This window comes from Phalangium opilio, unplaced genomic scaffold (genome assembly GCF_054372755.1).
Source record: "Phalangium opilio isolate 3A_F unplaced genomic scaffold, DU_Popi_V2 ptg000053l_1, whole genome shotgun sequence".
In the NCBI taxonomy this organism is placed as follows: Eukaryota; Metazoa; Arthropoda; class Arachnida; order Opiliones; family Phalangiidae; genus Phalangium; species Phalangium opilio.
This window is the reverse complement of record NW_028324172.1, coordinates 900,562-972,650: the sequence shown is the minus strand read 5'-3', so window position 1 is coordinate 972,650 and position 72,089 is coordinate 900,562. Positions and strand designations below refer to the sequence as shown.

General features: G+C 37.7%; 3 protein-coding genes across 3 annotated transcripts; 1 reads left to right on the top strand and 2 right to left on the bottom strand.

Moving 5' to 3' along the window:
* The first annotated feature begins 4,658 nt into the window (after positions 1 to 4,658).
* On the top strand, positions 4,659 to 5,256 carry LOC149672248 (rhomboid-related protein 3-like). The gene is made up of 2 exons (XM_089840267.1): positions 4,659 to 4,800; positions 4,864 to 5,256. Exons 1-2 carry the CDS (start codon positions 4,729 to 4,731, stop codon positions 5,116 to 5,118), a joined length of 327 nt encoding a protein of 108 aa, XP_089696393.1. The 5' UTR covers positions 4,659 to 4,728; the 3' UTR covers positions 5,119 to 5,256.
* Positions 5,257 to 11,349: 6,093 nt separating this feature from the next.
* LOC149672247 (uncharacterized) lies at positions 11,350 to 12,313 on the bottom strand. The gene is made up of 3 exons (XM_089840148.1): positions 12,090 to 12,313; positions 11,833 to 12,017; positions 11,350 to 11,777 (listed from the first exon to the last, which is right to left on the bottom strand). The coding sequence occupies exons 1-3, from the start codon at positions 12,311 to 12,313 to the stop codon at positions 11,350 to 11,352; spliced, it is 837 nt and encodes a 278-aa protein (XP_089696274.1).
* Positions 12,314 to 30,232: 17,919 nt separating this feature from the next.
* On the bottom strand, positions 30,233 to 43,338 carry LOC149672246 (uncharacterized). The gene is made up of 8 exons (XM_089840147.1): positions 43,287 to 43,338; positions 43,091 to 43,192; positions 40,196 to 40,250; positions 34,466 to 34,679; positions 33,029 to 34,408; positions 31,150 to 32,846; positions 30,791 to 31,080; positions 30,233 to 30,696 (listed from the first exon to the last, which is right to left on the bottom strand). Exons 1-8 carry the CDS (start codon positions 43,336 to 43,338, stop codon positions 30,233 to 30,235), a joined length of 4,254 nt encoding a protein of 1,417 aa, XP_089696273.1.
* Between the last annotated feature and the right edge of the window lie 28,751 nt (positions 43,339 to 72,089).

Below are 72,089 nucleotides of genomic sequence, written 5' to 3'. Positions count from 1 at the left end.
CTCTGACGAAGCTACATTCCATCAAGATGGAACAGTCAACAGACATAACTTTCACTATTGGTCGCAGCAAAATCCTCACTGGTTTCGGGAGCATTATTATCAGGTGCGTTTGAAAACCAATGTGTGGGTTGGCATCATTGTCGACAGAATCATTGGGCCATTCATTTTTGACGAGAACATCACCGGGCAACGTTAATTGAAGTTTTTGCGTCAAGAATTTACTGATGCCATTAATAATTTACCCTTGGCAGTAGTGAGGGATATGTGATTTCAACAGGATGAAGCAACCGCACTTCGCCGTACCCGTAAGAGAGTGGCTGAATAACGAGCTCCCTAACCGATGGATTGGTAGGGGTGGACCAACGCCCTGGCCTCCAAGGTCTCCTGACCTAACTCCGTTAGATTTCTTCCTCAAGGGAAAGGTATACGCAACTGAACCAGATTCACCCGACGACCTTATAGCCAGAATAAGAATCGCCATTGCCAACATCACCCCAGAAATGCTTCGCCACGCCCGTGAATCAATGGCCAGTAGGCTTGAAGAATGTCTACATCAAGATGGTAGAGACATCAAACATTTGCGCTAAAGGGCATTAATTTCCTGTTTGTTACAGGATTAATCTTGCAAAATTTATGATATCTTACAAAAACTAATTTTTCATTAACATTATTGTATTGATTTCATACAAATTCTCATTTTTGTGATAATTTGAAACTACATGGACGATTTGGTTAGTGGATGCCAGAGAATTCTTTAATTAAATTTCCATGAGTCTGGAAAATGTACTACAATTAATTTCCTCATTGAACTCGAGTTTTTTTTTGTTATAAAATGTCCGAAAAATGTGGGCACTCTGATCTTTTCCACACTGTATATTGACTTTGGAAAGAGTTTCCGTGATTTATTATGCAGTGGGGGTAACGTTCTAATTACTCGCTCTATATTTTTGACTCTCGAATGAATATAGCGTATCGATTTCATACGCAATTTTTCTTACACATTCGTTGTCTAGAGAAGTATCGGTTAACAGAGGTGTTTCTTAAATATTTAAACAAATATATTTGATATTATATTTATATTGTTATAATTATTATAAAATTTATGAGTTTTATCAAGTATGAAAATGGCCAAAAGTCGCGAGTCATCAGAGTTTCGCCGTAGTTGACCGTTTTATTGGCGTAGCTATACTGGGCCTGTTCACTCCCTTAAAATAGGTCTTGTGTTAATTCGCGATTACACTGTTACCGTCGTCTGCTATTGTGTATGCTAGAACTTATCCGATCAGAACAGAGTAGCTGGTAATGTTTTAAAAGGTATTTGAAGGTATAATATGGATTTAAAGGGAGGGTGAAGTAGAAAATAAAGTGATTTTTTATCGATTCTTCTACTAAATATAAGACCAGTCTGCATAGTCAAACATTCAGGAAATACTTCCGAATGATTTTAAAATTCAAATTAGGTTCTGATTTTAAGAATAATTTTAAAGAAGGTCCTCCGACCAATCGCGTAACTTGCCTTTTTATTAACAAAATTCTCGTGGCACGCTCCATGTCTCGCGCCACGATTATCACATCGCGCGCGAATTTTATCAAATCTCGAACGAAGTTCGGTTGCTGCTAATAAACAGGTAATTTACTTGCATAGGTTAATAATGCCAAAATCTTAAGATAACCTAAATTTTCAGGCAAGCTCCAGCACTGAAAAAATTGAGAAGAGCGTAGAAATAAAGGATTTGACACTTCGAGAAAGTCGAGTTATTCTTTCAAACATTCAAAAACACGATCCAAAGATTTGCCTATTGGATTATTTGAACCCAATCAAGGTAAGAAATGAAATTCATGTTGTCGAAGAACCAGTTTCCGATGAGATGTTAGACAACATTTTGAGGGGTGTGGAAAACCCATTGGATCCACCTCTCTCTCTCCACCTGATGAAGAACTTGTGCCACGTTTCTGCCACTGTGGTAATTGCCGTCCAATAAACACTGTTGCAGAGGATAACTGTTGCACACGAGCCCGTAATGTGGACAATGTTTGCATTACGCAAGATGAAAACTTTGCAAACGTAATTTTGAACAGGGAGGTTTTACAAATTCAAATGCAAATATTCCAGCACCCAGTCCATTTTGAAGTTGAAGAGGGTGATGCCAACAGACCATTCCGGTATTCAGACTATAGGCAGTTTGTTTTTTGGCAATGGGGGCGATTAGGGCAGGGCAATAGGCGAGTAATACCTTCTTGTGTGGTGTTAAAAATATGGAAAATAGTATGGGGACTATACAGGATTCAACCCAGACAGAATTTTTTAAAGCAATAAACCATTTGTATATCATGTCTGATTTGGCTATTTATTTAAATTTCAATTTTCAGTTTTTTGATTGTGTTGGAGTAAACTAGTTTTAGCTAATGCGAATGTATTGTTTCGTCAAAAAGGGGTCAAATATTGTCTCTATATCCATTAAAAATAATGAAGGGGACTTCATTTACGTCCCTTTCAGCGCTTTTTCGAAATCGAGTGGTGTTGTAAGGACCGGTTTTACAACGGTGCCAGTTTTAGGTGTTGTTGTTGAAAGGACTATAAGCCTTTTTAATCGCCTTTCTTCATTTGTTGTTTATGGGGGTGGGAGTTGGGTGTTCGACGTCTTACTAGAGGGGTGAAGAAGCAAGACAAACACCTACCTCTTTTCACTTATGATTCAACCTCGCTAACACTAGACAAGATGTTAGAATGCAGTCAGTTGTGGAGAGTTAAGGCCTTTTAACGAGAACGAGGGGCTCTTAAAATTTCTTAATCAAAAGTGACCGCGTTTGATGGTATGTGTCAATTGAGAGTCAAAATAGATTCTAATCCAATTTTTAATATTCAACATAATATTCAATCTTGTTCACAAATTTTCACAAACTTTTTAAGGGTCAAAATAAGAATTTAAGCAAACTTTAAACTTACATCTAAGGGAGTTTTGCAATTCATAACCTCTTTTGAATGTCTCCTCAATTGGAGTACCTCCTACAGCGTTTAATTTTAAATGTAAGTTTAAGGGGTAAAATTTTGTAGTTATGCACTAAAATATATTGTTCAAAAATAGAAAATTAAGATTTTTTTAAAACTGTATCAATCCGTCAACCATAATCTAAGTTCTTTAACCATAGTTTCAAGCCAGTCTATAAAAATAATATCAAGTTTTTAATCTCTTACGCCAAGTAGTTTTTCTTCCATATTCTTCTTAGGGGTTCAGGATCTTTTTTTTCTTTCTCGTTTTACAAGATTTAAGGGTTAATCATGTTTTTTTTCTTCTTTTAATATTTCGCGCACTCGCGTTCCTTCTCTTCTTTTTAGGGGTTATAAAAATATCTATTCAAATTGAAGAAAAATAAAGGTATCAAAATGAATAAAAAATAATACTCCGGACTTCTAAAGATTTCTTAAAGATGAGCCGACAAGAGTTTCGTTAAGCAGTTCGGGAATCGACTGAGGGTGGGACAGGAGGGACTTCATATATATAACTTCTAGTTTTCGCGAGGATCTCTGGGACAATCACGTTTGTTGATTGGCTTCGGTTTGGCGAATAGTGGACCATATTTATGACGTAGCTGGGCGGATTCATGTTAACAGCGAATAGGCAAAACTTTGTTTTGGGACCAAATACGGATTGGTCAGTTTAAGGGTTAAAAAAAAGTGTTCTAGAAGTTTCTCGGGCCAGGTACCAGGATAGTGACTCAAGGTCTTGTTTCTTGGGGTCTAAATAAGCGTGACATTTCTCTGGGTTCTTGGAAAATGCTTTCGTTGCTAGGTATTTCATTTTGCAATGTGGATATAGGGGTATAGGATAGTTCTAGAAAGTTCTGTGTCAACATTGATGGGCTAGTTCCTCATCTATTGTAGAAAAGAATTTCTTTTCAGTTTATTTTAAAGGGAAAGGTTTAAGTTAAAGGGCTAGTATTATCTTTATAGTGTTAATTAAAGGTATTTCGTTATTAATTTAAAGGTTAATTGAAAATATAATTTAATTTTCGAAACAAGATGGTTATAGTCCCTAAACGATCGTCGTCTCTACCTAGATCTGGTTCACCTATTTAAAGTGCTGCGCCATCCTGGACAAACTTACTTTTCATACACCACATCATCGATTACAACGCGTGGCAATAGCCGGAAACTCCATCTCCCAAATTCCAGAAATGATGCGGTAAAATATTCCTTCTTTCACCATGGAATAAATTCTATCGTAATTATTAATTTTGTTTTTCTTTCAAAGGTGAGCCTAATTTCTACGACACAAAATGCTCCAAATTGCCATCCACACCCGAAAAAGTGGGGAAGAAGGTTTTGAGACCATGTTCCGATGGATATTCTGACACATGCCAATTAACAACCGAAGAAGAGTGTCAAGCTCTCAAAAGACACAGTTTTGCCAAAGAGAAAGAGCACTGCAACCAAGTGCCACTTCCCAAGACCCTTTTGCCTTTGGGCTGTTGCAGGCACAAGACACCACGCTTGGCTCTAACGGCAACCGCCCAAGAATGCAGCCGTTTGACAAAGGGTAAGAGCTCACTTTTCACATTATGATAACAATTCTAGAAAATATGAACTTTTAACCTTTTCTTTTTTACTTCAAAGTCAAAGGTTGGTGGCGGCACCAAAGGTGTTCGAAAATAACGGAACCAACACTCGAAAAATTGGGCGTAACAATTTTAAGACCATGTTGCATCGGATACTTGGGCAATTACAAGATGACAACGAAAGAAGACTGCCATGCGCTTAGAGGACACCATTTTCACGAAGACAAAGACCATCGCAGCGAGGTAAAACCAATTTACTCTTACTATTCCCCTAATTGCAAAACTAAGGAAACTCTTCTCTTTCAGGTTCTTTGCCTTACACATTTTTGCGGAAGTCTTGGACTCGAATCTGATAAAGAACGTAGCTTTTGGCCAGAAACGATTAACCAAAGGTGGCGATACATCACGTCCGTATTCTACCACGCTGGAATCCTACACTTTGCAGTGGTCTTTGTAGTTCAGTGGTTCGTTGGAGGACCCATAGAAGCCACCGTGGGGCCAATCCAAATGGCTCTTGCCTTCATCTCCGGAACGATTGGATGGAACATGGTAAGTCTTTGAATTTATAGAACAATGTACGAATTTTCGAAACTGATCATTTTTCTCTTTAAAAGGTCGCCAGTTTCTTCTTTCCTTATCTTCCTCAAGTCGGTAGCGGTGGTGGTCTATTTACAATCCCAACCAAATCCCTCGTCGAGTGTATTCAAGAGCTACAACGCGGATCCATCTGTTGCTCGTCATTCTACTCATGCTGTTGCGGGACTCGGGAGCCAGTAGCGTTCTCTCATTTGCGTAATAGTATCATTGATACCCCCATGACCTGTCGTTTCATGACACCTGATCATTATTAATTTGGCTAACCGTTCGTTTTTGCAATAACAGATGCTTTTCTTCATAAATCATTGATGACTCGCCTAAACGTCCCCCTACACATATCACACCCTGTTCGTTTAGTTTTGTTTGCAAGGTGAAATTGTTAGAGGTGGAACTGAGTTCACCATTGTTTAGTTCATTTAAATCCTTTGGAAAACACTTAGCCTGAATGGATTTTACCCACATTATATCTGACTTTTCTAGCTCCTCAGCTGTTATAGCTCCCTTTATTTTGTCTCGAGGTTTACCTTGAGCTATAGTCATAAATCTGAGCACATAGGCTGTTATTCTAGGAATTTTGTTTAGAGACGTATGCCTATCATATCAATTATTTTCTGAAGTTGTAGCTCAGGTTTCTCGTTTTTGTTTAAAGCTAAGGTTAGTTTACGACGCTCTTGCTCCACTGTTTCATAATTCATTGTTGGATTTTAATGTTTTGGCCAATTTTCTTCTGGTTTTCTTAACCAATTTGGTCCATGCCACCATATTTCGCTGCGCCCTAGCCCCTTTGCGGTCAAGTTAAGTTTTGAATTTCTTTGGCGCGATTTGAGAAGAACTGTTTCCAGTTGTCTCAGTTTGATTTTACCCACCCCAGTGCTATTGTTGTATCTGTCCAGTGGTAGATCTTATCAATTTTCTCAAAGGTGTTTTTACCTCTCCGAGTGACGTATGTCACGGAGAGGTTCTAATTTCGACGTGTGTGTCTGTCTGTGTGGGTGTGTGTGTGTGTGTCTGTTGTTACACCCACGTGACCGCGTTCGCAGTTTCCAAATCGGAGCAAACGTGTTCGCCATTTCCGAACTGCTTTCACAGTCACGGAAATGGTTCCTCCACTTGAGTTCTCACACCACCATCTTCTTGTCTTTGTCCATTTCACACGGACACCAGTCTGTACTTACTGGCTTCTAATCCCCACCATCGTTTGTTCTTCGTCCATCCCACATGGACACCAGTCTGTACATACTAGCTTCTAATCACCACCATCTTCTGGTCTTCGTCCAATCCACTTGGACACCAGTCTGTACATACTGGCTTCTAATCACCACCATCTTCTGGTCTTTGTCCATCCCACTTGGACACCAGCCTGTACATTCTGGCTTCTAAACACCACCATCTACTGGTCTTCCGTCTATTCCACATAGACACCAATCTGTCCCATTGGCTTCTACTCCATTATCATCGTTTGGTTTTAGGATATACGCGGCGATCAGCTAGGGTTACGAGAAACGTCTAGCCTCCCTAAGGTGGGATCGCCACCAAAGGTTTTCGCAATTGCGCTTTTTCCTTACTATTAAATACAAGCAAAGGGAAAAGTCCCAAAAGCGGGAGTTTCCCCCTTTTAGCCCCTGAAATGGGGGTTTAAAATTAGAGTCATCATCTAAACCTCTAGCTCATTTCCGGTGGTGCTAGAATGATGAAATTTGGCATACTTGTACCACTAAGCATACAAGCAAAGGGAAAAGTCCCAAAAGCGGGAGTTTCCCCCTTTTAGCCCCTGAAATGGGGGTTTAAAATTAGAGTCATCATCTAAACCTCTAGGGCATTTCCGGTGGTGCTAGAATGATGAAATTTGGCATACTTGTACCACTAAGCATACAAGCAAAGGGAAAAGTCCCAAAAGCGGGAGTTTCCCCCTTTTAGCCCCTGAAATAGGGGTTTAAAATTAGAGTCATCATCTAAACCTCTAGGGCATTTCCGGTGGTGCTAGAATGATGAAATTTGGCATACTTGTACCACTAAGCATACAAGCAAAGGGAAAAGTCCCAAAAGCGGGAGTTTCCCTCTTTTAGCCCCTGAAATGGGGGTTTAAAATTAGAGTCATCATCTAAACCTCTAGTTCATTTCCGGTGGTGCTAGAATGATGAAATTTGGCATACTTGTACCACTAAGCATACAAGCAAAGGGAAAAGTCCCAAAAGCGGGAGTTTCCCACTTTTAGCCCCTGAAATGGGGGTTTAAAATTAGAGTCATCATCTAAACCTCTAGGGCATTTCCGGTGGTGCTAGAATGATGAAATTTGGCATACTTGTACCACTAAGCATACAAGCAAAGGGAAAAGTCCCAAAAGCGGGAGTTTCCCCCTTTTAGCCCCTGAAATGGGGGTTTAAAATTAGAGTCATCATCTAAACCTCTAGGGCATTTCCGGTGGTGCTAGAATGATGAAATTTGGCATACTTGTACCACTAAGCTTACAAGCAAAGGGAAAAGTCCCAAAAGCGGGAGTTTCCCCCTTTTAGCCCCTGAAATGGGGGTTTAAAATTAGAGTCATCATCTAAATCTCTAGGGCATTTCCGGTGGTGCTAGAATGAGGAAATTTGGCATACTTGTACCACTAAGCATACAAGCAAAGGAAAAAGTCCCAAAAGCGGGAGTTTCCCCCTTTTAGCCCCTGAAATGGGGGTTTAAAATTAGAGTCATCATCTAAACCTCTAGGGCATTTCCGGTGGTGCTAGAATGATGAAATTTGGCATACTTGTACCACTAAGCATACAAGCAAAGGGAAAAGTCCCAAAAGCGGTAGTTTCCCCCTTTTAGCCCCTGAAATGGGGGTTTAAAATTAGAGTCATCATCTAAACCTCTAGGGCATTTTCGGTGGTGCTAGAATGATGAAATTTGGCATACTTGTACCACTAAGCATACAAGCAAAGGGAAAAGTCCCAAAAGCGGTAGTTTCCCCCTTTTAGCCCCTGAAATGGGGGTTTAAAATTAGAGTCATCATCTAAACCTCTAGGGCACTTCCGGTGTTGCGGGAATGATAAAATTTGGCATACAAGTAGGACTTAGCATACAAAGAAAGGAAAAAGTCCCAAAAGCGGGAATTTTCCCCTGTTAGCCCCTGAAATGGGGGTTTTATAATTTATATCCCCTCGTAATAGGACATTATAATTCAATTGTTTCGTCTTTTAATATTAATATTTTTTACTAATATGATTCTTTCGTATTATTGCAAAATTTATGTTTTTTACATAATGTTTTAGTAATTAAATTTTTTACTCATTTCCTTTTCATTTCGTCTGAAATGGTTCTAAGCGTGTTTTGATTAATTTAGTTTTTCTTAAATCTATTCTGTTGATTAAAAGTGTTACTTGCCACAATATTGTGTTCTTCGAATAGAAATACGGTTAACAATTATCACAGCCTGAGAAAAAAAAAGAAAGTTGAATGCAAAAAAGTTGAAAAAGGCAAAGCCAAGTAAAACTCTTGGAAAGAACAAATAAAAATCTAAAAGTACAAATGTTTATTTCACTTCATAATCCTACTTCTATAAATCTACAAGAACATGCACGTACAAAAAGGAGTGAAATCTCACCAAAAACATCTCTGTAAAAATATGCCAAGTTGTTTGGCCGTAAAAAGAAGTGAGATCTAAAATACGGCCAAGTTATTATCTCCAGGTGAACCAACATTTTATTCGACTTAAAACTTCTCAAGAATGTTTTTCTGACTTGGCCATTAGCATTCCAAACTTGCATCCTTCTTCTTTGCACCCGTGAAGGTTAATAACGGAAATTACAAGTTTAACCACAAAAGCTTATCAAGAATATTTAACCAATTTGATTTAATATTTTAATTTCGATCCATATCTGGAATTAAATTAATCTTTGAAATGCTTATGGCCAAGTCAGAAAAACATTCTTGAGAAGTTTTAAGTCGAATAAAATGTTGGTTCACCTGGAGATAATAACTTGGCCGTATTTTAGATCTCACTTCTTTTTACGGCCAAACAACTTGGCATATTTTTACAGAGATGTTTTTGGTGAGATTGACTATTAGTGCGTCTAGCTACAATTTAACTTTGGTGTTGGCAAACTAAGAATATTGTTGAGGTGAGACGAGACGATAGTGTTTACACTGCAAACCAGTTGTGAATGTAGCTATCAGAATATACGGTAAACAGCGTAGACTTCATTTCCTGATCTTTTCCCCATTGACTTATTTCCATGTGTCCAAGATTTATCCTTATAGAGTAGTGGCACTCCTGTTAACTACCCATAGAGCTTAATACAGTCAAAGGCAAGTAGGTGCCATTACTCTATTGGATGTAAAATGTCGTCTGCTTTACTGTATTATTCGCTATGCTTGGAATACTGCTTCAATATTTCGTAAATTTTTACTTCAAAAAAGAGAAATAATTCCATATCTAGGTAAATAAGTTTGTAGTAGTAGACCTCTTGACTCGGAGAGGTAATATTTTGGTTTTCCCAACTTGTTTATGAAGTTAGTTAACCTAGCCCCCAAAAGACATGTCGCTAGCTCCAGCCTGGGAAGAGTTAATCCAACGTTTTCTTTTAAGGGTGTATTTGTCAGGGTTGGTAAAAATCCGGATTTTTCTTGAAAAAGCCACTGGTATGGTTTTTTGCTGGTTTAAACCGGATTTTATTGGATTTATCCAGCTTTTTTTTAAAACTACTCTCTAGTGCTTAATTTTAGCACTTCTATTTACATTTAGTGCTCTAGTTGTCTTTTGCTAGGCCGTCTGATAAAGTTGATAAAACTATAGACATTTCCCTTAGAGATGAGTAGGGCCCCTGATTTTATAGGGATTTTTCAATCCAACCCGACCCATATCGGGTCGAAAACTATTTAAAACGTTTTGCTGGTCGGGTCGGGCAGGGTTATCATCCATCTACCCGGGTAGACATCTTTATTATCTTCAATAGAGCAGGGTCGGGCCCGGGTAGACATTTATTATTACCTTCAATAGGGCAGGGTCGGGCCCGGGTAGACATTTTTTATTACCTTCAATAGGGCAGGGTCGGGCCCGGGTAGACATTTTTATTACCTTCAATAGGGCAGGGTCGGGCCCGGGTAGACATTTTTTATTACCTTCAATAGGGCAGGGTCGGGCCCGGGTAGACATTTTTTTTATTACCTTCAATAGGGCAGGGTCGGGCCCGGGTAGACATTTTTATTACCTTCAATAGGGCAGGGTCGGGCCCGGGTAGACATTTTTATTATCTTCAATAGGGCAGGGTCGGGCCCGTTTAGGCTTTTTTATGATGTTCAATAGGGCAGGTTCTGATAAATATTTTTCTAAATGCGCGGTCCGACCCAACAATTTAGCGTTGCGAAAAATTCAACTCAGTCTCACGAGTTTCGGGTGGGGCAGTGAGAGGAGGGCGCGTCAAACTAACCCACAATATATGGGAATCGACCATTTCGATGAAATAAAGAGGTGTGGGTCAAACCTTTTCTTCAATCTCACTTTATGGTGCCTATATTATAATTTTTTTTGGAAAAATCCACTGGATTTTTCAACGTGGTTTAAACCGGTTTAATCCAGATGGATAAAACCGGACTGGATACCAGCGTGCCAACCCTGGTATTTGTTTTTATGCTAGGAGACCCATCTTTGGATTTCTTGCTTTTCGATTTCCCGAATTTCAGATGTGCAACCCTAGATTTAGCTGTGACCAGTGCAGTCTCTATTTTATTTTCCTCAGTTATAAACCTAACATATATTGCGGTGGCGTAAGCCTTTGGTGAAGCGTCACAAAAGCAATGCAATTCTATAGTTTTAACTTTGCCAGTTGCTTGACAAAAGTAATAGCGGTTTATTTTTATTTCATGCAGAGAGAGTAATTCTAGAACCCAGGCCTTAAGATTTTCATCCCACCCTACGTTGGACTCCCAAACTTTTTGCAAGAGCATCTTAGCGCGTATAGTGAACGCAGCCAAAAGGCCGATAGGATCAAAAATTTGCGAAACCAAGCTCAAGGCGTGGCGGTTTGTTTGCTTTAGGTCACCTGCCGCTTTTATTAAGTTTGTCAAGTCGTAAGAAAAAGTGTCAGACTTTGGATCCCATTTCTTACCGAGCACTTTTGACTCGCTATCACTTGATTGGGTTTCAAATTTTTCCGCTTCGTTGTGTTTTGAGTAATCCTCCCATAACTTTCTTAAATTCTCAGAGTTTGTATTCTATTTACGGAACTCCATGCCTGCTATTTTGATTGTGTTTGCCGCGCCCAGCGAGAGGTCAAAAGCCCCTTTTACGGTACCCTCCCCAGTTGTAGGATCATCGACGTACAAGTCGTTGTTCAATTTTTCTGCTACTAACTGGTTAACCTGACTATTAGTTTGCAAGTGGTGCGTTATTGTGCACGCTAAAAGGAAGGGGGAGCTTGTCACCCTAAAGGGTACTCTAGTCATTCTAAGTGTAACGTGTTCGCTTGGCTCTATAACCCCGTTCTTCTCTTTCACCCACAAGAATCTTACAGCGTCTTTGTCATTTTTGTTTAAGGAAACTTGCAAATATGCTTGCTTAATATCCGAGACAATCGCAATTTCATTTTTTCGAAATCTCAGTAGTAAGAGATGAAGATCGGGATTGAGGTTTGGCCCGGGCGCTAGACAATCGTTTAACGAAGGGCAGTTTGTAGCATGGGAGGATCCATCTAGTACCACTCTTAGTTTGGTGGTAGAGACGTTTTCTCTGGGGCATGTGAAAGGTTCCAGGTTTCTTTAACTCTTTTTCTTTTTCTGGGACAATTTCTACAATATTGTTTTTTAATTGGTCGTTTATGACGTTTTTGTATTCCCTATAGTACACGGGATCTTTCTGAAATTTTCTTATCAGCCCCGTTAATCTTTTTCGGGCAACGTTTTTGTTGTCATGGAGCCGTTCTTTATCCACCTTCCATGGATATTTTACCTCATACCTTCCATTTTTGAACTCTATATCTTTCAGAAAAGTTTCTACAATGGCGTCATCCAAATTTTCTGTGACTTCCTTACTTTTTATGCCTATTCCTTCTAGTTCCCAGAAATGTTGTACTGTCGCGTTTAATTCTTTTATCCCAGCGAACATTACTACCCCCGAAGTCGCTTCGTTTTTTCCTAATTTCGTGGGTCCCTGCAATGCCCATCCAAACGTGGTTTCCATAGCGACCAAAGAGGGACTTAATCTTTCTAGGTTGGTGGTACAAATTGTCCAATACAAATCCACTATATCAAAATGTCTATTTCTGAATTTTCATTTTTCCATCCCGTAGAATCATCTGGAGACCTTTGCTTTTCATGGCTCTAATCAGCTCTTCGCTGTTAATTGTTGTAACCGAATTACATAAAGGGGATTTCTTGGTGTTGCATTTTTGATTTTCTAAAATAACCTTGACCCTACGGCATTTTTTCTCTACGAGCTTTTGATTTCCAAAACTCATCCACCACGGGTAACTCCAATTTTCTGGACAAGCTTTCTTTTATGAAACTTTGTTGGCTCCCCCCATCAAGGAGGATTCTAGCTAAACCTTCATTTTTGTTGGACGGATTTTTTGTTATGGCCAATGCAGTTTGCAATAATACTACATTTCTCCCGTCATTAATTTGAGCAACATTAGTTAGGGTTGCCACCTGTTTTACCACGGTATTTTCGTGGACGTTTGAGTTTGGATCTATGTTAGCCTTGTTAAAATTCACAAATCTAGAGATGTGAGTCGGTTATTTACCAAATACCGCGTAAATTACCGTTTTATATCTTACCGTAATTTTACAATGGTAATTTACCGGTAAATTACCATTGTAAATTACCGTGGTAAATTACCAAACATTTTGACTACGCATTAAATGTTCATTTTACTCTTAAATGATCAATTATTTCTGTGTTTACTTCCAAAATGACTCACCAGGCACTATTCGCTAGTCAGTACTTACAAAATTGACCTAGAAACTGGTCTTTTAATAAATTTTTAGTTAGAAATCAGATCAGAAAGGCCACGGCTGCCGTATTGGTAGCAATATTCGCAAATACGTGTAAAGCAGTCAAGATATTGCTCACAATTAAACGTTGTTTAAAGTAATGGATTGTAAGTACGGGGAAATAAAAATTACTGGCTGAACGGTAATTTTTGTTTTCCCTGAATTTCAATCGGTAAATTACCGGTAATTTATCGGTAATTTACCCGGTAAATTACCGTTTTTAAAAATTACGGTAATTTCACATCTCTAGGATTAATACAGTTTCCCCCGCTGTAATATCAGTTTATGGAAGGGAAAAGCGAACTAACAATGATGTCGAGTCTATCCATGCACAATTGAAAAAAGCGTTCGTTGGTAACCATCCATCGTTTTGGAATTATTTAGGTAAATAAACACCATTTTGTTCCACACCAATTTACACCTAGTAGTTTACCTTTTGTTAAAATCTAATTATTGTTATTTCAGAGCATTTGATATTACTTGAGGATAGTCAATTAACGGATTACATAGACTTAACTACGCTAGGAAATGTGATAAGGACCGGTAGAAATCAAAACCACTTTCTGAACAACGGGCGAATTATCCGTGCAAGGAATCAGTTCAATGAACATGGCGACATTTTGTTATTTTTGAGACAAGCCGCACATTGCGTTAATCCCGGTCCTCAAGGTGAAATTGATGAAGATCGCGAGAAAGATGATCCCCCGAATATTAAATGGGTAATGCCTTCGGCGGTGAGGCCAGTAGCAGTAGCTCGTATTCACCCACAAGCAGTTGACCCCTTTCCAGTAGCTCGTTTTCACCCACAAGTAGTTGACCCCTTTCCAGTAGCTCGTATTCACCCACAAGCAGTTGACCCCTTTCCAGTAGCTCGTATTCACCCACAAGCGGTTGACCCCTTTCCAGTAGCTCGTATTCACCCACAAGCGGTTGACCCCTTTCCAGTAGCTCGTATTCACCCACAAGTGGTTGACCCCTTTCCAGTAGCTCGTATTCACCCACCAGCAATTGACCCCTTTCCAGTAGCTCGTGTTGACCCACCAGCAATTGCCCCCGTTGAAGCTGCATTAAATGCCGCAGTTCAACAGCCAGTTGTAGATCCCGCCGTTTAAGGAGCTTTTAGAGGCCTGCCTGTCATAAGATTTCGCTTAGAAGGAGTTCCGGGGGTATTACGCCTAGAATTAATTGATCAGTAGGGAGTTAATAATTAGGCTGAAACGGTCCTAAATTTTGTGGCCGAAGTAAGCGCCACAACTTAGTAGGGAAGGGAATAATTAGGCAGAAACGGTCCTAAATTTTGTGGCCGAAGTATTATTATTATTATTGAAAGAGGGGGCTCCCTCCCTAGCACCGATGCCAGAGGCATATTGTGCACCCTCATGAACAGGTCTTGAAGAGACCCCATCGGGACCCGGGGACTTGTAGGGCTCAAAACAGTTGACAGCCCACCGAAGTTTAGGAGTTGTAACAACCTGCCTGGCTATAAGCTAGTCCTTTCTCTTCGCCCTGTGAAGCACAGGGTAGAGATAGTCGGGTCTCGTTGGATTGATTAAAGTAGAGTCAGGAAAGTGGACCCCCAGCATATGCTTGAGAGTCTCAGCCCCAGATTTAGTGTACACACCCTCATGCAACTTGATAGTATCAAGTCGATGCGTATTATCATGCGCGAGAATATTCATGACCTTTGCAGTAGCCGGGACATTAAGGACTTGCTCACTAAAGGTTCCTCTTGGCAGCCCAAATGGCCTTGTTGTAGGTATTAAGAGACTGCCAATAACTAGCCCAGTCTCCCGTACGCTTGGCTTTATTAAAAAGCCTTCGAGTACACTTCCGAAGCCGACAAAGATCTTCACTCGACCAAGGAACAAGCCTGGAGCGGTTTGCGGTCTTAAGTGGGCATTTACGGTGATTGGATTCAATAATAGAGCACTGAAGGACATCAGCCGCCCTCTCAAGATCCTTAGCTGAAGTTAGCTTTGGGGTAACCCCATCCGCGAAGCGTAGGAGTAAGTCCTCCCTATAGCCGGCCCTATTACCCGCCAAGTTGTCGTGCACTACCAGCAATCCTTTACCCGAAACATTTCAGCCTCATTTTGACCCCCTCTTAACTCGGTACTGGGGAATAGTACACCACTCATATTTGCACCTCAAGGGCACAGTGTTAATCCTAAGAATTCCTCCAACTTCCAGCTTTCTAACTCATTTGGTTTCTGTGATAATCCTATGTGAAATCGACACATTATGAGACTGACTTACTGACTGACTGACTGACTGACACATCATCAAAACCTCTAGGGCATTTTCGGTGGTGCTAGAATGATGAAATTTGGCATACTTGTACCACTAAGCATACAAGCAAAGGGAAAAGTCCCAAAAGCGGGAGTTTCCCCCTTTTAGCCCCTGAAATGGGGGTTTAAAATTAGAGTCATCATCTAAACCTCTAGGGCATTTCCGGTGGTGCTAGAATGATGAAATTTGGCATACTTGTACCACTAAGCATACAAGCAAAGGGAAAAGTTCCAAAAGCGGGAGTTTCCCCTTTTAAGCCCCTGAAATGGGGGTTTAAAATTAGAGTCATCATCTAAACCTCTAGGGCATTTCCGGTGGTGCTAGAATGATGAAATTTGGCATACTTGTACCACTAAGCATACAAGCAAAGGGAAAAGTCCCAAAAGCGGGAGTTTCCCCTTTTAAGCCCCTGAAATGGGGGTTTAAAATTAGAGTCATCATCTAAACCTCTAGGGCATTTCCGGTGGTGCTAGAATGATGAAATTTGGCATACTTGTACCACTAAGCATACAAGCAAAGGGAAAAGTCCCAAAAGCGAGAGTTTCCCCCTTTTAGTCCCTGAAATGGGGGTTTAAAATTTGAGTCATCATCTAAACCTCTAGGGCATTTCCGGTGGTGCTAGAATGATGAAATTTGGCATACTTGTACCACTAAGCATACAAGCAAAGGGAAAAGTCCCAAAAGCGGGAGTTTCCCCTTTTAAGCCCCTGAAATGGGGGTTTAAAATTAGAGTCATCATCTAAACCTCTAGGGCATTTCCGGTGGTGCTAGAATGATGAAATTTGGCATACTTGTACCACTAAGCATACAAGCAAAGGGAGAAGTCCCAAAAGCGGGAGTTTCCCCCTTTTAGCCCCTGAAATGGGGGTTTAAAATTTGAGTCATCATCTAAACCTCTAGGGCATTTCCGGTGGTGCTAGAATGATGAAATTTGGCATACTTGTACCACTAAGCATACAAGCAAAGGGAAAAGTCCCAAAAGCGGGAGTTTCCTCCTTTTAGCCCCTGAAATGGGGGTTTAAAATTAGAGTCATCATCTAAACCTCTAGGGCACTTCCGGTGTTGCGGGAATGATAAAATTTGGCATACAAGTAGGACTTGGCATACAAAGAAAGGAAAAAGTCCCAAAAGCGGGAATTTTCCCCTGTTAGCCCCTGAAATGGGGGTTTTAAAATTTATATCCCCTCGTAATAGGACATTATAATTTAATTTTTTCGTCTTTTAATATTAATATTTTTCACTTATATGATTCTTTCGTATTATTGCAAAATTCATGTTTTTTACATAATGTTTTAGTAATTAAATTTTTTACTCATTTCCTTTTCATTTCGTCTGAAATGGTTCTAAGCGTGTTTTGATTCATTTAGTTTTTCTTAAATCTATTCTGTTGATTAAAAGTGTTACTTGCCACAATATTGTGTTCTTCGAATAGAAATACGGTTAACAATTATCACAGCCTGAGAAAAAAAAAGAAAGTTGAATGCAAAAAGTTGAAAAAGGCAAAGCCAAGTAAAACTCTTGGAAAGAACAAATAAAAATCTAAAAGTACAAATGTTTATTTCACTTCATAATCCTACTTCTATAAATCTACAAGAACATGCACGTACAAAAAGGAGTGAAATCTCACCAAAAACATCTCTGTAAAAATATGCCAAGTTGTTTGGCCGTAAAAAGAAGTGAGATCTAAAATACGGCCAAGTTATTATCTCCAGGTGAACCAACATTTTATTCGACTTAAAACTTCTCAAGAATGTTTTTCTGACTTGGCCATTAGCATTCCAAACTTGCATCCTTCTTCTTTGCACCTGTGAAGGTTAATAACGGAAATTACAAGTTTAACCACAAAAGCTTATCAAGAATATTTAACCAATTTGATTTAATATTTTAATTTCGATCCATATCTGGAATTAAACGAATCTTTGAAATGCTAATGGCCAAGTCAGAAAAACATTCTTGAGAAGTTTTAAGTCGAATAAAATGTTGGTTCACCTGGAGATAATAACTTGGCCGTATTTTAGATCTCACTTCTTTTTACGGCCAAAAAACTTGGCATATTTTTACAGAGATGTTTTTGGTGAGATTATAATTTTTTTCCATAGTCATTTATCACGCCGCAAGCCCTAATTAAAACATTTATGAGCGACCGCGGAAGTAGAAACCGAAAACTCCAACTAGCTTGCTACAATCTCTCTGTTGACCTTTGAGTGAGGACGCAAGTCTAGATTTCTCCCGGAATTCCTAGCGACTCGGGCGTCGTGTCTATAATTTTCAAGACGTCGCCGTCTCCACCATGATAGCTCAGAGAAAGTATTTGCTTTCTGACATAAAAATTAGCCCCAACATCGGGAGGAAACTCTACCACCTGCGGAGTTTGCTTCGAAAATGTAGATTACCGAAATAAAATATTAAATGGAGCATAAGTTCTCAAACAAGTTAATTTATTTAGACTGACAAAATATGCCAGAAAATATTAATAAACCCATAAATTTATGAGCTATGTTCCATAAGTATGATACTACCGATACTTATTTATGCTATATTTCTTTGTATTTTTTTTATTTTTTCTATTTCATCCAACTCAACTAATTCAAATATTTAACACTTAAATTTCAACAACACATGTAAAAAAAGAAAAAATATAACCACTAGAAAACAGTTCTTTAAAACCGTACCTAGTTTTATACTTTTGAGTAATCTTTAGAAACAACTTTGTAAAGCGCGGGAGTTGGGGTCCAGGGATAAACCAGTGACGCACGTATAAGATAAACATCTTTGACGTCACGGAAAAAAAGGTGGCCTTTTGGTAAACCCCTGGGCCTCGCTCTCTAGCTATGAAAAATACGAAAGAAGTACAACCATAAGTTTATGAGCTATGTTCCATAAGTCTGATACTGCCTATACTTATTTATGCTATAGAGACTTACTGGGAGCTAGTTCGGGGGACGACGCTTGGGATTAGCCAGAAGGGATGGGGAATACCGGCAAGGTAGCTCGAATGAGAGATTCAGTTTCAGGCGAAAATGGCGCTATGCGTAAAGACTGCTTTGCTGTTATTTATTATAGTTGTCGTTGAAAACTTCACCTGACCCTTTGTATCGAATACCATACCTTTGTTCGAGATGGCCTTTCGTGGAGGTGGACGGAAATTTATCCCAACAGTCTAAATGTGTACTCGGTTTAGACTGGGTATCAAATCAGTTATATTTTATATCAAATCTCAATGGGAATAAAAACGGTAAGTTCAATTTTAATAAAAATTTAAAGTGAAGATAGAAGACATGGTATTGTAAAAGAAAACATATTTCTTAGAGGTTTTTCTAATGTTTCTTAAGGGAGGGTGAAAAGGAAACTCTGGAGGTTTTTTCGATTATTCTACGAATTATAAATGGTCATTCTGTATAGTGAAACATCCAGGAAATATCTCTGAATGATTCTAAAACTCAAAATTAGGTTCAGATTTTATGGATAATTTAAACTAAGTCTCTCCGACCATAGCCCCCTGTATAACATAAGGCCTGGACATCGTTCTTCCGAAGAGGGCGGCAAGCTTAGTAGAAAGCGCCAGATCCAACTTTATTTCACGCGGGAATTTCAAATGTCCAGTCAAAAATCACAAATGGTTTATTTAAAACTTGTATGGAACATTAATGTCTCAAAGTTTATTTAAAACTTGTAAGAAACAATATCACAAATGTTTATTTAAAACTTGTAAGAAACAATATCACAAATGTTTATTTGAAACTAGTGAGGAACATTAATATCAAGATCTACAACTTTAAGAGTTTTCTGGATATCGGTTTGTTGTTAAATATCTTAACAAACTCTTTTCTATCAGTAACATCTTTTGCCAAGTTGTCCAACAGAGGTCTTACATACTTTGTTAACAATATGTCAGCGATAATTACTGCAAGTGCATTTCAAAGCACTGCAAAAATAGGGATAAATGGCTTGCTTAAGATTGCTAAGTGTGTCTTTCCGAGGTAGATATGGTATGGCTGATTTAACGAAATCTGTAACTGCTTACAACACGTTTATTAAATATCGAGTAGGATATCTAAGACCACCATTATCCTGGAATCTAATTAAACTTAAAATAGGTGCATTTGAGCGAGCTTGGTTTAATTTGTCCAAACAATTACTGCATTCTGTGTTTTCCTCGGTGATTCGAAAAATATTTCCGGCTACAAAAGCTACAGCACTATTGTTAAGGGAGTTGAAACAAAAGGCTGAATAATAAATTATATAAAACTTTAGTTATATATCATTTGAAATGTATTAACATACAGTTTGGATCCGAAAAGGTCATACGACGAAGTATATAAAACACATATTGTGTTTTCCTTTTCAATGCTTTATTCACCTCAATCGGTTTGGAAATCACATCTGCGACATTTGGCCGTTGCTTTACTAAAAATGTTTCGTTGCTGAAACTGTTATCGATTATATTTTCTGCATGTGTTTCTGTTACAGCATTGCCAAACTTTGATGGTTTAATCAGTCTCTTCACTAAATTGTTCCATCTTTCTTTTTGCATTTTCTTGTATTGTTTTTAAAATGGTTAAAAATTCTTCTGTCAGCCAGTCCAGTTGCTCATCATTGACATCAATAAAGGGCAATTTGTTGGTGTTTCGGTAAAAGTATCCATGTTTTAAATTGCATACATCGTGAATTTCATACCACTTACGGTACTGTTCCATCAAAAAATGGTAGCGTCTAGATTTTCAATTTCCTTTACATCACAATTTCTAAGCGTGATGATGGTTTTGAGGGCTGCTGTGACCGATAGATGAAATACTACTCGATATTTAATAAACGTGTTGTAAGCAGTTACAGATTTCGTTAAATCAGCCATACCATTTCTACCTCGGAAAGACACACTTAGCAATCTTAAGCAAGCCATTTATCCCTATTTTTGCAGTGCTTTGAAATGCACTTGCAGTAATTATCGCGAGTTAGCTGACATATAGTTAACAAAGTATGTAAGACCTCTGTTGTACAACTTGGCAAGAGATGTTACTGATAGAAAAGAATTTGTTAAGAAATTTAACAAAAAACCGACATCCAGAAAACATTTAAAGATGTAGATTTTATATTAATGTTCCTCACTAGTTTCAAATAATCATTTGTGATATTGTTTCTTACAACTTTTAAATAAACATTTGTGATATTGTTTCTTACAAGTTTTAAATAAACTTTGTGACATTAATGTTCCATACAAGTTTTAAATAAACTTTGTGACATTAATGTTCCATACAAGTTTTAAATAAACTTTGTGACATTAATGTTCCATACAAGTTTTAAATAAACTTTGTGACATTAATGTTCCATACAAGTTTTAAATAAACTTTGTGACATTAATGTTCCATACAAGTTTTAAATAAACTTTGTGACATTAATGTTCCATACAAGTTTTAAATAAACCATTTGTGATTTTTGACTGGACATTTGAAATTCCCGCTTGAAATTAAGTTGGATCTCGCGCCATCTATTGAGTGTTTCGCGCACCCGTCTACTAAGCTTGCCGCCCCCTTCGGAAGAACGATGTCCAGGCCTTATCTTATACAGGGGGCTATGATATGTATTATTTTTAATGAAACATTTTAAGGCAATTTTTATTAAGCAGTTACTTTTGAGTGACAATTTCTACCATGCACGCAACTGCTAAAGATAAAAAACCCCAAAAAAACTAAGTACCCAATTAAACCCAGAAAAACCCGGTGGGCTGGGCTTTTTTTAAAAAAAAAAACCCGTTTTTTTAAACCCTGCTTTCATTTGAATTTTGGATTAAAGGAGAATCAAGATCGTCCCGGCCCCTTAATTTCCAAAATTTGAAAATTTTCAAATGTGGAAAGCCCGGCTTGGCCCAACCTGATCGGGCCGGACCGGGCTTGCTTAGCCTGTAAGAGGTTAGGGCTAACAGACGCAACTAAACCAATGGTAGTACTGTAGTCCTGTCACTTTATTGTTCATTTTGTATATTATGAAAATTGTAATTAAGAGGGTAACACGAGAAATTACATTTGTCATTTATCCAATATCGACTTCTTTACTATGTTTTTATTAACCAAAGATATGATTACTCGTCCTACAGTGTGGAAAAGATCAGAGTGCCCAAATTTTTCGGACATTAGTAGATGGAGAATACCGATATGAGCCCACTGGCGTCAGACAGTGCCAGATCTGGCACATGGCACCTGTAAATATGACGTCAATGAATCAAACATGGCGCCCACAGCACTTTTCTTCTTATGGCGCCAGTGAATCAATCATTTTTCTAACAATCCTGTTGTGATGTCAGTGATACGTACATGACGTGTCTTCCTATGGCGTCAGTGAATCAGACGCTAATGTTAGGCTTAAGCGTCATATTCGACAACGTGGTAAATATCCCTTGTAATACACGTGGTTTAAACACTATGTTCACTAAAAGAACGTGATTGGTCTAAAAGTGCGCCATGTTTACATGGTCAGAAAGTCACGTGACATTAAAGTATAAAAGACGAGGACGGTTTAAAGATAAGGCATTCTACATCCTTCCTTGAAGTACCAATCCAGATCCGAAAAATGTAAGTATAAATTTCTTTAAATAAGTTTGCGACAATTAATTTCCCCTGTATTTACGGATATGTTTTTCTACCACAACAGGGTCGAACCTTTAACGTCCTTTGAAACTAGTAATACACAGAACGAGTTTTCCGACTCTATTCGCTGTAATGTGGATCCGAGAAAGAATGATCCCACTATTGTAGAATCTAACGTAAGACGAAAGAACTTAAGACGAATTAGGAAATTCGAAGCCATCGGACAGGATAAGGATTACGGCAGAACCGAACGTACTATAGATTCAGAAACGGGGGATTTAGTAATAAAACCCATACCGAATGAAGTCTTTCATTTATACGATTGCGGCGAATATTACACATTACAATACGTTAATGCCCCTTACATAAATTTAGGTTTGAAGCACTTAGCGTTGTACAAGTTACTAACTGTCTCCGCCCAACTCCTACCAGGGACATTAATCGACATGTTTGCTAGACAGTTTCCATGTATCATAAATAATAGGACTCATTATTTCAAATTGAAAGAATTCGAGGGGGATTCTATCTATGCACATTATGTGCATCTCTCCCCCCACAAAATGTACGGAATGCCCAACCCAAGTATTTGTCAGTTAGGCAGTTGCCATCCTCGCAATGAGGATGAATGTAAATTTCGCACCTTTTACTACGGGGGATACGAATTTCATTGTCCCTACCAGTACTTAAGAGTTCTAAACTTAGCTCTCCATGTGTGCATGTTTATGGTTTATAAAACTATCAAGGCAGTTAGAAAAACTATTAGGATAAAAACGAGGTGGCCATGCATTATATGTTCAAGGCCATGTATATTTGTAAGTTAGCCGAGTGTCTGTATGATAACACCCATAGTTTAATGTTTTACGAAGTTCATTATCATATGAGATCCAACGGTTCGAATCATTATTTCGCCAATAATTATTTCGCAGACTTTATTTAACTTATTGGTTAAATTAGATGTTTAATAATTGTACTTAAGTTTTCAATTCTGTAAGCTAATGGTTTCTCTAAGTGTATGTAACTCATCCTATAAATAATACTTTGAATTTAAATAATAAATATTCGAATTTAATACTTTCTCATTTATTTAACTAAATATATATATATATATAGACATAGTAACATATCACAGCACATTATTATTATAAAAAATCACACGCATGAGGGATTTTCCTTCGCGTATCCCCGCCTTATGTCCTCCATGTACCTAAAGGTAACGTTTACCCTTTCTTTTAATGAGGAGTTGAAATCCTTGGGAACGGAATGCTCCCAATCTTTTTGACAATTCAAACCCCTCATTAAAAGAAGGGAACCGTTTCTTAATACAACCGAAATGGCTGCCCGAGATTCGCCTTTAGGTCGCATCTGAAATGTCCTTTCAGCACCGAAGGATAGGGAGGCGATAGTTGAGTGCACTCCATATTCATCATCGGAATGCCACCCAACACTATCCCTCCCATCCCGATACAAGTTCACCACCGCGGCATTGAATTTAACTCCGCACTGTGCCTCCACTTTTGCTTTTAAGCCTCGCAGGCTTTTAGGCCACTCAGCTATACTCCTATGGGATGTCGTCCCATAGGAGTAATTTAAAAAGTTTCGGTTTTCGCAAACGTAGAAAACTTTACGAGGAAGTCTCCGGTTCCCTTCCTCGTAAAGCCCCTCAAACTCGGACAATAGTTTGACGATCGTGACTTCCTCTTCGAATCCATCGCGGTAAGCTATCGATGCACCCATGGCGAGCGTCCTCTCGCACATAGGTGCACCTCTTGGAGGTGTTGGCAGATCCGAAGGTATGAGGTCGAGCGGTGGAGGTGACATCAACGTTGTTTTCGACGGCGGCGACGACGGTGGTGGTGGTGGTGGTCGGGCACCCCACCCTGATGACTCGGAGTTTGGAGGCGGAGGAGGTAGTGACGTCGCTGAAACGTTCTTCATCTTTTTTTCCCGCCGTTTTGCCGAGCCTGCGCGTGGTAACCTGATGCGTAGAGGTTGAGGAGGATCCGAAAGGGTGTTCTGTCTAAATATAAATATAAATATAACTATAAATTAGTAAACTCTGACAAACTGGTAGAGTAAATTCATGTAGGAGAAAAAAAATAAGGTTTAATTTCTACTCACCCTTGAGAGATCATATTCTTGATGTCGTCCATTTCTCGGTTCTTAACCCTTCCGCAAAATAACTTCTAACAGCAAAAGTTACAAAGTATTGAAAAATACTATAAGTAACTATGAAGCAGGCAGGATCTCGTCCGAAGTCAGGAACAAAAAAGTGATTGAGCCGGATCTCGTCTGAAGTCGGGAACAAAAAGTGATTGAGCTGGATCTCGTATGAAGTCAGGAACAAAAAGTGATTGAGTTTGAGCATACGCCAAGCTTTTATACTCTTGGCGTCGTCCATTAAATCTCTGCCTCAACCATCATACATGGTTTACATTGACGTCACGTTGAAATCCTCGTCATGTTTCGAAATTCGCGTCAAGTTTCAATCTAGATCGTATACTCGCAAATTTCCCAGCATAAACAAATATTGCAACCCGAACTATCATCCCATGTCGACACTCGACGTTAGAGTTTCATACAAGCGCTTATCATGATTTCAAATTATTTACTTGGATAGTTTATTTACCATCCTAGTTTCCTCATTCTCGTTCGCCGACCTCGTTATTTACATTTTCTATCCCTGAAATAGGCCTATCAATAAAGAGAAATTGGTTAAAGTTGAAATAATTTCTAAAGTTAATATTTAGAAGTATTAAGTTGAAGTATATTGGGTCGAATTTCTTGAATATGACGGGGGTACCGCTATCTTAAATAGTATCCCAACACCTGCTTCAATTCCCATATCATTAACGTAGGTCGAAACAGATGTGTTGGTTATCTAAATATAGGCATATTTCAAATTTTAGGGGTTATTATGTACATATTGAATACTATATTAGGAGTATTAAGTTGAAGTATATTAGCTCGAATTTCTTGAAATATGACGGTGGTACCGTTATCTTAAATAGTTTCCCGACACCTGCTTCAAATCTCGTATCATTAGCGAAAGCCGAAACATAGGTGTTGGTTATCTAAATATAGACATATTTCAAATTTAGGAGTTATTGTATACAAATTTGATACTATATTAGAAGTATTAAGTTGAGGTATATTGGCTCGAATTTCTTGAATATGATGGTGGTACTGATATCTTAAATAGTTTCCCGACACATGCTTCAAATCCTGTATCATTAACGTAGGCCAAAACAGAGGTGTTGGTTATCTAAATATAGGAATATTTCAAATTTTAGGAGTTATTTATATACAAATTTAATACTATCTCACTAAATAGAGGCATATTCCAGCTAAATATTTTCATTTAATATTTCTAATTACATTTCAAACTTTATAAATTATTTCAACTTTAACCAGGAGCAGATGACAAAGGAGTCTCGGACGCTAGCTTCCATAATGTAGAGGGCAATGGGATCCACGAACGTCACGGTTATTAACCAAAATCATTACGCCAGTGCCACCACTCGTAGGAAATTTGAGCTTTATTTTCCAACCAATAGCGTGGCTGCAAAGTCTCGAAAGGAGATCTGAGAAATCGCGTCTGGAGCCTCTCTTTAAAAATACGTATCGTCTGCTTATAATTAGCCTAGGCTTAACGAGTATTTGAGTTAAAAATTGGATTTCAACGGCTTTTTAATCTTTTTTTTTAGGCTAAAATTGATAATGAAAAGCCGAGCTAGTAACGTATGTACACTATTAAAAAACTAAAATGTGTTTCAGTGCCAAATTTTTCTAAATTTCTTCTTGAATTAAATGATAGCTACAAGAGGTTGGGAAAAGAAATCACTCACGATCTTTTAAAGCTCAAAAAGTAAGAGACAGTGATTTCGTTTCCAACCTCTTGTAGCCAAAATACGGAATATTTTGGCCCTAAAACACATATATAACATTGTGTTTCGGCATCTTTTAAAACCTTGCTTTTATCTTTTGAAAACCCGACCCCAATCATTCCAGTGGGAACAAATTGTTAATTAAGCCTTGGCTTACCTGGGGTTCTCTGCTAGTTTGGACTTAATTTGACCCTATTTAGTAGGTTTAAAGTCACAAAATGTAGTCTTATCTTTTATCTTAATACCAACGGTTACAGCTGTTTGAATAAAGTAATTATATTGTGTATATTTATGTCGCGATCGGATAGGACGAACCTCAGTAGCCACCGTTAGTCCGTTATTACAAAAAGATTCCCAGCAGACTTTGGTGCCAGATATAATCCACCAAAAGCATCGTCTGCTATAATGTCTGATAGCGCCTCTATGGCAAACGATACCGCTACAGCTGTGACGTACGCGGGTGCCATTGCCCTCTATATTGTGGAAGCTAGCGTCCAAGACTCCTTTGTCATCTGATCCTGCTTTAACCAATTTCTCTTTATTGATAGGCCTATTTCAGGGATAGGAAATGTAAATAACGAGGTCGGCGAACGAGAATGAGGAAACTAGGATGGTAAATAAACTATCCAAGTAAATAATTTGAAATCATGATAAGCGCCTGTATGAAACTCTAACGTCGAGTGTCAACATGGGATGATAGTTGGGGTTGCAATATTTGTTTATGCTGGGAAACTTGCGAGTATACGATCTAGATTGAAACTTGACGCGAATTTCGAAACATGACGAGGATTTCAACGTGACGTCAATGTAAACCATGTATGATGGTTGAGGCAGAGATTTAATGGACGGCGCCAAGAGTATAAAAGCTTGGCGTATGCTCAAACTCAATCACTTTTTGTTCCTGACTTCAGACGAGATCCAGCCGGCCTCTTAGTTGCTTTATAGTATTTTTGAATACTTTGTAACTTCTGCTGTTGGAAGTTATTTTGCAGAAGGTAAGAGAAAATTTACGGGCTAGTACCGAAATTACTAAATTTTCCAAGTTTAAGTTACTTGCGATTTTTTCCGAGATTAAGGTTATCCCATTCATTCTTTGAGGATGTTTAAGTGTAATATGTGCGAGTGCGCGTATCTCAGAAAGAAGGAACTTTATAGGCACAAGAGGGAGAAACATGAGGGTGTCTCCTTCCCGTGTACGGAGTGTTCAGCTAGTTATACCCGGTTTGCGAATTTAAAGATACATATGTGTACCAAACACTCTAAAGCTTCCCCTAAGGTTCCACACCCCCGCATGGGCAATACAGACTTATCTACCTCTATCTTTATCCCATCCCCGGGTCCATCAACTTCTACCTTTGTCCCATTCTTGGGTCCGTCAACTTCTACCTTTGTTCCTCCTGCTATCCCATTCTCGAGTCCCTCAACCTCTACCTTTATCCCCACTGAGACGAAGCGGCCGAAACGGTCCACCTCCAGCCCTATTCCTTCCCTAGATGAACTGTCCGACGATGAGAATCGTGCCTTGAACGCGTTCATGAACCGTGAAGAGGGTCTTCTCGCTGCCCCAACTTCAGGTTCATCATTCTCTACCTTTCTTTCGCATGTTACCACAACTTCGGGTCCCTCTTCCTCTCCCCTTATCTCTTCGAGTCCTTCAATCTCTATTCCTCTTGTTCCCCCAACCCAACACTTTACTGAGTACGATAGTAGACTATCCCTTAATTTCTCCGAGGGTTCTATTAGTGTAGAAAAGTTGAATAGTACGGAGAGCCAAATTATAAACGACCTGATATGCAGAGGAAATCGTTTGACCCCACCAACCCAATCCCCTTCCCCTCCCGAGGTGAAGGATCCCAAACGGTCCACGTCCGACCCATCCCCTCCCCCTGTTACCCCAACTTCGGACTCCTCAACCTCTTCTTTCTTTTCGCATGTTGTCTCAATTTCAGGTTCCTCAACCCCTCCCACTATCACCCCAGCTGTCCCAACTTCGAGTCCATCAATCTCTATTCCTCTTGTTTCCCCAACCCAACACTTTACTGAGTACGATAGTAGACTATCCCTTAATTGCTCCGAGGGTTCTATTAGTGTAGAAAAGTTGAATAGTACGGAGAGCCAAATTATAAACGACCTGATATGTAGAGGAAATCGTTTGACCCCTCCAACTCCATCTCCTTCCCCTCCCGAGGTGAAGGATCCCAAACGGTCCACGTCAGCCCCTATTCCCCCACCCCTTCCCGTGACGAAGAGGCCGAAACGGTCCACGTCCGACCCATCCTCTCCCGAGACGAAAGGGCCGAAACTTCACCACTCCACACCCAACCCTATTTTCCCCACCCCTCCCTCGGTTTTTGGCTCTCTTTCCGCCGTCACCCGTAGGGTGTCGTCGGACCTTTCTTCCTTTCATCTAGATGAACTGTCTGACGATGGGAATCGCGCCCTTAACGAATTCATGGACCTTGAAGAAGAGGAAGAAGTGGACAGTCCTGTCGTCATCACGTTGGACGGTTCTTCGCTGGATGGACCTACACCACCGCCTCCGAGGGTTGCATGCAGTATTTGCGACAAATGGTTCGACGGTCCGGATGAATCGAGTCTCCACATGCGCGAACATTTCCCGATCGTTGAAGATGACGAGATGGATACCATGACAAGCTAGGAGGAGCGTAATCTTCAACGTTTTATGGACCAAGAGGACGAGGACTTTCCGGACCTTTCCAGCCAAGAGAACCGCGACATTCACCGAATTATGGACCGACAGGAAGTCGGTGGACAATAGTTGGATGAGCCCGATCCTATCGTCGATCCATCGGAAACCCCTCTTCCCACCACAAAGTTTAATAGTTAGTTAAAATTTCAAAGTTTGTTAGTATTTCCCATGTATAATTTTTAAATCATTTAATGTATAGTTTTAAGTTATGTTTTTCTCGAATGAGTTTTACTCCGTGACACTACGGTTTCTCATTCAAAATAAAATTTCGTTAAATATTAGTTAGTTTTCCCCATGTATAATGTTTAAATCATTTAATGTATAGTTTTAAGTTATGTTTTTCTCGAATGAGTTTTACTCATTTAAAATAAAATTCCGTTAAATACTAATTTTCTTTCACTCTTACTTCATACAACTTAGACATATATATTCAAAATCCTATAGGCATATTTCAAATTTCAGGTATTATTTCCACCTAATATTCAAATTCATCAATCTCTCTTTATTGATATTTAATTCGCCGTTTCAGGTGTAGGAAATGTGGAAACGGGGTCAGTGTACTAGAATTCTGTATGCAAATGGTTTCTCTAAGTGTATGCAACTCTAAAAATTCACGTAAATAATACATTGAATATAAATAATAATAAATATTCAAAATTAGTACTTCTTTCATTTATCTAAATGTAGGCATATTCCAAATTTTAGGAGTTATTTCTTCTTAATATACAAATTTAATACTATTTCACAAAATATGTGTGTACCCCAAATTTTAGGAGTTATTTCTACTTAATATACAAATTTAATACTATTTCACAAAATATGTGTGTACCCCAAATTTTAGGAGTTCAACTTATTATTAAAATTTAATTCCTCCAATTATACGCATGTTTCAAACTTTAGAACGGGAATAGAGAAACTCTGATGGAAAATAAACATCCTAAGTCAATAATTCGAAATCATGATAGGTGTTTGCAGGAAACTTCGTCGCTGAGTGTTGACATGGGATGATAGTCGGAGTTACAATGTTTGTTTATGTTAGGAAACTTGTAAGTAAAACCCATATACCCACCCTACAGGTCGAGGACAAGTATGGTTGAACTCAACTTCACCAAAAATAGTAGCCCTGTCATTGGTCGAGGGCTGAAACCCCTCGCATGAAAATCCTATAAATACCCACATCTATAAGTGATTCTTTAAATCGCGCACGAACTTATTCCTACACGCGGGAAATTCAAACACGCGCACGCGGCTGGACCCTCGCGCTGCACCTTTAAATGGGAAAAATAAAAAAAAAGAAATTTGCCTAAGTTGTATGAAATAAGAGGGATGAAATTTGTATTTAAAAAATTTTTTATTTTGAATGAGAAACCGTAGTATCACGGAGTAAAACTCATTCGAGAAAAAACAACTTAAAACTATACAATTATACTTTTGAATCCTAAAATATATACATTAAATTATTTAAACTTATAAACTATACATTAAACTATGAAATTTTAAGGGAAAAGGGTTGGGCGTGGACCGGTTCGGCCGCTTCGCACCAAAAGGGTATGGGAGGGAGGGAAATTGGGCGTGGACCGGTTCGGCCACTTCGCACCAAAAGGGTATGGGAGGGGATAGGGTTACAGAAAGTAAATATGGAATTATTCCTTAATTTTAAAATGAACATGCGCGTACGTAGACACTCCATCGATGATGAATCTCTTATCATCGCATGTGTTAAGAGCGAGTTTCTTCTGAGTGATGGAAAATAGTTCGTGTTTAACACTGACTATCCTCTTCATCTCCTCAGTGGTGAGTTTACGTTGAAGCAGGCATTGCTTGTATTGAGCGTGACGTATCTTCTTTTTGACAACGCGACGACAGATTCCCTTCGCCGTCTTCTTTTCACCTTTTGCCGACAAGATGCTGTACATTTTCGGCCGCAAGCCGCAGAACTCTTGAATCTGGACGCTGTTGAGTTCGTCCTTGAACTTTCCGAGGGCCTTCTTGTTTTCCTCGCTGAAGAGAGGATGTTCCTTGGGGTAGGCGGAAAAGTCAAACATCTCCTTCATCTGGGCAAAGTCCCGGGGCAAATCGTCGGTGAAAATCTGATAGGTCAGGCTGTCTGCAATTATACGTAAAATCATTTAATTAGTTTTTTTTAAAATTGAAAGTAGAAAAAGGATTTAAATCTAGTAAACGTTTTTAAAAAATCATACCTGTGTCGGTAAAAAGAAGTTTGAGGTTGTCGCCATATTTAGCCTTCATAGTGTTGTAATGGAAGTCGTACATGAGCAACTTTGAGAGATCCAAGATGGCGAAACCGGTATAAATAGGTCGGTCCAACTTGAGGGGTTTCTTCAGACGATGGATCCCGACCAGCTCGTTCCTAAAGATGGTGAACTTCTGGAATGTCGGTGAACTGGCCTTCTTGATTGCCATCTCCCGGGTCTGGACAAGATCAAAGTTGATCCTGTTGCGGAGGTTTTCCATCGTCTTCCCGAAAACACTGTTAATAGATAAAAAATTTCATTAATTTACGTGTGAAATAATAACTTAGCGTAGCGTAGATGCGTACCTATTGTTGGCCAACTTGAAAAAATCTTTCTCAAAGTCGTTCACTGCCTGCTTCCGTTTCTCCGTGTTGAACTCGATGAAGGGTTTTAACCACGCACCCTGCTCGAATGTGAGTATTCGATGGATTTTCCCCAATTTCATCCCCTTAGCGATGTAAAACTTGAGATTCCGGTAGTGGAGAACATATTTCTCCCTATTGTAGAGCGAGGGAACTAACTTTGGAAGGCTATCCTGTACGTTAATTTTCAGTTTGTTCAACTGTTCAATCGAATACGGTGAAAGCTCATCCGCGTTAATAACTCTACGTTCGGGTGCTAAGGGTAGACAGTTATGTTCTTCGTGCAAACTTTCCGGGTACTCAAGATCAACCTCCAGGATAAAACCCTGGGGATCATCGACTGGGTGATTCAAGATAATTTCACGAGTGAAATCTTGACATGGTTGAATCCATCGCAATCCTCTCATCGGCAGGTGATGACACATTACGGTGCCGTAAAGGTTATTACAGTCTAGGTAGGTAATGTAAGAGCTACGTTCTGCTGGGTTGAATGTTTCGGGGAGATCCTTATTATTGGCTATGGCTAGTCTATGCGTAATTAAAGAAACGCCCCCTCTTATACCCTTCTCAATAAAGAGATGCATATCGGGATCCTGGAGTAGTTCCAATTTCACTTGGGTCATGTGAAGTGCGCATTGCCAAGCGAAACCAGGACCTGTATATGCATGCGCGCAATCTAACTTGTAATATTCTAGACACATAGCCCTGAAACTTTCAAAAACATCCGCTTGGAGCAGAACGTCGGTCTTAACGTATAAATCATGGTACTCACCGAGGTTAGTGAGTTGGAATTTTTCCCAAACCTTCTGAGCTTGAGAATAATCTTCCTCACTAACCTCTTCGTCAGTTAAGGAATTGAAGAAGGCATCCTTGGGTGGTAACACGGTCTCGTCGAATTTAGTCTCGCAGTCGAAGTAGTCATAGGGGTAAACCTGCTTCCTCAGCAGATGCGGTACTTCGTCAGCGCTGAAGGCAGAGTTTAAACACTTGAACTTATCGGCTCCTCCTCGAGCCAAATTCGATACGAGTGTCTCTAGCGATGCCGGCATGAACCTAATTGAGTCTAAGAATCGTAAATTACCCAGAGAAAACAAAATGTACGTTTCGGAATTCGTGGGGATACACGTAATCTTGTGATCTTTGACCAATCCAATTTTGTCCATGATAAGATGAGCATCGTAACGAGATAAGTTATGCATGAAGACCGGAACGAAATTCCGGGTCCTCGGTTTCAAGTTGCACGAATTATGGGCAGCTCCCCTGTAGGCTCCGTTAGTGTGGTTGTGGTCACGAACCTTACAGTCATTTACAGTGAAAGACTTGTTACATAAGTAACAGGATTGGGCCGAGGCGAATTGCGCCTTTTCAAAGTCCGATAGATTCATGGGGGCGTTATCTTTAATCTTACGCTGAATAATTGCGTCTTCACGCAAAAGGTTTTCTAAAAACTTTTCCGTGGCATCTATCCCTCGATAAGTAACTGGTTTAGAGACTGTACCGTCGTGACTAACAATGACATAACTAAACCCACAGGAGATGTGCTGCGAAGTTTTCGTGGTTGAAGAGAGGTCGACATCGGGATCGCATCGGTGAACTTTACGGAGAATAGACTCGAAATCGGCATAGATGACGTATTTAACCTGTGAAAAATAGAAATAAAACTATATTAGATAAAATGTAAACAAAACATTCTCTCTCTCTCCATGCATCTTATCGTCTGCTTTATTTATCTTGCTATGGGCGCCGTCTAACGTTACCCTCAGTAAACTATTTTGGCGCGATATTCAAAATACCCTGATAAAAAACAAAAGTTTTAGTTTACCTTCTGTTGCCATGCGACGTTTTTGAATTCCAGAATAGGTTCCTTTACCGGCATCTCGATCTTCTGGGGTCCGTGTATACTACACTCCTTGATGTGTTCCCTGTAGTTCTTCTCCGAGTTTACACCGGAGAATCGATGCAAGCAATAACGGCAGTAATAGTCCCTGTGTCCGTATGCGGTGAACGCCTTTGCTAGAAGTCGACTCATGCTTCGGATTAAGCAGAAATGCTTCTTCTCACCCTCGGTTAGTAGCAATAAATCTACTTGACGTGGTTCCTCAACTCTATTGGAACTCACGTAAAGGGGGAAGACCTCTTTCTCATATCCGAATACATTAATCGAAAGGTTATTCACCCGTTCGAAATTCTCTAATTTACCGGTATTTACTTCCACGGGGAACGTATTACCGGCCATGTCCAATTCGTTACTATACTCTAGGTACTTTGTTACACGTTGTGGGTTATTGTTTTTAGGGTGTAAATGCGCCAAAATTGACCATAGGAAACACTTATTGTCCATATTTTGCACATTTAAAAGGGCCATCTTAGCTAGGATATTTTTAGGGGTTTCAAAGTACGTACCCCCGTGAAGCGGGAGGTACGCTATGATATTAATTTGCAGGAAGAGAATTTTATCAAGAACCCACCCACTACCTTGCGCTTCGTACTCCTCCATTAAACGTTTCAGAGTCCTAATACTAAAATCTATCTGTCCGGGGATAACGTCGGAGTTCAAAATAGCGAGGTTTTGGGTTCTATGATAAATTAAATTTTCTACCTCCTCGTCAGTGTCAGCTAACTGACGGGTGTAACGAGCCTTGACAGTTAAATACCACTTAATCCCTCTATCCCTAGCCAGTTTATTGCGCAAGTAATTTTCAATCGCTACCCTATGTCTACCTACGTACAGTTCTACGTCTGTCTCGGTCACTACGGGTGTGAAACGCGCACAAAAAATAGCTCTTTCGAGTACTTCCAGTTCCTCCAGCTCGTCGTGAAGAGGCACTTCCGGTGACGCAACGATGGGTTCCTCCTCATGCTCTTGGCCACCACCACCCTCCTGCTGATCCATAAAGCGATGGATGTCGCGGTTCTCCTGGCTGGAAAGGGCTGGGAAGTCATCCTCCTGGTCCATGAACTCGTTCAGAGCACGATTTCCATCGTCGGACAGCTCATCAAGATTTTCGCAAACAGCGGGTGGATGAGTTTCCAGTAGAGATCCATTGATGACACCTTCTTCTCGGTACATGAACGCGTTAAGGGCACGATTCTCATCGTCAGACAGTTCATCTAGTGAAGGAATAGGGTTGGACTTGGACCGTTTCGGCCGCTTCCTCTCAGGAGTGGATGGGTCGGACGTGGACCGTTTCGGCCTCTGCGTCTAAGGATGGGTAAAGGTGGAGGTTGAGGGACCCGAGAATGGGATAGAAGGAGGAACAAAGGTAGAAGTAGATGGACCCAAGAATGGGACAAAGGTAGAAGTTGAAGGACCCGCATTGTTCATGACGGGGAGTGGAACCTTAGGGGTAGAGTGTCGGATAGCCACGTGCAACGTTAAATTCGCAAGTCTGGTATAAACGGCAGGACATTGCGAGCATGGGTATTTAACATCCCCATGTTTCTCCCTCTTATGTCTCAAAAGTTCCCTGTACCTTGGTAGGAACGCTCACAAATATTACACTTAAACATTCTCAAAGAATGAATGAGATAAAGACAATCTCAGAAAAAGTACTTGTAAAAATACGCAAGTACTTGTAAAAAAATACGTAAGTACTTGTAAAATCACAAGTAATTTCGGTACTAGCCCGTAAATTTTCTCTTACCCTCTGCAAAATAACTTGCAACAGCAAATGTTACCAAGTATTGAAAAATACTATAAAGCAACTAAGGAGCAGGTTGTAACTCGTCTGAAGTCAGGAACAGAAGTGACTGAGTTTGAACACGTGCCGGGCTTTTGTACTATTGACGTCGTACATTTAATCTTTGCCCGAGCTATCATATGGGTTTTTCCATTGGCGCCAAGTCGAAAATTCGCGCCATGTTTCGAAATTCACACTGAGTTTCAATCTAGTTTGTTTACTTACAAGTTTCCTTAAAGCGCTTATCATGATTTCAAATTATTGACATAATACGTTTATTTACCATCCGAGTTTCTCTATCCCCGTTCACCGACCTCTTTATTTACATTTCCTATCCTTGAAATAGGTCTATCAATAAAGAGGAATTGGTTAAAGTTGAAATAATTTCTAAAGTTTATATTTAGAAGTATTAAGCTGAAATAGTATTAAATTTAAATATATTGAAATATGCTTATATTTAGGTAAATGAAAAAGTATTAAATTTGTATTGATTGTAAATTTGTGTATTACACGGATTTTTTAGAGTTGTATACACTTGAACATAAATACAGTGTTAGTTACGATATCGGTTCTACCGTCATATACGTTTGAACCAATATATCCGAAAGGTAATATGACAAATAGGTCTAACATTGACGTCTGATTCACTGACGCCATAGGATGACACGTCATGTACGTATCACTGACATCACAACAGGATTGTCAGAAAAATGATTGATTCACTGGCGCCATAAGAAGAAAAGTGCTGTGGGCGCCATGTTTGATTCATTGACGCCATATTTACAGATGCCATGTGCCAGATCTGGCACTGTCTGACGCCAGTGGGCTCATATCGGTATTCTCCATCTACTGACATTTTTTGAAAAAAACGCGAGATCAATGAGGAAATTAATTGTTGTACATTTTCCAGACTCATGGAAATTTAATTAAAGAATTCTCTGGCATCCACTAAACAAATCGTTCATGTAGTTTCAAGTTATCACAAAAATGAGAATTTGTAAGAAATCAATACAATAATGTTAATGAAAAATTAGATTTTGTATGATATCATAACTTTTGCAAGATTAATCCTGTGACAAACAGGAAATTAATGCCCTTTAGCGCAAATGTTCGATGTCTCTACCATCTTGATGTAGACATTCTTCAAGCCTACTGGCCATTGATTCGCGGGCGTGGCGAAGCATTCCTGGGGTGATGTTGGCAATGGCGATTCTTATTCTGGCTTTAAGGTCGTCGGGTGAATCTGTTTCAGTTGCGTATACCTTTCCGTTGAGGAAGAAATCTAACGGAGTTAGGTCAGGAGACCTTGGAGGCCAGGGCGTTGGTCCACCCCTACAAATCCATCGGTTAGGAAACTCCTTATTCAACCACTCTCTTACGGGTACGGCGAAGTGCGGTGGCACCATCTTGTTGAAACCACATATCCCTCACTACTGCCAAGGGTAAATTATTAATGGCATCAGTAAATTCTTGACGCCAAAACTTCAATTAACGTTGCCCGGTGATGTTCTCGTCAAAAAAGAATGGCCCAATGATTCTGTCGCCAATGATGCCAACCCACACATTGGTTTTCAAACGCACCTGATAATAATGCTCCCGAAGCCAGTGAGGATTTTGCTGCGACCAATAGTGAAGGTTATGTCGGTTGACTGTTCCATCTTGATGGAATGTAGCTTCGTCAGAGAACATAACCTTGCTAAGGAAACCTGGCATTTGTTCATCGAGGAACCGCATTTACATACAAAAGTCCTGACGCCTAAGATAGTCATCCTGTAGGTGATTTCTAAAAGGATGAAATCGGTTAAAGAATTCTCTGGCATCCACTAAACAAATCGTTCATGTAGTTTCAAATAATCACAAAAATGCGAAATTTTAATAAATCAATACAATAATGTTAATGAAAAATTTGCTTTTTATCATAAATGTTGCAAGATTAATCCTGCAACAAACAGGAAATTAATGTCCTTCTAACGACAACAAAAAAACACCTACTGCCATGAAAGGCAGAACTATTGCGGCTGTTAACAAGGGTCAATGTGCATTAAGGGTTATTTATTAGGTTTGTGGCCTCTAGGCCGTAAATACGAAGTTATCTTACGGTAGTTTTCTTCGGAAGTGTGCCCCACCTACGAATTAAATTAGCTTGGTACTTCGATATGATGGCGCGTTTTACTAATCGCGAAAAGTTCGATATGATTTACGTTATGGGTGAATGCCGAGGAAATTCTCGCCTGACAGTTATTTTGTACACCGAACGCTTTCCGAACCGAAGGCCACCTGCTCGAAGGACTTTTGGTAAGCTAGAAGCTAACCTACTAGCAGAAGGTAGCTTTACGGTTCAAAAAACGTCAACGTAGGGTTGACCGGATAGTTGGAAACAAAGCCCGAGAGCTAGACATTGTGGCAAGGTTCGAAGTCGACCCTCACACCAGCAGTAGAGCGAGTGTGGCATTAGCCATCGTACATATCTGTCCATTTTGCATCGGAACCGATTCATCCTTATCGAAATCACCTACACCAAGAGATAACAGGGGATGACTATCTTAGGCGTCAGGACTTTTGTATGCCAATGCGGTTCCTCGATGAAGAAATTCCAGGTTTACTTAGCAAGGTTATGTTCTCTGACGAAGCTACATTCCATCAAGATGGAACAGTCAACAGACATAACTTTCACTATTGGTCGCAGCAAAATCCTCACTGGTTTCGGGAGCATTATTATCAGGTGCGTTTGAAAACCAATGTGTGGGTTGGCATCATTGTCGACAGAATCATTGGGCCATTCATTTTTGACGAGAACATCACCGGGCAACGTTAATTGAAGTTTTTGCGTCAAGAATTTACTGATGCCATTAATAATTTACCCTTGGCAGTAGTGAGGGATATGTGATTTCAACAGGATGAAGCCACCGCACTTCGCCGTACCCGTAAGAGAGTGGCTGAATAACGAGCTCCCTAACCGATGGATTGGTAGGGGTGGACCAACGCCCTGGCCTCCAAGGTCTCCTGACCTAACTCCGTTAGATTTCTTCCTCAAGGGAAAGGTATACGCAACTGAACCAGATTCACCCGACGACCTTATAGCCAGAATAAGAATCGCCATTGCCAACATCACCCCAGAAATGCTTCGCCACGCCCGTGAATCAATGGCCAGTAGGCTTGAAGAATGTCTACATCAAGATGGTAGAGACATCAAACATTTGCGCTAAAGGGCATTAATTTCCTGTTTGTTACAGGATTAATCTTGCAAAATTTATGATATCTTACAAAAACTAATTTTTCATTAACATTATTGTATTGATTTCATACAAATTCTCATTTTTGTGATAATTTGAAACTACATGGACGATTTGGTTAGTGGATGCCAGAGAATTCTTTAATTAAATTTCCATGAGTCTGGAAAATGTACTACAATTAATTTCCTCATTGAACTCGAGTTTTTTTTTGTTATAAAATGTCCGAAAAATGTGGGCACTCTGATCTTTTCCACACTGTATATTGACTTTGGAAAGAGTTTCCGTGATTTATTATGCAGTGGGGGTAACGTTCTAATTACTCGCTCTATATTTTTGACTCTCGAATGAATATAGCGTATCGATTTCATACGCAATTTTTCTTACACATTCGTTGTCTAGAGAAGTATCGGTTAACAGAGGTGTTTCTTAAATATTTAAACAAATATATTTGATATTATATTTATATTGTTATAATTATTATAAAATTTATGAGTTTTATCAAGTATGAAAATGGCCAAAAGTCGCGAGTCATCAGAGTTTCGCCGTAGTTGACCGTTTTATTGGCGTAGCTATACTGGGCCTGTTCACTCCCTTAAAATAGGTCTTGTGTTAATTCGCGATTACACTGTTACCGTCGTCTGCTATTGTGTATGCTAGAACTTATCCGATCAGAACAGAGTAGCTGGTAATGTTTTAAAAGGTATTTGAAGGTATAATATGGATTTAAAGGGAGGGTGAAGTAGAAAATAAAGTGATTTTTTATCGATTCTTCTACTAAATATAAGACCAGTCTGCATAGTCAAACATTCAGGAAATACTTCCGAATGATTTTAAAATTCAAATTAGGTTCTGATTTTAAGAATAATTTTAAAGAAGGTCCTCCGACCAATCGCGTAACTTGCCTTTTTATTAACAAAATTCTCGTGGCACGCTCCATGTCTCGCGCCACGATTATCACATCGCGCGCGAATTTTATCAAATCTCGTGATAAATTTCATTCAACACGGAACGTGCCACGAGAATTTTGTTAATAAAAAGGCAAGTTACGCGATTGGTCGGAGGACCTTCTTTAAAATTATTCTTAAAATCAGAACCTAATTTGAATTTTAAAATCATTCGGAAGTATTTCCTGAATGTTTGACTATGCAGACTGGTCTTATATTTAGTAGAAGAATTGATAAAAAATCACTTGATTTTCTACTTCACCCTCCCTTTAAGTAAGGTTATTGAAGCAATAGAAGAGCACATAAAATTAGATACGTTTAAAACTAATCTCGGTAATTTAGCTATAGTGCGAGCAGCTTGCGTCGTGATGCGCGTGATCCAGGGGGGTATGGTTAAACCAAGGAGCATAAATGTCTGAACTACTTTCAGTCGCGAGTTTGCAAGTCCATCAGGCACTAGTAAATTAAATAGTTATTGGCGAAACTTTGATTTCCGCGTTTTTAAACACAGGCTCTATGGCCATTGTCATACTTTCCCTCTCATCCACATTTGGTTTTATCATAGTCAGTTATTTCTAATTAAATCGGTTTGAGAAATGTTATTCCTAAAATTATTATAAACTTAGCTATTATTGAAATTCCCGCTTGAAATAAAGTTGGATCTCGCGCCATCTATTGAGTGTTTCGCGCACCCTTCTACTAAGCTTGCCGCCCCCTTCGGAAGAACGATGTCCAGGCCTTATCTTATACAGGGGACTATGATTGGTGGGATAGCAGCCGGTGAAGGAATAATGGCTAATTCAGAGCCTCCGAAATGAACTAGGCCCAGGCATGTCAAATTTTATGAGGGGAAATATCCAGTTTGTTAAGGAAAATATTTTCACCATTTATGTGTACGAGATGGCGCTTATAATACCGTTGTGACCGGGGTCTTCCTTAAATTATCGTTCATATTTTAGGGGTCAGTCATAAAATGTTTACGACAGAGAAAAGTTTCATCCTAAAATTAACGTAAATGTTTTTGGGGCTATTCTATTTTTATTGAATCTTTCGGTTAGATTGTATTGATGACAACAAAATAAATTTTTTCAATTAAAATAATTCAGTAAGAGTAATAAAAACGTATACTTACAATCCGCGACCTTGGGCCAAAAAGCTTAAGCAGTCGACAAGGTCACGGTGTTGATCTTTGTTTATTTTACGGTAATATAAGCGCCCCAGAGCGTAAAACCACGGCGAACTAAATTGCTTAAAAAAGTTTTCTCGCTTCGCGACACGCATGGGCCTAGTTCATTTCGGAGGCTCCGGTGAAATAGAAAGCGTGGGAAAATATAATTTTGGTGTATTGGGAATGCGGTCCTAAAATTGAGAACCAGTTTGCTCCGATTTTCAAACTTCTAACGCGGTCCACTGGCGTGTAGGAACAGACACACAGAAGCGTCTATCACAGTAGTTCTCCGTGACATACGTCACAAAGAGAGATAATTAATACTAATGTAATAAATTTTTAATTTAAGCTATTTTTTAAGACCTTTCGTTGGAAAGTAGTTTTACGATTTGAAGTAATTGTAATTCAAAGTGGATTATCTGTTTCAATTGAAATTATCTTTAGTATATAAGTGTAGTCCTAACCTGATCATGTTAAATATACTAGACTTAGTCTCAGCAAAAATAGAAAATAACTGACGTGTTTTATAATGATTTTGTTCCAATTTAGGATTGAATATAATTTGTATTTTTATTTTACAATATTCAGAGATATATCTTTCCGAAAACTGGCAAACTTAAATATAATTTATTGACGGACTCATGGAAGCTCGTTTTACAATTTCTTACCATTTTCCCAAGTGGAAGGTATATTATCGCAACGATAGTGTTAATTTTTGATGAAATTTAAACACTGTAATAAAAGTTGAAAGCGATTACAGCAGAAAGTAATATTATACTGGGTCAAAAGACGATCACAAATTAACGCTAGTTTAAATAAACATATTTAATTATTTATTGATTTAATTATCGTCTTTTGGATTAATTTCAGAAAAAATGTACTTATAATAAGTGACGCAAATAATTCCGTAAGTATATTTTAGCTGGGTAGAACCATAAGCATATCAAACCACTGGTAAGCGTGAATCGGCGGGAAATTAGCCACAGGCATTGTCTAGGTAAAACTCGGGAGACAAGTCTTCCTGGTGGCACAAAAGGGAAACTTTATTCAAATCGCGCAAGGGATGCTACCGGAAACTTGGGAATAAATAAAAGGATTAATATATATCTTATTCTTACCTATTATAAGCTCTACCTCTATTAGTACTTGTAATCATAACAAACATTGTCGTCTGCTAGTGGGGCTAAAACGTGGATTTTGAAGTTTGCGTAATAAAGGCACGCGGCATCCTACACTTTTATCTTTTGTACTTATTCTATTCATATGAAACCAGTTGTACTGTGTACACTTATCACTAAGAGTTTTTCCCATTTTCTTTAAAAATTCGAGATAATTTGCTGTTCCTAATCTTAAACAAACAATTTAAGTCTTAAAAGACGGTACTAAACCGATTACCGCTGCCATTTATTGCAGAAGCAGACGACTGCTTAGATTTCCGGGTTATAAGGCGGTAGGGGGAATCGGGAAGGAGAGAATTGCTTCGTTTTCCCTCTAGGTGGCGTAGAACCTCAAATTTCTCTCTGGCACCCTTGTACAATGGTGATTACCCGTGGTCTTATTGTGAATTCACGCTTACTGGTGGTTTGATATGCTTATGGTAAAACTGATATAAGTAGTTCCCGTATGAGCGGATCCCTAAATAGTGGTCCTCATAACCGCGGTTCCCTAAACAGCGGTTTCCCGAAAAACGCAGTTTACCCATTACGGCAGTTCCCTATGTTCTCGTAAACGTGGTGTACCTTTACAGCAGTTCCCATAAATACCAGTACCGAAAAGTGAACAAGCTGCTCCAGCAGAAAGGACACTCGTGCGGGATATGTAAGATAATAAAAAAGTGAAACAATAGGGGCTAAAAAAGCAAGCACGAGGTAAAAATGTCTTTACTACCTCCAGTTCTGGGCGAGGCTGATAAATATTAACTTAACAGTAGGACTCGCAGCAGACAGCTTAAGTCTTTAGAAGGAAAGTTATCCCATATCACCAACCCTAAACCACCGCACCATCGCGCGCTTCGGAGGAGGCGGAGTGTCTTTTCTATTTCCGCCCACTTCTTGAATTAAAAAACTAGTCCAAGCAATTAATAAAATGGTTTTGGACCAGAGGAAGTGTGCTATTTCCCAGACTGGTCTATTTCCCCCTTTTTGTGGCTACAAATAGAGTTCGTTCTGGTGGAGTCACTAAATGAGTTTTTACTTTAAATCGGAATGATAGGGATGAAAAGTCCCGAACACACGGTATTCCTGCCAAAGCTAGGGAGAGAGACCTTGATTCTCCCCCGCACGAGTAAAAACGATAGTCGTTAGGTTTGGTTAGGATAGGATAGGTTAGGTTATTTGAATCTCATTAGTATTAGGGTCTGTTACAAAGCGAATAGTATTAGGTCAGGTAAAGTTAGGTTAGGTTGACTCATGATGATCTTGTTGTACTTAATAGGAAAGGTAAACTGTAGAGTTTAGAATTGTTGAGAACTCAGGCTAAAAACTGCAGCCGCTTTTTCTAAAGAGGGGGAGGGGCGTACCTCCGTAACTAAATGTTGTAGACTCCAAGCTATCAAAAACACCCTGTATATGCTTTTGGCTCTATGAGGAAGATCTTCGCTTAACAACCCCTTTAAAGAAGATACGACCAATTCAGGCTTCTTAAAACGCCAAATAATGAAGTTTTTTATTTTAAAATTTTACATTTGTTGAAGAGTGTATCAAGCAATAGATAAGCGTCATTATTAGGAATTGATGTAATAAATGTCTTATGGATATAGGAATTTTTTTGTTCTAGAATGCGGATTTGAGGTGAGTCAAATCGGTTTGCATATTACTCTAATAAAGAATACAAGACAGGCTATTCTTTGGCACCACCTACTGATTTCACTTTCTACTCGTTTCTTGTAAAATTCTTTCGCAAGGAAGACGTTAATCTCACGACACTGATTCAAACAATCCCTACTGGAGTGAGATCCTTTTACTTTAAGATTATTTGGTCAAGAATCCATAAGGCTAATAAGAATCATGTGTAGGCAATATTCTCAAATTGTCTGCTTGAATTTCGTATAACTTACTTCCCTGTGCGTTAATCCGTACGCAGACACCTATCTTGCATTGTACGACCATCCATAAGTTTATGAGATATGCTACATAAGTATTGTTGTGATTTTATAGAATACTCTTTATGTTTCTTAAATTAACTTTATTTGCTGCCAACTCTGTTAGCTCAAATCCATACACTTTAACAATAATTGCTATTTCTTTATATACATTGTTATTTAGTCTGTTATCAATTAGGCCTATTCTAACCTAGTTTTTTATGCTATCTAATATTACACCCTTATGTCTACTTACTACAACAAGTATGACACAACCTATACTTTGTAAAGCTAGAGACTTACTGAGAGCTAGTTCAAGAACGACAAGCGAGAATACACTACACTCGGCAGTCTATCTTCGTATTTAGTCTGTACTAAGCCTTTGACAGCGTTTCACTTGGTGTCGCCTTACGAGAATCTATGAAGTTTCACCTACGTCACTTCATGACAAGCTCTCAGTAACCAGTAACAAACCTATGGAACATATCATATGAACTTATGGTACGACACAGTCAATGAAAACCTGATAATTATAATGGGTAATATTACTCAAGGTAGACGCAAAAACTGGAGAAGAAATCGACAATAGGAAGTTGAGGGTAGCATGATTCCTGTTAGCTAATTGGATATTTTGTAAATTAATGTCATATTAATTTCTTTTATCATTCCAAATTCTAACATTAATATTCGTTTCATTTTTAGCTTTGGTTAATTGGTTTTCTCTGTCTCATACTTGTTAATTTTAAATATTCAATTATACCATGGATGATTTCGAATAGGAAGTTTCGATTTCGAATTTCTCTTAAAAATATTTGTAAGTCCTTTTCAGAAGCAAATACAGTCCTACTAAGTTATTACGGATTTCAAACTCGGTCCAAAAGCTGACCTACTCAAGTATGGTATACATCAGCGGATGTGAGGTGGCTCTAAATTGAGTCTCAAGTAGCTAGGTCAAGTGGGGAAAAGAAACTATATAGCTTAGCGAAGAACAATGATTGGGGAGTATGAATTTCGCCCATGCGCAAGAGAGCAAACATAAGAATTTCCCTTTTAAGTATCAAGGTTGGGGGTTCCTCTTCTTATTGTAGTAAAATGATTTTACTACAATAAGAAGAGGTATTGTAGTAAAATCATAAATTAAGTAAAAGTCAAGAAAAACCACATGCTTATAGAAACTACTATTTAAAGAAACATCAATTAAATATACCCTTAACTTTATAACTTATATATATATATATATATATAAATGTTTGTGTGCACCAAAAATATAAGCAAGCGAAGTTTCTCAATGAAAATATGTATGCCTATCAGTATTTACGCATATCCATGTTAAAATCTACTTCAAGCACGCTATTTAAGAATTTTTTTAAAGCTCCAAAGTTCCAACAACTCAACCAGGGATAGATTTAATTTTAGTAGTAGGAATGGAGAACAGAGTAATCTGGGCGCGCGTCAAAGTCCCGGACCCCCTTCCAAGGGACGGAGGAGTATGAAAGAAGAGGCGGGTCATAGCGACAGAGGTAAAAATGAAACTACATATTTTTCGCCGTCCCCATCAGCAACGTCATCAAAACGAAGTTTAAATGAGCCAATAAGATAATTTAAACTTTTCGTTACGTGTTGGAGGGAGAGGCTCTATACTGGGCTATGAGTCGGACTGAAGTATGTACTAACCGTTCTCCATTCCTACCTCTAAAAATTAAATCTATACCTGCCTCAGCGAAGAGCTTTTCTGGCAGCTTAGTAGGCCTATCACGGTATTACTGATTTTTCAAAAAAATCTCAATACTATCGTTTTATGGCAAGGTGGTATTATATTGAAATTCGTGACTTTTCTGGCCATCGCAACCGCATTTGACATGGGAATATTAAAAGCCATCATGGCATCTCAACATCTTTACTTGTCTTCTTCTAACCTGCGCACTCTCGACGACTTATTTAATGCGAAAGATCAGCATGGTCTCACTATCATTGTAAAAAATCAATTTTACATCGTTCGACATTTGAAGGTAAGTAAAACCTATGATATCACTAAATTGCAAATCTGAAATTGCGTTTATTTCGTTTCATTTTGAAAATGGAATAACACGTTCACCATTTATAATTGAACTAGCTGTTACCCGCGGCGTCGCTCGCTTTTAATAAGAACTTCCATCAAAATGATATAAAGAACGGGTAGATTTTACTTATGACTATTATTTTTGAAGCACCCTAGGAGCGAAGGCACTCGGCGTTGCCCGTCAGCCCGACGGGACATTTTTTATTACTTTTCACGCGGACATTACACCATGAGAAAAAGGGGTTTTAAGTTTTTGGCCGCCATTTTAAAAGATGACAACAAATCGAACCCAGTAGACCATTCATCCCGTCTATAGGTTAAAGAAAACTAGTGCACTAAATATTTGCGAAATCGGTTGAAACGCGCGGATTTTGTTGCATAGAGAAGATTTTTTACATTTCTGGGCGCCATTTTTTAAGATGGCGGTGGATTGGAAAAATCTTTCTTTGTAGGCGCTTACTACTCATGAGTAACGTTCCTGCAAATTTTCAGCCTTCTAAGGCAAGCGGTTTGGGCTGGGCGTTGATTATCAATCAGTCAGTCAGTCAGGACTTTGATTTATATAGATATAGATTTGGTCATAAACAAAATAATATGAACAAACTAGCTCACAACATACTGATTTTTAAAAACGCTTGTTTATTTTATTGGAGGTAGTTTTACACTCGTCTTTGTAATTCATATTTTTAAGAAATGTGCTTTTTCAGAAATATTATTCGGATTTCTACAAAGATTACGTGAAAAGAGGGGTTGACAAGAAAAGAAAAGAATTGAAGTTGGATGAAAAGGACATGTTCAAACCGAGCGAATATGTGGCTTTCATTTCTTGGTTTCCGTCTCTATATCATTTCTGCAGTTATTACAAACAGCCTGAACACATATACTTCGGACAAGAAATATTCCACACCACCTTCAAATCGTTCCTCATTAGAAAAAATGCCTCTGCCCAAGCGAAGGAAATAATTTCTCAAAGGTAATGGGAAAAATATTCAACAATTCACAGTGTTGAGTGGTTCACACGTTCGCAAACTTAGAGCCTACTTTCTTTGTACAAGCTGTAAAGTTTATGGGAGAAAATGTATTTGATTTCGTATGAATGTAGCGTTTTTAAATTTGGTTATGTGGTTTTCTATTTTTCTTAAACCAAAACTATAGGCATTATTAAAGCTCCGTCCGCAACCAACGAAACTTAGTTTTAAGGTCCTGGGTAACTCGCGTCTTTTGTACTATTGGGTAGAGCGAGTAGATGAATAAACCGATTTTAATTAATGGCTCGGATGTCTGAAGAGATATTGGTAAGCTTATTTTAAAATAAGGGATATAATTGAGGTTGCCAACAATAATCTTAAATTTAATAACAAAATAACAACAGCACATTAGGCTGCTTACGTAAGTAGCACAGTAGGCTAAATACTAACATCATACTTAATAAATACGGCATGCACACTCGCGCTGGCTTAAGGCCGGGGCTGGTAATTAAATATAATATTGCACGCACACTCGCGTTGGCATAAGGCCGTAACTGGTATTAACAATAATATCGTAAGCATGCACAATAAGGCTTAAGGCCATGATTTTAAACAAAGTAAATTAAAACCAAATGAGTCATATATTTATGACTATATATAAAGTTATTTCAACGTTACTGTTTTTTTTAAAGGTGAGGGTCAGGCTTTCCGCTTAGCATTAGGCGGCTGTCCAAGGAGCTCCTGAACTTCATTAAGTTGCGGTACTTGATCGGAGTTCCAAGATGCCGATGAAAGTTACGTCGGGATGACATCTTTCCAATAATCCGGTAAAAGTAGGTATCGTAGCGTCTCCGCGTTACACGTTTGTTTTAATTTTAAAGTCCGGCTACCGCGGGTTCATTTGCGAAGGTTTATACGGGCGGTTTATTAAAACTTTTAGCCGGGCGCATTGTTAAGTGTGGACCGGTGTTCGAAACTTGGTCCTCGCGGAACTTAGGTTTTTGCTTCCTTAGCCTTGCATTAGAAAGTTATCGGTTATGGCTACCAAGGAATTTAGTAGAGTATCCGTTAGGATTTAGTCCAAAATCGTCGGTGAAAAAGTCCAGCCTCGCGTTTCAATTCCTTTGGGAGCTCTGCCTGCTCTTTTTAATTTCGCAGTGGTACACTGGAAGGCTTGGTGGCATCTCTGGCCAATTATCTTTCAGCTTTTTGTGGTATACGGACCAAAGCCTGACTAACTCGTACATTTTCAAAAATAACCGTCAGGCGTCACTAACAATAAAGTTTCAAAATACACTTAGCAAAGTTTGGCAACCTCAGTTTTTAGAATGGTATAAGTAAAAGTAAATTCAAAGGGGTTAAGAGGTTAGGGCTAGTGAACTCGCTCATCTCAATAGTATCTCCGGGGGTCACACTCGAAGCTATGAGTTTTAATGAATTGTTGAAGATGGGTATGGGTACTCGATGCTCGCGAAACACCGTGACGGTCCAAATTGCCATCACACCTGCTCCTTTCAATGGAAGGTCACGACCCGCATGACAAACAAGCCAAAGAGAGGGTTGGATGTTATTCTACGCTTTGGTTTAAGAATAATGTTTTTACTAAACCCATTGCAATTTTGAATTCTAAGGAAATCTTTGGGGTAGTTGTTATTGCTAAATTCTGGATTTTCAACTAAATGATTTAATAAATATAACCAAATGATTTAATAAATATAACCAAATGATTTAATAAATATAACCAAATGATTTAATAAATATAACCAAATGATTTAATAAATATAACCAAATGATTTAATAAATATAACCAAATGATTTAATAAATATAACCAAATGATTTAATAAATATAACCAAATGATTTAATAAATATAACCAAATGATTTAATAAATATAACCAAATGATTTAATAAATGTAACTAAATGATTCAATAAATATAACTAAATGATTTAATAGATATAACTAAATGATTTAATAGATATAACTAAATGATTGAAAAAATATTTCTAAAAGAAACATTTGTTACAAATTCGCCAATTCGTATTGGGTCCCAGATCTAAAAGTTTTGCCTATTCGCTGATAAACATGAATCAGCCCGGATACGTCATGAATAAAGTCAACTATTCGCCATCCAAAGTCAATTAACAAACGTCATTGTCCCAGAAATCCTTGCGAGAAACTAGAAATTATATATACGAAGTCCCTCCTGTCCCACCCACAGTCGATATCCGTACTGCTTAAACGAAACCGCTGTCGACTCATCCTTAAAATCCTTAAGAAATCTTTAGAAGTACGGAGCATTATCGTAATCGTAATCGAAATCGTTAAATTTTATACCTTTTGACCAATCGAAAGCCTTATTTTTTATACATTTTGAACTACCATTTTTCGGAAAAGAAACTCGGAGATATTTTTTTAACCCCTAAAAAGAAGAAAAGGAGCACGAGCGCGCGAAATATTAAAAGAAAAATATAATCCTTAAATCGCGTAAGAAGAAAAGAAAAATATAATCCTTAAATCGCGTAAGAAGAAAAGAAAAAACCTTAACCCTTAAGAAGAATATGGAAGAGGAACAATTTATCGTAAGAAATTAAAAACTTGAAAATATTTTGTCAAACTGACTTGAAACTATGTAAAAGAACAGATTATGATTGTCTGATTGATACAATTTTAAAATCATAACTTACTATTTTTGAACATTATTATTTTAGTGCGTAACTATAAGATTTTAGCTTAAATACCCCTAAAATTAGTTTTGAAACTTAAAGAAGCCATTCCATAGAGGTTATAAATTGCAAACCTCCCTTTGATATAAGTTTGATTTTTTGTTTAATTTTATGTTTTGACCCCTATAAGTTTGTGAAAATTTATGAAAACGATTGAATATTATGTTGAATATGAAAATTTGGATTAGAATATATTTTGACTCTCAATTGACACATATCTAAGGCGGTCACTTTTGATTCAGAAATTTTATAAGCCTCTCGTTCCTGTTAAAAGGCCTTAACTCTCCACAACTGACTGCATTCTAACATCTTGTCTAGCGCGAGGGGGGAAACCACTAAGAAAATTTTGTACACCTGATTTCAGATTTCAAATGACTTCAATTGAACTATCATAGACTTCATTTGACTTCAAAGACTTCACTAACTGTATTTGACTTCAAATGACTTCAATAAACTTTATAAAGACTTCAAGAGACTTCAATATAATTTATAAAGACTTCAAGTGACTTCAATTTAATTTATAGACTTCAATATGACTTCAACATAATTTATAGACTTCAAGTGACTTCAATATAGTTTGTAAGATTTCAAGTGACTTCAACATAATTTAAAGACTTCAAGTGACTTCAACAGAATTTATAGACTAAAGCCGATTTCTATTTTTTCTAAAGACTTCATTAAATTGCAATAATTGAAAAGTATCTATGTACTTTGCTATTAAGTACTAAGGTGCAGAGCAACAAAAAGCAAGTATCGATGCCGAATTATATGGCGCAGATACAAGCCCGAATAGTTTTGGTCCTTTTGATCGCCGCTTATGTCTCACTCGCAAGAATTCTGCGCCCGGAAAAATATGATCACGTGATCGGTCGCCATTTACGGAAATATTTTTTTATGGCATAGCTAACTCGATCACGTTCGTGAGCGCGTGGGCTGTGTTTTTGTAGGTGATTATCATCTGATTCATACTCGGATTCATGGCTCAGAGAACTAGATGGCGGAATTTTTAAATAGGCAGCTTTTATGTCGTATTCTCTGACTTTTTATTATTTTCTTACACGTTTCGAAATTAAGGTTCCGAATTTAGTTAAATAATAGTTTATTAAGCCAATAGGTGATTATATAAAGTATTTGGTCTTGCTGTACTTGAAATCGTCATCACGCCGTGATTTTTTACGTGACTTGACACGTGATTTATAGTTAAGCCGTGGGTAAAGAATGCACGAGAGGAAATTTGTTTTCAAACTATCCTACAACATGAAAACAAATTTCCTCATGCGCTTTCTTTATCCATATTCTTATGATTCTGAGCGCGATCGCCATTTCTCCAGACTAGATACGTCACTCGATAGTGACGATTTGTTATATTTTTCAATTGACTAATCCTTCTTTATGTATTTACCTATAAAACTTAGTCACAAAAATATATCGTTTACGAATATTCTTTGAAAACGGAACGATTAGCCGCCGACAATAAGTCCAAAAAGGCAAAAATACTGGGGGAAAGTGTCTGGCAAGAGAGTCTGGTTGCATTGCACCCCCCAAAACGGCTGAAAATTTAGTGACCTCTGTAGAGGAGGCGTTACTCCAAATAATAGTTGTAGAAGAGGAAATTTCCAGCTACGATTTTTCAAAAAAAACCCGCAAACCCTAATCAATACTACTACTTTGACTAACATAAGCTGTGTAGCTTGACCGTAAACATTAGAAGTGAAGTGCGAAAGAACCTTAAAATTTCGCAAAGTAAGCTTATCACTGGTGTATGTATTGTGCCAATCAGGTGGAATATTGCTCCATTCAAAACCGATTGTCTACCATTGGGTCGAATCCCATTGGATCGAATGTCTCGTTCGACCGAATCCCATTAGACCGAATACCGCAATTTGGGCGGTTTACCAATCATGAATTTTCCTTTCAATCCTATTTTTCTATTGATTTTCCTATTAAACTTCTTGTTATTGCAGAAAATACTAAACCAAACGTAACCTAATATAACAGTAATGTTTTGGAAAAGGCATATTTTTGGAGAAGTCAATGAAGCTAAATTTCAATATTTTGGAAAAGGCGTAACATTGTTAAATGATTTATAAATTATTACTAACCTAATTTAACCAAACCTAACCTAACATAGAAGTAATGTTTTGGAAAAGGCAAATTATTTGAGAAGTCAATGAAGCTAAACATCAATATTTTGGAAAAGGCGTAACATTGTTAAATGATTTATAAAATATTACTAACCTAACCTAACCTAACCTAAACTAACCTAACCAAACCTAACCTAACCTAACCAAACCTAACCTAACCTAACCAAACCTAACCAAACCAAACCTAACCTAACCAAACCTAACCTAACCAAACCTAACCTAACCAAACCAAACCTAACCTAACCTAACCTAACCAAACCAAACCAAACCTAACCTAACCTAACCTAACCTAACCTAACCTAACCTGACCTAACCAAACCTAACCTAACCTAACCAAACCTAACCAAACCTAACCTAACCAAACCTAACCTAACCTAAACTAACCTAACCTAACCTAACCTAACCTGACCAAACCTAACCTAACCTAACCTAAAAATAAAATTGATTTTCTTATTAAACTTCTTGATACTGCAGCAAATAATATGTGTTCACCAATAACATTCTTCAATAAATTTCAGAAAATAACTTCCATTTTTGGAAATTGTCTAACCCTAACCTAACCATACCTAACGTAATCTAACCTTACCATTAAGAGATCTCCCTCCCAAGTACTGACGGCGCTCGATGCTGCTTAACTTCTTCGATCATCCAAATCACTTTATCCATAGCGCTACTGGAGCCCGGCAACTCAAGGAAAACGCTATGATTTTATATGTGTAAACCCATCCCATTCAGTCGAAAGCTCTTCCATTTAAATATTCCCATTCAGTAGAAAATCGCTCTTTGGGCTATAAATTGTTTTAAATTTGGCTACAATTTTAGAAATTTGAATTCGATCCAACGGGATTCTATCCAATAGGATATTACCTTCCAAACCTATTGACCCAATCTTTAAGAAACGAAATGAGAGAAAGAAATTCATATGCAGGGAACTTCAAGAGACTTGAATAGATTTGAAACGGAATTTCAATAGACTTCATGACATTTTTAACGGATTTCCTTGAACTTAAAGAGATTTTTCAAGAACTTTATAAGATTTAAAGAGATTTTTCAAGGACTTCATATGACTTCAAGAGATTTTCAACGGACTTCATCAACTTCAAGAGATTTCAAGGGGACTTCGTATGACTTCAAGAGGACTTCGTATGACTTCAAGAGGACTTCGTATGACTTCAAGAGGACATCGTATGACTTCAAGAGGACTTCGTATGACTTCAAGAGGACTTCGTTTGACTTCAAGAGATTTCCAAGAGACTTCGCGTGACTTCAAGCGATTTCCAAGGGATTTCGCTTGACTTCAAGGGATTCTCTAGGGACTTCCTAAGACTTCCGAGATTTCAACCAAATTTTGCGATTTATAGAGACTTCAAAAATAATTTATGGACTTCAATCGTGATTTCAAAAATTTTGTACACCTGATTTCACAAGTGGTTTCCCCCTCGGTTACGAAGCACTAATGATAAAGCGATTATAAAGTTCCTAAATCCACAATTCTATCGATATGGTGCTCCGCAGAAATTGGTGTCTGATAATGGTCCTCCCTTTAACTCGAGCTTTTTTAAGGGTTTACTCCAACAATGGGCAGTAGAACACGTAACAACCAGCGCATATCATTCTTAAAAAGCAACGGTATGACAGAACGAACCATACAAACAATAAAAAACCTGGCAATCAAAGCGCAACAGGAAGGTCGTTACCCACAGTATGTTCTTATGGAATATCGTTAGACGCCCATTGGAAAGCTACCGTCACCCAACGAGATGTTAAAAGGACGCCGTACCAGAACACGGTTAACTATAAACAAAACAAACACTTCGAACGCACTTCTCAACTTGTCATATTCGCAAACCTTACTGGATTAAAAAACCCAATGATTAAACGTCAAAATCACGCGCACCGCACAATACCTGAAACCCTAAAGGCCGGGAGACCAGTATATTACAATGTCGGACCACGGTAATGGAAACCTGCAGAAGTACTAAACGGAAGCAAAGAGCCCTTGTCGTCTATCCTGAAGGTAAATGACGGAAAAACATTGCAGAGAACTCACCAACAAATACGTCCGACACACCTATACAGTACAGTACCTCAAAGCGACTACGCTGAACCCAACACGGCACAAGAAGTACAACAGGTGGAGGGCAATTGTGTTAAGCATTTGCGGCAATCTTTAACCAATCTACCCGATTCCTCGGCCAATACTTACCGAACCACTTCAGACTAGGAAGATTACCACCACCCATACAAAAACAAACTTCAATTTCAACAACTCAAATTTATTCACCGACCTCGGCAACGCAGAACACATCTCCAACACCACGACCCTTGCAAAATCAAACTTTAGTCTTAACAACTCAAACTCATTCACCGACTTCAGCACCACAGATCCGATCTCCTACTATACTTCAAACGTCAAGACCAGACCAAAAGCAATAGTGGTCGTAGAGATTAAATAAAGATTTATGATTTGAAAGTGAAATTTAAAATTACCTAGATAAACGCTAAGGTAAAAGAAATCCTTTCAGTTCTATAACCCTGAAAAACTGATAAGGAAAGTTCAGTTTTTCGTTAGAAAGGAAACAAGATCTTCTCGTAAATGTATGTTCTTATGGAGATCGTGTCTTACAGATCTAATTCTGAATTAAACGTTATATAAGGCAAAGCTAGTGGTATGCATCAGAGAATAAAATTTAACATAGAACTTATATATTCTTTGTAAGTAATGATTTGAAACCTAGGATTAGCGGATGATTATACATTATGACAATGTAGAGAAAACTATTCGTGAAAAAATGTTCGCCTAGTATTTCGATAATGAGTCGTATAGTCTTTTCCCCGATTCGGAGAGGTAATATTTTGGTTTTCCCAACTTGTTTTTAAATTACTCTGCCCCTGCTTGACGCAACATTAAGTTTTTTAACGAAATTTTGAAGATTTTTTTTTCAGGAGAGAAATTTCATTTTGTTATATCTAACGTTAAGACGTCAAATGCGCTTTTTACTCAGTTTTGATATTTGTTTCGTTTGTTAAATCTCTTGTTCGGTTAGTTTTTAACACTGGGTCATGTGGATAAAGCTCCATGTTAGTTGATTGATCAACAAATCTGAACCTTTGACCTAGACGAGATTTATAGGAGCGACGGCCCCGTCGGCTCATAATCTTTGGTCTTTGGGAGATGCGTCTCTTCTAAAAATATATGTCAACGTGAGAAATTATTAAATATTAAATGTTTTTATTGTCAATTAGCCTTTTTCTTGGTGAGATTTTTCATCAGCGAACAACAGAATATAACGATAACACCTGAACAGATATAAATGTATATCATGAATACCGCTTTTAAGTCAAATATTGTAAGGGTTTCTTGTTTCAAAACTTGTTCATCTGTCATAAACCTTGAGCATCCTTTCTGGCTTTTATACTTTAACACCAAGATGCGGTGGCCAGTTTCCCAAAAAGCCCGAATTCTGAAAATTCAGTAAATTTTATTACAAAACAGCTTCCAAGAATTAAAAATAAATTTTTGAATTATGGCTTTAGACGTGCAATATTTTGGTATCTATTAAGGAAGACAAAATTCTGTTTGTCAAAGCCTGTATGTCAAATTATTAATAGAGGAGTTTGTTATGTTAAAATATAAGTACTAGGTGCGATGAGAGTCATTCCACTGCATCAACAATGCTTTTCGGGTTCTGCTCCCGTTAGAATCGAAATTACAAAAGCAATTAAGGAAACCACCCCTGATTTGGATGCTCTTAAGACTTGGCAGTCTGTTCTAGATGGGGCCAAGAACAAAACTGCAGTTGTGTCAAATGTTGTGCGACCAGTGATTCCAGAACTAGCCCAAATTAACAATCATTGAATTTTTCAAATACTTCTTTCATGACTCTACACCTTCAAAGTTGGAGTCTGTGTTTTACATGCAACGATGCCATTAGCCGCTATCTTGGTGGTGGCGGCCATCTTGGATAACTGGCTATCTCTATAGTCTACACTACTTACACAAAGCCTTGGACAACGGCTGCCTGTTTTCATATTGTAATGAAAATAATTTTCAAAAACAAATTTAGTCATGGATTTATAAGCTTCTGTTTATTGAAATTTTCTCACAATCATCATGCAAATAATATATTTCAATATTGCTTAATGCAATTTGAAATATGGCGTTTACTAATAATCAAGAAGATTAAGCTACTGGATGATTATCGATATGTATAACTTCTTAATATGGTATAAAAATATCGATGAACAGTTACTTCTATTAGCATAAAATAAAATTTTGAATTTTCAACGACGACCAGTTAGCTGGTTTGTAATAAACCGAATTTCTCAATAGTAAAAAACAACGTTAATTGCGTTTAAAATTGTTTTCAGGTTTCAACCTGAAAAGAAACCCAGTAACGCAAATGAGTAATTTCGTCAGCAGTTTGAAAACCGTTTATATATATTCTATGGAAACTCTATGGAATAAAACGATTGGGATATAAATATGCGTTTCATCTGATGTATTATGTCAATTTTACTTAAAGCAGGTACTACATATTGCTGCGGTCCAAGCATCAGAGAGAATTTATAATAGGAAGTGGAAGCTCTTACCCTTGACAGTAGCTCAAACAAATAGGCTGCGACGCTAAAACTGGCCAGATAAATTTCCGGTCACATGACTCTCCTTCAATTTTAAAGTTTGCCCTCAATTACTGTTGGTTGTACAGCTACCCAATAAGGGTTCACGATTTCGAGTGCGATTGGCGCCATTTGGAGTTATTTTAAGTCAGACGTTTCCCTCTCCCTAAAAAGGTAGTGTCCATCTCCCCTCGACCCTCCCGCAACATTCTAGATCCATCCTAGAGGGAGGGGCCACAAAACATTATACCGGAAATGAACCTGGCCAGTTTTGTTGATCACGTGATTTTTGAGCTAAGTAATATTCCTCAGTTTCCACTCCCTATGATAAATTCTCTCTGCAAGCATTAAATTTAGCTCCAGCTCAGGGGTGGCCATCATTTTCAGTATAATATAATATCAAACCTTCTATTTATTAGTTTCTTAATGATTGGCAAAGTGTCCTTTGATAAACGATGAGCAGCGTAATTTATTTTGAAACTATTTCTTCCGTAATAAAGCCTGGCTTTTGCTTTATATGACCGCCTGCAAAAATATTCCAAATGGTCATAGCTACCGATGTAAACGGCGCGAGAGGCTTTGTTAAACACATCGTCGTCGCTGGTTTTCTTTTCAATGCCCAATAAAATGCGTCTCTGTTCATATTCTTCTTTGATATGTTTTCCTTCGTCCTAAAAAAAATTTCGGTACAGTCTGAAAGCGAATTATATTGTGAATGACAAATAAATTAATAGAAGTATTAGTGATTTAGATTTTTCTTTCAAAGAGACAAGTTTGACGTCAGGAAGATATTAGGCGACTTTGATTTCGTTGATGGAAACTTTCGTTAGAATACGAAGTAGTGATTCTAAAGCATTTTGTAGCTAAATTGTGAATTAAAGGGTACCTAACATTAGAAGTTTAGAACTTAGTAAAATGGTCCGGTTTAGAAGATATCAAAATCTATAATTAAAAAAAAACTTTCCCTAATTACGATTAATATAAAATTAATTGGCTCAAAAATTGAAGCGAATAGGAGCGCGCCATTTCTGTGTCACATGAAAATCTCGCACACACGGAATTAACTAAATTGCCTAATATTCGCACATCTGAACTGCTCAAAATAGTATAAAATTAAATTCTACCTCTTCCTAAAACAGTATGAAAATTTTTCACAATTATAAAACTAAGTTCAATGAAAATGTTGTAAACGTTCGTCCATCTAAACGTTTTTGATTACATTGCTGAATCCACTGGAATTACTGAATTTTATGTTTATGGGTGATAAAAATTACTACAGACCTTATAGAAAAATTGTAATTCCCAGCTATTTAGTTGAGTTGCAATTGGTATATTCGGATATTTGTATATGTCGTTTAAAGTATCTATATTGCAATAAACGTTTACCGTCGCCGCTGTGGAAAGCGATGCTTTGTAAATTTCTACCAGAAGAAAGAGTCCCAGAAATTGTAGGCCCGTTAACAATTTCAAAGACAGTTCATTTTCCAATTCTGTAAAAAAATCGAATTTGCATCAACGTTTTTAAAATAAAATAAAATTGAAGTTTGATATGGTCTGATAAGGATCTATAAAGAGTCGAAGTCGGCGGACCGTTGAATTACTTTACAACCCCCCCCCCCCGGGTATGGAAAAGAAAGTCGCTCCTTCCTGGAAAATAGTGGTTAGTCATTTTCCTATTTTCGTGTAGGGCTCGGGGATCGGTTAACTATTATTCAAAATATTAACATTCCAAAATTTGTTAAACGGAGATTATATCAAAGTATTTCGTCTCGATTTATTTGGAAAAAGGTAGAGTGATGCAATTATTAATCGTAAGAATTTTTTCCGAAAAACTGAAATTTTGAACATAATCAGAAGAATTTTACTCAAAAAACTTTTATTGCGATACGTTTTATTCGATTCCGAATAAAAAGATATGATCCATACGTTTCATGATACAAATGCGGTTTCGGTTTCTTTTATCGATTAGTATTTGGACGAGTAACCGACACTATTATTTTTTCACGATAAACTTTAATCTTTTTTAAATTTTTTAAGGTCTATATTAACGAAAAACGCAGAGTTTTAATCATTGACAAATAATAGTATTTAAAAACCTGATAATGGTATGAACTATCAATAAAAACATTGGGACAGTCAATATTATCAGAAGTATATAATACTTTCTCTTCGACAGAAGTGTACCACAAAGCGTGGTAACATGAGATCATAAAAATCAAACTAAAATGAACCACATACGCGATAAATAGAACATTTTTTCTATTAGCGCTTGACTGTTTCCCAAGGCGTGCACTGTTAAAAAATGTTGCCCAAATTGGATGTAAATGGATCCAAATGGCTGACTCTGAGACAGCACAGTTTTTCATCTATTTTTGGATAACGTAACTAGTGTCCAAAAAGGGAGGGTCGAATGATAAGCCAGATTTGGAGTCTCATCCAAAATTGGATCCAGAATCATCTTTTAAGGGATCAGTTTTAACCCAGAAATGGGCAGGAAATTATCCATACAACAATCAAGCCCACATTGGACAAATTTCTTAGCTATATCGTTCTAATATCAAGTCCATATTGAACTAATATCTAACCGATATCGGGCTCATATTTGTGCAACACAAACCGACGTTGGACAATTGTCGAACAATATTGGACTCATATGAGGCCAATATAGAGGCTAGATTTTTTATTTCACCGAGTGATGATTGTTTTGGAAACGTTCCGTTCTCGACGTATCCATCTGCCTGTGTGTTTGTGTGTCTGTCTGCCTGCTGTCACACCCCAGGGGATCGCGTTCGCAGTTTCCTAATCCGGATCGTATTCACAGTTGACGGATATCTGAAAAACTCTACTGACCACTATTCTGTTAACTGTCATCACCAATCTAACTACACCATTTTAAGGTCTTTCAGGCACTCGCGAAAGAGGCATACTCTAGGAAAAACGTCTCTTAAAACGATACAACTAAAAGAATAATAAGTAACATCAGATAAAAATAATTTATATCATATAATTTTAATAAATTATTTGAGAAAAACCATTCTGAACTGAAAAATCTGTAGTCAAAGTTTATAAACGACGAGTAACGAAGATTGGGTATGAAGTCGATAGACTAGATACATTTAATAGTTTGTATAAAGCGAGATATTGAGACTTTACTCCACTGTACCATGAAACTCTTTCCAAAGTTAATATAGGATGAGTATTGATATCGTTAGTTAATAAAAAACGGAATAGAGAAGTCGTTTTCAAGTATATGATCAAAATATGTTTCAAGTGTGACTCTCTGAAATATAGTAGGCGGTAGGGAGGGACGAGTGGATTTTTACTTCTCCTGAGAGACAGGCTTTGTACCTGTGTTTTGTTATTACTGCTGCAATTGTTTATCAATAAAGAGAAATGATTGCATATCTAGGTATGATAGTGATATTATTTCACTTCCCCTTTTTACCTTAACCCTTTTATATAACACTAACCCATCTTTGTTCAAGTCTAGGGCGTTTATGTTGAGATAATAAGGATGGGTTTCGCACCAAGAATCGAACGCATCCATTTTCGAATTAAAGCTAGCATTATCCATTATCCCCTTCTGATGTTACACATTAATTGTTGTTGCTTTAATCGCCATTTCGACGGTATGGTAAGCGGTATCGCGAGATCCCTATGGGCAAAATATCACAGATATACGCTTTTGGTGCTTGGAGGAAAGTATTTTGCTATAGAGTCCACTAACATTATAACTATGGCTTTTTGGAATTGGGTTTTATCGAAAAGATTGTAACAATAAGTGAGTTTGGCGATCTGATCATAAATAACTGATACGGAGTAAAGGTGTATACATGTTAAATTCTAATAAAAAATAATAGTGACAATATTCCAGATGGAAGTCTACTTCAAAAAAAATGATTTGGATATTTTTTTACAAAGCTTTAATTACAAAATATTACGATAAAAGTTAGACTTCAAAGCAAGTGGATTTTATAATAGAAATTTTTTTATTTAACCGAACATAGAGTACGATCCTTTTTTCGACTTAATTTTTTTCGGAACATTTTGTCGCTTGAATACATTTTTCGGTTAAAATCTTACTAAGATTATTCAATCTCAAAAAAATATCATCTAAAATTGTTGTATTGTTTAAACGAATAAACTTCTGAATAGTTTTCGATTATTTGTAGTTAATCGTATTTTTCGAAAAAATCGACCAAAAAACCCCGAGCCCTATTTTCGTGTTATTCACCCTATTCTGGCAGGTGATACAATTTAGCCAATCAGAGCGCATTTGCTATAGCTATGATCGGGAGTCGGGGCTAGACGTTTCTCGTAACCCTAGCTGATCGCCGCCAAGTTCTTAATCCTAACGATGTGAGTAGAAGCCAAAAACTGCTTTCTGTGAACACTTTTGCTTCGATTTCCCAGCTGCGAACACGGTGAAAGAGACACACTGATGCTTCCAGTATAATACCTCTCGGTGACGTCATCGTCATCGGAGATGTAAAAAGAACAATAACCTTGTGCGGGCTGCATCCGGAGCCTACGCAATCTATCTAGGCCCGTGCCTATCGCGAAGCGAGAATATTTTTTTAACCGATTTAGTTCGCAATGTTTTCACGCTTGGTGGTGCTTTTAGTACCGTAAAATAAAAAGTACAGCCCACAACCCCGCTACAGTATTAGATCAAGTAAGGTGCATTCGCAAAGGCGCTGAAAGCTGAAGCTGAAAGTCGAAACTGAAAGCTGAATGAAAAAATCAGTTTCAGCGGACTCTTTCGCAAAGAGGCAAAAACAGGTTTTTTAAAGCTGAAGCGCAAAGCAGACGCTGAAAGCAGGCTGATTTTAAGTTTCAGCCAAGATCAAACCGCGGTTGATCTTTCAGCTTCAGCGCCGTACCACGTGATGCCAAGAGCCAATCAAAAAAGGAGCGCTGGGGTCACGGTTTTGAAATTATTTACGCGGGTATTTTAAAACGGTGAATATCGTGTCTCGTTATCTTGAAGATGTTTTCTGTGAAAGAATTAATTAAACAAGAAAACGATGAAAAAAAGCGCAAAATATTTGTGAGAAGAAAATAGCAAATAGGATAGAAATGAGATAAAATAACAATATTGTGGAAAGAGGTTACAATAAACAATCTAATTAGAATAATTTGGAAAAGTAGCAATAATTTCAGGTTAAAAAATATCCAATTGAGTAATATTTTGGAAAAGGAGGAAATTTACTCAGTTGATAAACCTTGATAATAACCAAAACATGCGCACATTTAGCCATTCATCTATTTTTCCACATTAACAGCCAAGGCTAAACATTTGATAATCTCCTTCAGTTTTTCGGTTTGTCCAGATGGGATGAACCCACCAACGGGGCTTTTTCCTCAAAAGGTTTTGGGTTCTTCTTTTTCGTTTCAAAAGTAATTTCTTTTTTAATAATAATAACAGCATCAAGTTCCGATTCACCGACGCCATTTAATTTCTATATTTTTTGTGACGAATCCCTAGCGGCTGTTAATAAAAACTGCTGCTTTGCGAAAGGTACAGCGCGAAGCTTAAACTGGTTTTTGAAGATGAAACTTTTTTTTGAAAAAAAAGAGCTCAGTTTTTTTCAGCTTCAGCTTCAGCTTTACGCTTTTTGAATGGTTTCAGCACCATTGCGAATGCAACTTTAGACGTGGAGCAGTGAAGTCACGGTCGCGGATAGTAAGTAAACGTTCTAGAAAAGTTCTAAAGGCCTTCATGGCAAAGTAACCGATCAAAAACAAAAGGTTAAAAAACTAAATTCAAACCATTGTGTAGAATGTTAATGAAGATGTAATAAAAATTCTTCTTAATTAATTTTGTTGTCATCTATACAAACTAATCAAAGGATTCAATAAAAAGAGAATAACCCCTAAAACATTTAAGTTAATTAAATGACGAAAGCTTTCTCTATCACAAAATGTTTCTTACTCAGCTTGTAAAAACTATTGCTAGAATATTATTATTTTTGTTTTGCAAAATTTTGTATTTTAGGACTACTTGAATGTACAACCTTTATAAAAGCTCATGTGCACATTTTGGATGTAGTTGCTTCGAGGGGTCGGACGTTCGGCATTTTAGCGTACGGGATTTTGAGATTTAGAGATTCTGAATGAGATTTTAGAAATCTTGAAATCTAGTCCAAGATTTTAAGATTTTGGGATTTTCAAGGAGATTTTCAGATTTTGAAAGATATTTTCAAACTTCGAGATTTTCTGATTTTTGATGAAATTTTAGGAATTTGCAGGGGATATCAAGATTTACTATTAACTTCCGGTGTTCAAAGGATATTTTGAGATTTTGAAATTGGTTTTAGGTTTCAGACTTTAAATTTGTTTTAATTTGCCGTTATGAATACTCAAGAAAAATCGAGAAAAATAGCCTAATTTGTAATACAGAACTCTTATATAGCGCAGGCGCCAAAAAACGAAATGAAAGGCAGAATTTTATCCCCGTGTCTTCCCCTCTTAAAAAGATGAAAAACGTATATCGTAAGCACGGGGATTTTCAGATTTTGATATTTTTGGGTGAGATTTTGGGATTTTCAGATTTTATGGTAGGGATTTTTAGATTTTGACATGAGATTTCGGGGTTTCGAGATTTAAAGGGTAAGATTTCGAGATCTTCGAGAGAGATTTTAAATAGATTTCAAACGAACTGTACGGAATTTTGACAAACATCCGACCCCTCGAGTTGCTTAATTTAAAGAATAGCCACCGAATTCGCCTATTCTAGCTACTACGCTTCTACACCAAAGCAAGGTAATTCGACCATTATTCTCTTTTAACGATTTTGTAACTAAATTTCTTACCTTTATATAATATTGGAAATGATTCACGGATAAATTGTTGGAATCTACAGAGTCTTTTTTTTGGAATTATTAACTTAAGAATGGTTCTAAAGCTAACAATTGTGAAATTGCAAACTATGAGGAACCAAACCTGAAAAAAACAACGTTTTATTTCAACCGAAGATTCATTGCATCTGCGGATCAAGTATGTGATTTGTGAGTAAAACAGCGGTTCCCGTTACAATGTTTGCCAAAACGATTCAAGTTATATCGTAACAACTATTATCAGTCCAGCACAACACAATTTAACCAAATTTCATAACGCTATATTGCAAGAAAGCTCTTTTGCTACAAATTATACAATTGTAATGAGAGTCGCTGACGCTTAAGAACACACTATTCCTCCACAGAACGATTAATTGCACCACTAATAATAATTTTCATTGGCTCATTACCTCCATCGCTTTTAATAAAATCTGATGTAATAAATCTAAGCTACGAAGAGCTATCTAAGGCTATCTTGTGGCTTATCTGTATATTTTTCAAAAATTCTAACTGGGATAAGACTATGTTTGAATATTTTATTCGAAAAGCACTAGGCACTTCCAGAGGAAAATGAGAGAGCCTGAGGCGCTCGCTGGTGAAATCTATGGCCGATGTTACAACCCTTTACGTCTAGTTTCATCCCACTTCTGTGGGATCTTATAGGGAAATAACCTTACAAACGATAATTAAAATTCGTCAACAAAACAAACGATAATTAAAATTCCTCAGGGAATTGAACGCACTCTAGGCCAATCACAGGTTTATTATCTTTGCCTTTTACTCACACAAGGGGTGGTGAAGTTCAATACATAAATCGTTACCGTGGTGGTGAAAACGTTGACGAACGTATCGTAGGATTCAAATTTTTTCTCGCAGAATTTACTAAGGAGTTTTTGTTCTACCAGATTGGTCTCGCTTGTGAATGTTTCATTATTATTTAAATAATAATTAAAAAGTAAATACGTCAAACCGAAGCCAAACGAATGTATATCATATTTCTAAAAGTAAAAAACAATTAATTCTATTAGAAAAAAATCTATTTTAAAAAGCGTCATTTATTATATCTAGCACTAAAGCTATGTTAAAAAACTGTCTTAGTGGACAAAGACTATAGAAAAAGTATAAGATATGGGAATATGGTGAAAGGAATGAAGAACCAGATATTGAAATTTTTCATTTTAAAGACGTGATTATAAAATAAGTACTTATCATCGTTTTTGTCAACAAAATTCCATTTGCCTAAAATATTTTATCATTAAATTTTTCATTATTTTTGAAAGACCACATTATTGTGCATCTATTCTCAAACCACCTAACCCATGGACAGGCAAATGAATGGGGAGCTATTTTTGCTTAGAGCAACGCCTGACACTAGCGCTGTTGCTGCGGATGTTGGAAGTTTTTCACCAAACAATAGTAAAATTTATTTTGAGGAGTAGAGGTCTCCAGTCACCGATATGGGGAGAACATTTGACTAATTTATAAAATTGAGTTGAATTATATTGATTATTTATTTATATTTAGCCTCTCTCATTAAAGATTCGTAAACGATCTATTAAGTTGGTTCTGGTAAATATCTTCAATCTTCCCTTAAAATAAGTCGCCAGTTAAAATCTCATCGTCACTTTCGCATATTGTATTTCAATCTTGTTCCCTCTAAATTGCTGCTTGGTTGGGTTGCCTGGCGTGGCTGCAGCCAATACCTCTTTAACAAAATTCAAGGTGTACAGCGAAAATTTATAGAATTTAGCCATAGACACTTTTTACCCAAGGCTCAGTATAATTATGAACTCTTATTAAATATCTCCTTAAAATTAAGTATAAATCATATAAATTTTATTCACAAATTAGTTCACAATATCATCCCACTCTCGACTCTAGTAAATGGTCTTAACCTTTTGGTCCCTAAACATTTACGCAATCAGTGCCCTTTTTACAATCATAAATTGTCAATTAATCCTATAATTAGAATGCAATTTATTTGCAATTCCTTCGTAAATATTTTTGATCTCTTTTCTGACAGTTTAATTCATGTAGAAAAACTAATCCGACAGCATCTTATAGGTGGTTACTAATTGTTTAAAACCTATAAGCTATAAAAGAAAAAAACAACAACAAAAAATAATTACTAAATTTAATACTCAACATTACTACTTTAATCAGTTTTTCCTTTAATCCATGTAATTACGTGGTTTTTCTATATTTTGGAATTAAAGGAAAGCGCGGCTCCGTTGGTGCCCCTTATAGATAGCTTTTCTGCTACACAGTGGCTAAGCTTGCTAAAGGCTACTTAAGCCAAAGGCAGGAACCAATGGGAACTAGTGCATTAGGTCTGATTGGTTCCTGCCTTTGGCAAGGTAAAATTCGTGACCAGAAGATTAGCCAGAATGCTAGGGGTGATCATGGAGCCGCGCTTTCTTTTAATTCGCATAATTCTATATAATTTTGTATGGTTCTGCTTAATTTTGTATAATTCTGAATGATTTGTTCTTGTATATTTTGCCCTACTTCCATTTCTGTGTATATTCTCGTGAGTTGTTCTGCAACTTTTTTTACACATTTAACTTCAATCTCATTTCATTTCATTTTCATTTCTTTGATGTTACTATTTGTTTTTTTCTATTAGTGGTAGAGCCATGAGATAGGACTCCCTAGTTAATTTGGTTTAACGAAATAACACTTGCAATATATAGGCCTATTATACGCTGGCGTAACTAGGGCGTTGGAATTAACCGAAATAGTAAAGAACCACGATATTGACGTCACAATATACTGCTTCAAATGGATCGACAAAGCTATCATTGCTACTGCTCTTGTCACGTAGAATCCAAAACCGTTTATAAACTGTTTTTAACACAAATGATTGCATCACGTTGGTTCCAGAATCATCAATTACGTCTAACTCTCGTCAATCCGTTTCATTAATTTATCAATACAAGAACCTTTAGCACGTTATATATCAATCAGAACACAAATATGTTTGAAGGTAGCAATAAGATTTGTTGTACAAGGAGTTAACATTACTAAACGATTGCTGGGCTTACAGTCGTACAAAGGAGACTTTTCAAAAGAGTAAACGGATAGGTCATGTCAGATTGTGATTTCCGAATCAGCACTTTAAAGTTGAAGCTCGGATTTTTCGAAAATCATTTCTTATAAGTATGAAATCTTTTTGATCAACTAATATTGCCAAAAGTGAGACCACGCGTTGAGATCTGTTTTACTTAATCAAATGTTATCTTAAATTTGATGAAAGAATCAATAAATGTATTTTCAAAGTAACAAATTCAAACAATATTGCAGGGTTCCGTGATATAGATAACCCTGGCCTTTGGTTTTTTTAGACATTTGCAAATAGAATAGAATTTTTCACCGTTATTTAAGCTTAATTGAGTAATTTAAATTCAGAGAAAAATAAAAATGATCTACAAAATCATTTAAAACCGTCAGAGAAGTTTCACTGGTATTTACCTTTTTTAGTGAGTCGTCCGAAACTATTACCTTGACTCTGAAAATAACATATTTCATCTTATTAAATCTACGTATCTTCACATGATGCTAACGAGAATTAGTTCGATTTTGATTAGCTTACTTGTCTTTTGGATACGAAAATAAAAATTCGTAAAGTAATTTATACATTGCACGTGAAATGAAATAAACCAGTTTGCCATTTTTAAGTTCCACCTATTAAAATGTGGAAGTTATGATTATTTGGTATTTACACGTTGGTGCTATTCGTCGCTCCTTTATATTTATAAAAGATTTATATAAAGATACTCATTCTTAAAATGTTTTGTGTCTAATTTACACCTTTGTAATTATTTGATGTCTAATTTATACCTTTGTATTTATGAATTTTTGAATAGACATGAAACTCATATTTTGGAATAATAACACCCATAATTAAATCGAAAAAATATGCTTACCTATTTGAATTATAAGTTAAGAAAATTGAAAACAATTACCTTATCTGCATTAACCAGAATAGTTAGATTATTTAAGTCCATCCTCTTGTTAAAATTAGATTATTTGAGAGCGGTAGTCAAAGTGACCAAAATCACATCTTAGGGAAACGTTTTGCAAAGAATAAAATATCTACAAAAAGAATGCAAATACATTGGTGTTCACGAGCAGTTTTCACCAATTGAAAACCGCATATTTTTGTACTCAAAATCCATATCGTTTAAACCATGGTGTGTTTTACCAAGTGATTAACTTTCCCTTTAATACACGACATTTAACAAACTTCATTGTGGCATAGTTGTTACAAATTCTTATAGAGTTTTAAGAAGTATACAATTTTCTTTAGCGTACCACTGTCATAGCACAAATATTTCAGTTCATATTCCAATACCGAACAAAAGGACTGTTTTATAATAAAAGACAAACCAACACTCTAAGAATATGGGGTGTGCTTTAACACCTTTAAATGTAGTTTATATGGGTCCAAATTTGACACTGTTACAGGCGTTCATTTACAACCCTGAAAGGGTTTAATAACACTTATTTTTGCAATTGGTGTCAAAGATAAAAATAAAATGGTGCAACAGAGGTGTAGTTTAACACCTTTTTAACTCTTATTTCGAACTAAAAGTTAATTTTTTACTCTCATATGAGTGTTGTGAAATTCCTTAAAAGGTGTAGCATAGCACCTTTCCGAGTTTAAATAAAGCTTTAAGAGTGTACCTTAACACGTTTCTGAGTGACGCATAAGACCTTTCGGAGTGTCGTATAACACCTTTCAGGGTGTCGCATAACGTCTTACAGAGTGTCGCATGACATCTTTTTAAGTGTCGCATGACACCTTTTTTAGAGTCAAATGACACCTTTTTTAGAGTCAAATGACACCTTTCCTAGAGTCACATGACACCATTTTAGAGTCAAATGACACCTTTCCTAGAGTCACATGACACCTTTCTGAGTGTCGTGTGACGCCTTTAAGAGTGTTTGATTTATTAGCAAATAGCGCTATATTCATGGCAAGCTTCCACCTAGAGAGAACTTAAGAGGACATTTCTAACATGCAGAGCTATACCACTTTAAGCAAGGGTAGTTCTCGCATCAATGTGAAACTACATAAAAAGTTGGCTACTTGATTAACTTAAAAGCCAGCGTGAAACTGCATGGTAAGTTCGTCAATTTCACTGACTTCATAACTTCTGAAAAACGCAGAACGTTTTAATTTAGTATAAATGCATCGGGTATTAAATTGGTTTTGAAGGCCATAATATCCCAGCAGTAGATACAGACGTATTCGTTTAATTTAATAATCTTTTTTCACGAAGAGTTTTTCGAGCACCAGAAACGCGTTTGACCTAATCTACTCTACAATGTTTAAAAAAAAATCCATTTTCTACTCTAATTTTTCTCAAAATAATGATAAGACATGTCACACAAAAGCATGTGCCCCACATGTTGGTCTCTCAAGATGGCGTCTATAATCCATAACGGTGGAACGAATTCTACCCTACACCGCGACCACAGGTTTCTTCAAGGCCTGAATATGAGTGTGCAAAATAAGCCTCTAGCATCGGTGCAAGGACGTGAGCCCCCCTCTCTCCAATAATAATAATAGTCGCCCTACTGTGAGGCCAGTACATAACCTAGTCTCGTTCGATTAGTGTCACACAAAACTTTAAAGAGTATCGTATAACACTTTCAAGAGTGCAATAGCTTTGCTAGGGTTTGAAATTTGGGGGGCTTAATCTTACTATTCTTATATTAAAGATATACAAACTTTTATTGATAAAGAGTACGGGACCGAGTTATTGACTATGAGACAACTGTGGATGAAAGAATTTCACTCGTCTTTTATAAGTTTAGTCCCCACTACTGTTTGATATTGAAATTCATCTCTACAAAGATGAAACTTAACGAACTTTTGATAATAATTTTTATACACTATATTGCTACAGAATTTTAGGGGGCTACGAGCAATTTTTTGGTATAGTTTACGGATTATTTTGAGGGGCTAACTTTGAAATTTGGGGCGCTATAGCCCCCTAAAAAGGCCTAGCGACGCCACTGCAAGAGTGTCGCATAAAACTTTTAGCAGTGTTTTATGAAGGTTCAATACCGCCTGATTGCGAATTTTTTGTTAATTTTATTTAAAGGATAAAAATATATTCTTTCATGAACATCATCTTTAAAAAAATGTTTAAAAATTAAGTTTTTCAATAATGTTTTACTGTTCGGATTGACTTTAATATTAAAACATTAAGGAAAACGAAAGACCTTATTTAAGAAACCCGCAGCACTATAATTTTCCATTTTTAATTTCAAAACGGTGTTTTAAAAGTTCGTTTTAACACCGAATTTACACTTTAAATTGGCCACAATAATAAAACTCTCTTTTGGGTGTTTTTACGGTGAAAAAAAAGTGTTTTCTTAAATTACACCATTTTAACACGTTTTTAACACTTCCCTTTCTTAGAGTGAAATAACTTCTGAGAAGGCTCTTAAGTAAGTTCCGTGCATATTTCCTTAATGAAAATGCGTTGTCAAATATGCCCACGTGCCCACTATAATAATTAGCCTGCTTTCGAAGCTCTACGAAACAAAACATGGTTTTATAAGGAAAGCAATTGGAAAAGAATATAGGATTGCTAGGGATACATAAACGAGCTATTTAAACTGGGTGGAAACTGCGCCGGCGTCCAGTCGAGATACTTCCCCTTACGCATTGGTGTTAAGCAGCAAAATTTTAAGGGACTTACAGGCGCTATTGGGATTAGTTCACTTCATTTCCACTTAATATCAAAGGTTTCAGTTTCTATGTAGAGAAATGAAATGCATAAGTGTAATCAATGACGGATTTTAATTAGGAAAGAAAAGATGTCACTTGCGGAAACCAAATAGCCCAAATTGAAGTTAATCAAACATTTCCAAATTTTAACATTAAAGGCTTCAAGTTTATTTTTAATAACAAAGCATTAAATTAAATGTTCAAAATGTCTTCCGTCAACATTAACATATTGCCGAAAACGGAATTCCCAGTTTTCTCTTTCGCGAGTTAACATCTCGGGAGAAACGAGAGCAGCCGCTTGCAGAATTCGGTCTCAAAGGCTATCAAGTGTTGGTGGCTCAGTGGCGTACACAAGGCTTTGTACATACCCCCAAAAGAAAAAATCCACCGGCGTTAAATCTGGCGAACGAGGTGGACAAGCGACTTGACCACCACGACCTATCCATTGGGGACCGAATTCCGCGTCTAGCCAATCCCGAGAAACACGTGCAAAATGCGGTGGTGCACCATCGTGCTGGTACCAGACTCGTCTTCGTTCTGCTAAGGGAAGATCGTCTAGGGCATCGGACACTACGGTGTTTCAGAGATCAACGTAACGATCTCCGTTTAGATGTTCTTCGAGAAAAACAGGTCCAATTACCCGATCACCTAACAATCCACACCAAACGTTTATCCTCCAGTTTTCTTGGTGATGATTCGTCCTTAGCCAATGGGGATTTTCCCTCGCCCAGTAGTGCATGTTGTGGCGGTTAACTGTACCGTCCCGGTAAAACGTACACTCATCACTCGTTAGTACGTGGTTTAGGAAATTTCCATCAACTTCAATTTAATCTGGTGTGGGGATTGTCTACGATACGCCTTACTACTTCGTTTCGTCTGCCCGCCCCGTGTCCACTTCCTTTTACAACTGGCGGATGATGTTTCTAATTGAAGAAAGCAGTCCGTTTTCTAGCTTACATCTGGTAAACATGGCTGAAATTGATTTGTACAGTTTTGAGGATTACCTTGAAATGTTTTTCATTTACGGAGTGTCAGGGAAACGCAAGGTTAGCTGCTAGGACGTTTGCAGAAAGGTTTCCGAACCGATCACATCCGGGGCATCAAGTAATTTTAAACGCCATAACCCGATTTCTTGAAAGACGCACGGTGATTCGACGTAATGCACCAGTGCGACATCAACATGTTGGAAATGTTTGATTAACTTCAATTTGGGCTATTTGGTTTCCGCAAGTGACATCTTTTCTTTCCTAATTAAAATCCGTCATTGATTACACTTATGCATTTTATTTCTCTACATCAAAACTGAAACCTTTGATATTGAGTGGAACTGAAGTGAACTGATCCCAATAGCACCTGTTAATCCCTTTAAATTTCACTGCATAACACCAATGCGTAAGGGGAAGTATCTCGACTGGACGCCGGCGCAGTTTCCACCCGGTATATGTTAAAACAAGGGTAGATTGAATTTTAGAAGCAGGAATTGAGAACTATTACTATTTACTTCAGGCCGACTCATAGCCCAGTATAGAGCCCCTCCCTCCAGCACGTAACGAAAAGTTTAAGTTATCTTATTGTCTCACTTAAACTACGTTTTGATGATGTTGGTGACGGGGACGGCGAAAAATATGTAATTCCTTTTTACCTCTGTCGCTTTGAGCCGCCTCTTCTTTCATACCCCTCCGTCCCGTGGAAGGGGGTCCGGGACTTGGACGCGCGCTCTCTGTTCTCCATTCCTACTTCTAGAATTAAATCTATCCCTGGTTAAAACCAATATACACTGTACAATAAGCTTTTCACGTAATCTAACTTTACGTTCAGCAAATCCAAGAAAACAAATAACAAACGCTCAATTAGATACGATAATGATTCATTGTATATTTTTAATCTTTACATTCCATAATTAGTGGCACTTTGAATCGTAAAGCTTCCCTTGGCGAGACCGGAAAAATTTTCTATTCCATTTTTAGTTTAATCGTATGAAAAAAATATATAACTCCCTATAAATATGAAACATAGTACATTTTCATACTACAGCCTTTTCTTCCAAATGTGGCGCGCTTACACTCTTACGCCCCGTGAGAGAAGTTTTGGTATTACGAGTAAAGGGGGGTGAAACCGCCGCCACCACCTAAGGTCTCCGCAAAAAGCACGATGGGCCGGGGAAATATGGCCGTGCACGTAGAGACACAAGCGAGCTGACACAAGACGTTCCTTACGCCTCGGTCGTCGAATAATTTTTACCATAGATATTTGAGTGAAGTAAATTAAATATGGTATGCTTACTGAAAGAAATGGCTACGAATATTATTCACTATAACTAACTAAAGTTTCCTTTTTCCAATAGTTTTCCTCTGTACACGGGCAGCTCTCTTGTATTTGTAAAACATGTTTAGCACTTTGCCCTATAATGATGACGTAGAAGAAAAATCCTCTTCGGTTTGGGACTCAGGTGAAAAGAAGAGAGCTGGCTGAGAGGGCCGGGATACAAAAAGAGACACTTTTTCTTTAGACTTCGATGTAGAAAGACATGACAATAAATTTCTAAACTTTTAACTATTTTATCCCGAGCGATATTTATTCCCGAATCCCTGGGAAGTTTATTATTGTAACTAAAGTGCGCGCTTGTGCCTATGTCCAAGACTCAATTCCGTCTCGGGGTTTTCAGCAATTGCGATTATA

What these genes read in the sequence shown, in the direction of transcription:
- LOC149672248 (XM_089840267.1), top strand. Translation starts at nt 4,729, where the DNA reads ATGACAACGAAAGAAGACTGCCATGCGCTTAGAGGACACCATTTTCAC. An exon ending in ACAAAGACCATCGCAGCGAG is followed by an intron (nt 4,801 to 4,863) that starts GTAAAACCAATT and finishes CTTCTCTTTCAG; the next exon opens with GTTCTTTGCCTTACACATTT.
- LOC149672247 (XM_089840148.1), bottom strand. Translation starts at nt 12,313, where the DNA reads ATGGAAACCACGTTTGGATGGGCATTGCAGGGACCCACGAAATTAGGA. An exon ending in ATAGAGTTCAAAAATGGAAG is followed by an intron (nt 12,018 to 12,089) that starts GTATGAGGTAAA and finishes TGCCCGAAAAAG; the next exon opens with ATTAACGGGGCTGATAAGAA. An exon ending in CTACCACCAAACTAAGAGTG is followed by an intron (nt 11,778 to 11,832) that starts GTACTAGATGGA and finishes ACGATTGTCTAG; the next exon opens with CGCCCGGGCCAAACCTCAAT.
- LOC149672246 (XM_089840147.1), bottom strand. Translation starts at nt 43,338, where the DNA reads ATGGTCGTACAATGCAAGATAGGTGTCTGCGTACGGATTAACGCACAG. An exon ending in GTCCATCTACTTCTACCTTT is followed by an intron (nt 34,409 to 34,465) that starts GTTCCTCCTTCT and finishes ACCCATCCTTAG; the next exon opens with ACGCAGAGGCCGAAACGGTC. An exon ending in ACTTCTTTTTACCGACACAG is followed by an intron (nt 30,697 to 30,790) that starts GTATGATTTTTT and finishes GTATAATTGCAG; the next exon opens with ACAGCCTGACCTATCAGATT.